This window comes from Poecile atricapillus, chromosome 3 (genome assembly GCF_030490865.1).
Source record: "Poecile atricapillus isolate bPoeAtr1 chromosome 3, bPoeAtr1.hap1, whole genome shotgun sequence".
Classification (NCBI taxonomy): domain Eukaryota; kingdom Metazoa; phylum Chordata; class Aves; order Passeriformes; family Paridae; genus Poecile; species Poecile atricapillus.
The window spans coordinates 27,487,769-27,559,857 of NC_081251.1; the positions used below are offsets into that span (position 1 = coordinate 27,487,769).

General features: G+C 34.5%; 1 long non-coding RNA gene across 3 annotated transcripts; it reads left to right on the plus strand.

Moving 5' to 3' along the window:
* Positions 1-30,331: 30,331 nt before the first annotated feature.
* Positions 30,332-59,764, plus strand: LOC131577867 (uncharacterized). Of its 3 annotated transcripts, none has more exons than XR_009277324.1 (4): positions 30,332-30,422; positions 32,860-32,990; positions 35,058-35,131; positions 59,627-59,764. It is a non-coding gene; the product is annotated as an uncharacterized LOC131577867 (long non-coding RNA). The 3 variants fall into 3 exon arrangements; XR_009277326.1 differs by lacking the exon at positions 59,627-59,764 and adding an exon at positions 53,298-53,541; XR_009277325.1 differs by lacking the exon at positions 59,627-59,764 and adding an exon at positions 39,238-39,859.
* Positions 59,765-72,089: the final 12,325 nt, after the last annotated feature.

Below are 72,089 nucleotides of genomic sequence, written 5' to 3' on the forward strand. Positions count from 1 at the left end.
GATGTGAAGTTGCTCTCTATGTGAGTAAAAAGCAGAAACGTGGGGCTCTACCTGGCTATGGATGACAAACTGACTGAGAGCTTATGTGTGAGGATGAAAGAGCAGAGTGGTATAGGTGACAAGTGTGTGGGTGCTATAGACTGGCTGATCAGGAAGAACAAGTGGGCGGTGCCTTCTCTGGACAGAGAGAAGCAGTCTTGTGCTCACAGGAAATTGACCTCATAGGGAACTTCAGCCACACTGATATCTGCTCAAGGAACAGCATAACAGGGTATAAGCAATCCAAGAGGTCCTTAAGGAGCATTAATGACAACACCCAAGCCATAGAGAGGCAATGAGGGCAGATGTTCTGGTTGACTTCATATGCATAAACAAGGATTGGCTAACAGGATTTGAAGGTTAAAGGCAGGCAAAAAACTGTTTATAGTTTTAAGATAATCTCTTTTTTTATTATTTTTTTAACTCATTGCAAGTATAAAATTTACCACATTTATTTCTTTAGTCTTGCAGGTAACCCAGGTCCTCCAGTAAAACTTTTCTAATTCTCCTTTTTCCTGAAGGACTATCCTAACTGGAATATTTAGGAAATTTCATTACTACAGTTTTAACTTCTTTGCTCAAGTTGCAACGATTGTTGCTGTCACTGTTGATTATCTCTCAGGCATATTTGCACTTTCCTAACAACCAGGCTTCATCGTTAGGTGTATATTTCCAAATGTAACCACAGTTTCATGTTGGTGTCTGATACAGATCTATAAATCACAATATTTTGAACATTCATAGATGAGTATGTTATTTGATTGCTATAGAGTTTTTACCAGAAGTCTGTAATATTAAGCAAGGTGAAGCTTTTACATTTTCCTATGCAAATCTGCAGTAAAATCTGCGGATATGTAATAGTTTAATATTGTAACATGCATTTTTATAAAAACATAAGCAGTCAGGTACTATGATTTCTATTGTTGTGCATAATATTTTTGCTGTTGTAGGTCCTATGAACCAACTGCATTTTTTCATGAAATCTGAGTTTGATTATTTTCTGTTGTTATGCCCTACATAATATAATAAGATACATCAATGTGATACTTATCATGCAACTCATTTATGCACACAAGATTCCAGTGAGGCTACAGTATAAGCAGGAATTCATGTCAAAACACCTGAGCTCTATTCTTGTCTCCTACAGTGTCCTGATGAGCAACTTAGGAGATTCAGATATAGTTTCCTGGAATTCAGCTGACATTATTTCAGTCATAAAATCTTTGGAGAAGATATATTTTTTGCTTGCACAGTCCTTAGTAAAACAATGACTGAAGTTGCAGCTAGAATTAATGTAAGGGTGATATTTTCTATTTGTTTCAATTTCACAGTATTCTATCTTATTCTGTTCTTTCCTTCTCTGTATGAATTTCATAAGCTATTATTGTCAACCCACTGTGAAATAGTAACAGTAAGCTTTCATTTTTGTTCATAAACTAGGGATTTGATTTCAATTTTTTTTCTTTTAGAAATTTGTCACTTGCTTAATGCTGAGAATTTTAAACAGTCTTCTGTTCAAAGTGGCAATAACTTTATTGCCTATGTCACTTTCATTATTTCCTGCAGAATTTGTCTTTTTTCTAGAATAACTATTTTTTTAAATATTTGCTTTGTCAGAGTTTGTGAGAATTCAGTATGCTCTCTAAGCTTACATATCATCTTGTGGGTTTTATATTTTTGCTCTTAGTAAGTGTAATTTATAACTCTGTAAGTGAAATGGCAGCACAGGCAGAACCAAAAAGAAATATTACATCTCTATTTTTTCATCAATATTAACCCAATATATTGCAATGTATGCTTTGTCTTCACCAATACAACTGTGATTGCTAAATATGAATAATGACAGTAAAACCATGAGCAATCTCTGTTGTATTATCTACCTATCTGTCTATTCATCCATCACCCCACTACCCAATCACTTCCATAAAAGTGAATAGTGATATATTTTATGGACTTAATGGAGCCTTTGGCATGTCTCCCATTTCAGGCCCAGCATTGTGCTGAGGCAGAGCCCTTTTGTTCTTGGTATTTGCTGTGGTTTTTGGTTAACAAAAAATGCCATATTTCAGCAACCTTTCATTCATCAGCCTCATTGACTACCCTAGATTCCCAGTCATAAGCAGTATTAAAAGCATTCACTTTTCCCTTTTTGTAAAGAGTGTTTCTGGTTTTATTTCAATCACTCCCATTCCTCTTATTTTTCATTATTTTCTCATCTTTTGTTTGCATTTTTTTTTCTCTTTGAATAGTAATCATGACATTTAAAATGTCTTTCTCAAAATCCACTTTTCTATCCAGTTTATTAGTTGATATCAACTTCTGTGAAGTATCACAAACATTCAACTCAGCTTTATAGGAAAAAACTACTTTCTCCTGATTTTTTTCTTTTTTTACCACTCCTCCCCTATGTCGTTTTTTGGGGTCTCGTTCTATCTTCTTAAATTATACAAAAAGTTTTTATTAAATCTTGGCTTTAAATGCTTTGAGTTCTGCATTGATTAGAGTTACATGAAACAGTCTGGATAATGTATCTGTAAAGGTCTATTAAGGAAAGAAAATACGTGTACGCTTCTGACCGTATGGAAAAGCTCTAGCTGCTTCCTACTGCCTGTCATATTTCATATATATGTTTTTTATTAAATAAACATTGTTGCACTAGTGTGTTTTAAAGTTGTAAGAGAAGGAGCATTCTTTCCCAAAAGAATCTTTTACAGAACTGGCTACTTCATTAATAAATACTATTGATGATATTCCCTTTCATGAAGCACCTAGCAGATGTTGAAACAATAAACTAAAATTAACAATTAGCTAGAATGTATGTCCAAACATTTTCTCATTCCATATTTCACCATTTATTTACACCTTTTGATTAATCCCTTTTATATGTTAATGAAATGAAACTCACAGAATTTAGCCATCATATTTTAGGCATTTAGTTGAAACATACAAGTTATTAGCTTGCTTACTGTGATATATTAGTTCACAGTGGAGAGACAGACAATTCTAGGGCAGACTGAGCAAGATCAAAACAAATGTCTCCACTGACTTCATATTATGGTTTTGCTAAAATCTGAAATAAAACACTATTAGAAACATAACGAAACTCCCAATAGTGACTCAGATGCTAATTATAATCATTTGAGAAAGTGATATACATGCAATGATAAGCTTTTAAACACCAGTGCTTTTCATTGCAAGCTACTGCAGACTAGACAGGTATGTAAAAGTGAATGATCAGAAGACCTTGGAAGGGGTTCCGGACAGTTTGAAGCAGAGGCTCTGAAAATACAGAAACATATCAGACTGCAGTGTGATGCACACAATTGGCCAATTAGTGATATAAAACTGTGAAACAAGCTCATGAAGCTGTGCATAACTTACAGCATGTCTGGAAGTGTCTTAACAGTGCATACAAGACTACATGGAAAAGAATAGATTCTTCAGATGTCATGCTTCAGAACTGCATATGCAGGCTGATCACTGGTATCCCACAACATGTTACTACATATCTGAGTATTGTTCTATTGTCATTAAAGAAAGTTTTATTTAGTATTTGGTCTGAAGCTTTTCTGACTCATTGATCTTTTAACCAATTTTTAATGCCTGTTTAAACCAGATACAACATTTGAATAAGTAGGCTCAAAATCATGTAGCTAATTTTACCTTCTTTAAAAGAAATAAAAGCATCTAGGGTTTTTTCCATCTGTCATTGTCTTTTCTTGATATACTAAATATATAAATACACCTGTACTCAGTGCATTCTGAGTACCCCTTTCCTCCTCCCTTTCTTAGGCCTCACTTCACTCCAGAATGCTACAGACCCTGCCAGGAAATATGTGCTCCACGAGAGCCTTCACCACCAGCTGCAAGGGAATATCTGCTCTCGTGCCTGCAGCACTTCTTCTCCTTTCCTTTACTGGTCTTGATACACATTGAGCTGTTTCTCACTTATTTTTTTTTAACTTTATTCCTCTATACATGTGCAGCATTTTGCCCTTTCTCAAGTACATTCCACAAAAGGTGCTCCTACCTCTGCCGTGGGCTTAGCCATGACCTGTAGTGGGTGAGTTGGAGCTGGCTGGAACTGCAGCTCGAACTGGGCACTCTATATGATGATAAATATGGCTAAGTTTCCAGAAAAAAGGGGAATGGAGTCTAGATTACTTTTAGATATCCTCTTATTTTTCATTTTTTTGTAATTTAACATCCTCCTATATAATTATGGTATTAAGCAACAGCCTCTTCTTTTGCACATATGAAAAGTCTTGGTAAAGATGGTGTTTTCTCCCAGTTAAATGAGATTCTTAGAATTATATAAACATAGAATATGCTGAGTTGGACCTATCTGGATCACTGAGTTCACTTCCTGGCACTGCAAAGGACAGCCCAAGAATCACACCATGTACCTGAGAGTGAGGTACAAACATTTCTTGAACTCTGTCAGGCTTGTTGTTGTGACCACATCTCTGGGAAGCCTGTTCCAGTGCCCAGCCTCTGGGTGAAGGACCTTTTCCTGATATCCAACCTAAACCTCCCCTGACTCAGGTTCAGGCCACTTCCTCAAGACTTGTCACTGGGCATGAGAGAAAAGATATACCTGCCCCTCCTCTTCTCCTCATGAGGAAATTGTTGACTGCAATGAGTTCTCCCCTCAGTCTCCTCTTCTCCAGGCTGAACAGACTGAGTGACCTCAACCCCTCCTCATGTGGCTTCCCCTCAAGGCTCCCAACCATCCTCTCTCAACCTCCTTTGGACAGCTTTATGTCTTTTTATTCAACTGTATTAAAAGCTGTAGCTGCATCACCTACAGCACTGTTATTTATACTCTTCTTACTTTAAAAGTTTACAAATGTTGATTCCCTGTTTTCTATCATACATGGAATCTGATTCTGTTCAGATTAAGAACAGTAATAAAAAGTTAATGAATTATGCCTACATCTGAAATATCCATCAGTTTTGTGCTCTTTTTACATACTGCTCTGTATTTTAGCACTTCACAAGTCCTGTTATTTTCTAAAGTCCAAATTTAGTACATAAACATAATGTAAGGTTTCTTCAAGAAGGTCCAGATGATTTTCCAGAAGACCGTTTGTATAACTGTTAATTGTATAGTCATAAAGCATATTAAGATATTAACCACATTCTTCTACTACATGCTTTTGAGGACTCACAGTAATATTTTATATAGTGAGACCTTTATCAACAAGCATCTCTTTTAATGCACATGAATAAAACTATTTAAAATAATTTATGGAAAAATATAATTTAAATGTGTGCTTTCATCCAAAGCACATCATCAATGTCAAATTAAATAATTCTTTAAGTACAGCTGATTTATTTTCTAAATTGGAGAATAAAAAGATGTCTGAATTATCAGAATGTAAAAGAAAAACACCATGAGATTTTTAGAATACGTTAAGTACAAAACATTAAATGGGCCTGACCTTATTAGTCATACTAAATCTGTTTTATCTCTTTCATAAAAAATATAGACCTTTTGCATATTTGAATGCACTTGCTATGGAGTAATTTGCAAATGAAATATTAAGATAGAAAATCAACTGCTCAGATGTATAACTCTGCAAAGTCATAATTAATGAAACTATGATACTGTAGTCATCAACAATCGATCTTGATGCTGTGACCCTTCAGCCACTTTTCTGACTGGAACTGTGGTTTCTTTAGGAACAGGACCTCTTCCCAGCAATATCAAGGACTGCAAAAGGTACCTCATTATACAAATCTTGTATACAAGTCTTGTTACAGGATGACAAAATGAACAATATAATGATCTGATGAACAGATTGGTACCATTAGCTTGCAATTAGGTAGGATGCCATAGTGAGGCCTCTGAGACATTGCCTAGTCTTCCCAACCTTTCTCCCTTTCTCTCTCCCTACTCATCTTCCTTCTTCCCTTCCCTTCCCTTCCCTTCCCTTCCCTTCCCTTCCCTTCCCTTCCCTTCCCTTCCCTTCCCTTCCCTTCCCTTCCCTTCCCTTCCCTTCCCTTCCCTTCCCTTCCCTTCCCTTCCCTTCCCTTCCCTTCCCTTCCCTTCCCTTCCCTTCCCTTCCCTTCCCTTCCCTTCCCTTCCCTTCCCTTCCCTTCCCTTCCCTTCCCTTCCCTTCCCGCGCCTTCCCTTCCCGCGCCTTCCCTTCCCTTCCCTTCCCTTCCCTTCCCTTCCCTTCCCTTCCCTTCCCGCGCCTTCCCTTCCCTTCCCTTCCCTTCCCTTCCCTTCCCTTCCCTTCCCTTCCCTTCCCTTCCCTTCCCTTCCCTTCCCTTCCCTTCCCTTCCCTTCCCTTCCCTTCCCTTCCCTTCCCTTCCCTTCCCTTCCCTTCCCTTCCCTTCCCTTCCCTTCCCTTCCCTTCCCTTCCCTTCCCTTCCCTTCCCTTCCCTTCCCTTCCCTTCCCTTCCCTTCCCTTCCCTTCCCTTCCCTTCCCTTCCCTTCCCTTCCCTTCCCTTCCCTTCCCTTCCCTTCCCTTCCCTTCCCTTCCCTTCCCTTCCCTTCCCTTCCCTTCCCTCCTTCCCTCTTTCCCTCCTTCCTTTCTCTCTTTCTCTCTTTCTCTCTTTCTCTCTTTCTCTCTTTCTCTCTTTCTCTCTTTCTCTCTTTCTCTCTTTCTCTCTTCCTCTCTTCCTCTCTTCCTTTCTCTCTCTCTCTCTTTCTCTCTTTCTTTCTCTCTTTCTCTCTCTCTTTCTCTATCTCTCTCACACACACACACACAGGTTAGAATAGAGCAACTGTATTATTTAATATAGTGGAGGTACTGTAACTTCATAACAAATTCATTCATTTAATATATATAGTGTGATTATTCTAATGATTTATTGTAGTTAAGATTTGGCAAGAGTTACATTGCTTCTCCATAATAAAATAGCAAAATAACTTATGAAAAAACAGATTTAATTTAATAGAAATAATCCCTAAAAATTATTCAGTTATAATTTCATTGCAAAGTATGATATTAATAATCTTGCAGTTAAAAAATTCCTTCCCTAAATAGAATATTTCAGAAACTTATTCACATGCAGAAAAGTAAACTGAAAGAATCATACATACATGGTGTTTTCCCAGAGTAGTATACTCATCAGTTTTAAAGTGCTATGTGATATTCACTCATTACACTGTTGAGTTTATACACTCAATAAATATGACAATTACTTATAATTCAATGTAAGTCTATTAATAAAAGGGGAAAAATATTGTGAAATCTGTAAAGGTTATCAAAACTAAAAGAAAGTTTTGAAATATAGACTACTGAAGTGTGTAAGAAAATCATGCCAGGAGAGTACATTTGAGAAAACTTTAATCTAGTTAAGTCAGACAATCTAATTCATGTCATTACTGTAAATATGACAAGATCCTTTCATGTATATTTTTGTCACTAGCTAAGGTAAATTGATCTGCATCATATCTGGAAGAGTAAATACTAGTGGTAGAATTATCTAGCACTGTAGTGACAATTGTTTAAACTCCTTTAGCATCAAATGATGTATGAAAAATCTTGTTTTATATTCTCAGAAAATAACTTAAGGACATTCAAGAAATGACTGGATGAGCACTTAGTGCCATAGTCTAGTTGACGGGGCAGTGTTCGGTCAAAGGTTGAACTCAATGATCTTTGAGATTTTTTCCAATCTTAACTGTTCTATGATTCTATGATTTTATTAAATGCATATGAAATGTACATTAAATTATGTGAATAACAATATTACCATAACTTCATTAAAACAGACAATAAAATATGTATTTTCTTTCTTAACACTAAAAGAACTATGGCCATTTCAATATCAAAAATCTTGACCATACTTTCTTCATTCTATTCATAATTATAAAAGAATATTTCCAGAATATTTTAAACAGAATATTTTTTACAACTGAGAATCATAATCCTCATAAATATACAGCTTTCTCTGAGGAAACTTGACAAATTATTTTATCAAAACATACTCCGTCCCTGTTCTCACATACTTTCAGCTGTCTTCCCTGTCCCTCAGAGAAACACTAAAAAACAGAATCTGTAGCAGGTACATCTCTTCAGACTGACCTTTGTACTGATCTGAGTACAAGATCAGAGAACTTTTCTAGTTTGTATTAAGCCCTGTGCTTGGGCCCAGTGGTGGCTGTCTCCCCTGTTTCAGCTTCATCTTTGTGGATGGCCCATTTTGGGAGGGGGTCAGCCCTTCCCCACCTCAGTTACAGTCTGACAAATCACACCCCTTTGTGGCATGTGACTGGAGATCACTGCCAGGCTCCCACTGGTAAAAGAAATAGACAATGATATGGAAACACATACAAGTAGACTAAGATAATCCCTTGACTGATGGGTGAGAAATCTCCAGTGTAAATGTAACACTCCTCAATGAATACCACAAAGCACTGATGACTTGCTTCAATTGTTATGCCCTCTTCTTGGGGGAGATGGATGTATTTGACCAAGAGGTGCACTGGAAAGCTGAGCATCATACCAAAGTAAAAACTAGATTGTAGAAAAGCTTTTTGAATGGTACTTGTAGGGGTTCTATTAAGAGCCCTTTGGGTATTAATTTGAGCAATGAGTGATAGTACTAGACAAATTGAACTATTAGGTTGTTAAAACAGTAATTGCGCAAACAATAAATGCTTCTTTTATATACGTACAAAAGTATATTTGCATTTATGATCTTTTTTTCAAAAGAGTCTGGATGTAATTCACCAATTAAGCAAACAGACCATTTTAAACTAAAGCACCTGGATGATGAAAGCTCTAGCATAGTGGCTCCAAGCAAAACACTTTGTTCTCATATTATCTTCTGTCCCTCAGGTGAGGAGGGAACATATTCTAGTCTGCAAAGTGGTCAATTGGACCATTGGGGAAGGCAGGAAATTCAAATCTCCCTTACAAGAATGTGTAAAAAAACCTCAAATAATCTTAAGTGCTCTACAAAGGGTTGTTTTTTAATCAGTCCCATCTTCCCACCTAAGGAGCAAAATGCCACACAGACCCAAAAAACATATTCAAATGGAAAACTACTTCTCTTGGTCCACTAAAAGTTATCTGGGTTAAGCATACTGAGCAATACTATTACAGAGGTAGCTAAGATTGTTATTTCCTGTAGGTTGAATTAGTCACAGTAATTTTCTATGCATCTTCAGATCAGGACAATAACGTCCATCAAAATTTCTGCGACATCCTCTTTGTTAAGAGATGTATAAAAGACACTTGCTCTGGTTCACTCTGGGGCCTGGAGAACCTCCTTCCCAGCTGCTGAAGCTGAGCCTAGTGAACACCCAATGAATGCAGCTGCTGCTTTCCTGTTTGCAGGCTCAGCCAAGATAGGCATGCATGAGATGCACACATACAGAGGACACTAATGCAACCAGCTGCATAGACTACCCACAAATAAGGCACTGCTTTTACCAGCACCCACCCAGAACTCATAAAACATATGTATAAACAGCCAAATCCTAGTCCTGTGACTGAGAGAAGGACCATTATTGCCAGTGGTCTAACTCAAATTGCAAACACCAAGTTCAGGAACGTTTTCTTCTCTCCAGTTCTGGCACTGGGACCTTAGAACACATAGATAGAGATTATGTGGAAAGCTAGTTAAGAAAAGATTTTATAAAAAGAATGGATAGACTACAGTGATTCAGTGCAGGTCTCAGTCAGAGTACTGAGCAGAAACTGCTTACACACTACCAGCTTATTTTGCCCTCCTTCCTCTCTGTACACATCCATCTTTGTTTTACTCACATTCCCTTCCTCTAAAGGCATCTTAATAAGTCTAAGAGTGCAAATTCTGGTATGAATTGGAGTATTCCATCATAAGAGTACTGGCAAACCTAATGTAAGCTGTTTGCTGTTACGTTAAAAATTTTCCTTCACAGAAGAGTAAAGAGAGTTTTCAGAGCTCAGTGAATGAACTAAACAATTATAAAAAAGAAAAATACATAATTCAAATGAGAATTTACATTGCTTGTCTAATTGATCCATTCTATCCTTATGAACATAACTTGGATCCAGGAACCTTTACTTATTTTGAATAAATGCTTTCAGAGCATTTTTATTTTAAACTTATTTACATACTATAAATAAAGAGCAACAAGTATATTTAATATTTTCATTCAGATCACATGAACTAGTTACTATCAGGGTCTTGCCTCGTTTTACAAAAAAGGTTGGACAAAGTTTACAAAATCTTAAACATAATGTGCACAATCTTGTTTTTATGCTTTGTTTTCTGTGTGCAAGTTCAATATCAAGACAGAAGAATTCTTTGAATTTTCTGCCAATTTCACACAATTAAAATAGTATTCAACTTACAAGATTCATAATTACACAACTCACCTTGTCTCAGAATACAATACAGCTGCAATGGAACAACAATAAGAAAATGCCTGTTTTCCTAGAAAAAAACATCTATTTTTACATAGTAGTATTCTTTTAGGTAACTGTTCTAAAAACTGCCTTTGTACTAGCAAACACCTTTACACAGGACTATAGGAAGACATGTAGACAAGAGCCACCGTGTTTGGTTAGCAAATAATTGTAAAATTATACTGTGTGCTAGTCAATCAGTCATGTTATACTACAGAACCAGAAAAAAAATCATTAAAATCCTTCTTCTTCCAAGACACTTATGCTTAGAAACAAAAAAGGATTCTTCATCTTCTTTTAGCTAAGTGGAGAATAAAAAAGCCTAGCTACACTCATAGTCTCCTTTTCTCCTTCTCAATCCTTACCAGCTACTTGGAAAGTAGGTTGCAGAGTATCTTGCTCTCTGGTATTTCAGAGTATTAAATTATTTTCATGTCATTATGAGTTTGGATTTATTACATCTGGAAGGGTGTTCCTCCTGTCTCATTTCTCCTCTCCCTCACTGTGTCAGAATTGCAAGGATAAAAAAAAATTCTGTAGAGAAAATTTCAAAAGTGACATGCCTACACAATTTGTGTGAAAGGACAAAGGTAAGTGTTCTAAAAACATATGGACCATGACTGGGTGGAAAATAAGCTCTAGAAAACTTTAGTAAAGGACTTTTTCATTTGAAAAAAGAGGGGTTTTTTTCAGTTTTCTCAGAATTATGCTGACCATGATGCTTCTGTAGTGAAGGAAAGGGAAGAAAAGGAGAATATCAAACAGATTCACTAGTTATTTCGAATTCAGCATGTCTATCCCATTTTTAAAAAATATGTTTCTATACAGACTTATTTGAAATATAAACAAGGATCTTCAGTCTTTCAGTATGAAAACAAAGATTGTCTCTTTGATCCCTCTAACTCTATTATGCTTTTTTTTTAACTCTTCATTTCAATGTAATGATTTATTTATATTCTATAATTGACAAGGATAAATGATGCTTTCAAGAAATAGACATTTTGAAAATGTTACTGTCTTTGGATATTCAAGAGCTAGCTTTATGTTTAGCTCCCTCTTAAAGAATGTTCTTCTGAGTATTACTACTTTTCTCACATCCATACTGTTTCTTTTGTGAAGAACAAGTTTTTGACTACTATCCTAACCCCCATAAAAAGTGTTTACAATAGGATTGTTTTAGATACATTTTACATTCAAGCTTTTCTCATGAAAACATCTTATTTTTCCATATATTATTATTTTATTATATATGAATCCATTAACTTCTTTTTAATCAAGTTGCATCCCTAAATCATTATGTTATTGACTTTTTAGATGGCTTCCATCCTATATTTCCAGTACATCTATAAGAGGATATTGAAACTATGAATACAAATGTCATGAACATTCAAAATCATCCGTCCAAGAAGGGTTCTGATTCTTGCTAATTCTGTATTTGAGAACCAGCGAGTCAGTGATTGAGAGTCTTTCTCTGTTATACTGCCAGTAGAAGAAAGGTACTTGTGCATGGCATCTGATTATGAGAAGCTTCTAGAAAAGCTTCTATTATTTATATGTTTTTACTTCAGTACCTGAGTAATTTGGAAGTCTGATTTCTATATTTCACAAAACCTATTTTTACAAAATCTAAGGATATGGCAATCTGTGCAATAATCATCAAAAGTAACTGTTTTAATAAAGCAAAAAATCATACCATTATTATAACAGATCATTGTAAGAGAGGGGAAAAAAGGTGATTCCTACCTGTAAAGCCCTGATCACACTCACAAAGAAAAGTGTTTGGAGTAACATTGATGCAGTTACCATTGAAACATGTAGATGGCTGGCACTGTCCAACGATTTCTGTACAATTTTTACCTGTGTCAAAGGAATAACAGGAGCACTGGACTTCAGTAAATATTTAGGGAATTTGGCGAACTTTTTATAAATGTCAAATTTATAGCTACAATATAGATAGGCAAATGGATAGAAAGGTGTTTGTGCTAACATTGTTCATTAGTTTGCACCAAATTTATTGAACTTGCAAATTAGAAAGATATTAATCTATTTTTGTACTCTGCTGTTGTGCTTAACCTCATCTGACATGCAGTTACAAATTCACATATAGCTTAGGATGCAGAAGTGCTTCCAGAACTGTAGTATTTATTTCTTTTAAGCATGAATCTAGCTTACAGTTTCTTTCAGCATTGAGAACAAAATATGTTCTTACATGGAGTGGAAATGTGAGAATGTATCTTCCTGGAAATTACAATTCCAGTTATAAGTTGTTTATGCTATTACAACATACAGGTCTAAATACCATATCATTATGCCTGCTTCTTGAATTATTACCATGTCATTATTCACACTTCAAAAAGTTTTCAAATTTCTAATAGACTTTATGTTATGGGAGGCACTTTTTCCTCCCTTACTCTTGTGTAGCCATGCCCATTATATATGGTGGTTTAGTCTCCTAATTCTTCTTGTTTACATCCAGTTTATTTATGAGACCAGTATTGTCAGTACAAAATGATGGCATTACCTAAAACTTTCCTATATAGGCTAACAAAAATGTTTTAAGCATTGATTGTTAGTAGCATTAAGCATGATGATTGCTTTTAACAGAACTGCTTGCAAATTTTTTCATTAATTTGAGTTCAATTAGACCTAGATGATTTTTGTATCATTATTTTAAAAGCATTTTACACAGCCTCCAGTAAGGATAAAGGAAATATAAAACATACTGCACACCATCAATATTTTCCACTATCTTATTACACTGTTCATAATTATAAAAATATTTTTCTCACAACATTGACTTATTCATACCTGCATAATTTTCTATTGGCAAATGCATTAGTAAGCAAATTATTATGCACTTTGAAAAGCAATTAAAAATAAATTACAGAAATCTTTATGCAACATAAGCTTCATTTCTATGAAGTGTGTTCTGTGAACCTCACTCATTCCTGAGCCATCAGCTGTGCTTCATAGCATAGCATCACTTTTGTGAGAGCATAGAAATTCAGTCCAACAGAGGAACATTTCAAGAATTCTGCTCAACAAGTACAAAAACTGCTGCATCTTTTTGTGATGAGAATTAACGGTTCTGGTACTTTCTAAAACATACCCAAATCCTATCTGAAGGCAGGATCAATATCTCCATAATTTCCTTAATCCATCATTTTTCCTCCAAGAATTAAAGGTAATTGTTAGGTAAGAATTTACCTAGTTATGTTGTACTCTCTGGTGTGGTAATCCAAACCCAAATTCAGTTTCTTTGATGAGTTTTGGGTAAGTACTGCAATATTTCCTATGAGGATTGATTACTTGATTTTTATTTTTTCATTTGTGACATGTTTAATTTGATAGCAACACTATGTTTAACAAATTGCTCTTGAAAACAACTTTAGGGGACAGAAAAATCAGGAAGAAAATACTCAGTATTTTATTTTGCCTGTCCTTATTTAAGGTTTGACCTCTCAGTTAAACCAAATTTTGATTAAAAAAATTTCACTAATGTAATTTGAAAGGTCTTTAAACTGAAAATGAAGGCAAGTTTTGGCAGGTTGAATGAAATGCTTATTTCAACAAAATCACTTACTCTTTTTCACCAGTTGGGCTAACCAGCTATTTTGGGGGGAGATTATTCCAAGTGATTTATGTTATTTTGTCTAAGAACATGAACTACGGAACAAAAAAACCCAGTTACTTCTGTATGTCAACAAGTACTTATTTATGTCTCATGTTTAAGTAGGAAAGAAGCATGATAAACAACTTATTCTGTTTTTCTCTACAATGTATTTATGAATGTCAGCAAGTACAAACTGTCTTGAAATGCCTGCACAGTCTCCCATAATTACACCATGTAAAAGAGACTCTGCAGGTGTGGTAGCAGCAGAGGGCAATCAAATTATACAAAAGCCTTTGTAGTGTTGTTCTAATTGTTTTATCATCTGCTAAGAAAGGTGTATGGTCTATGTAATGTTTATCCCTAGAGGAGAAAAGAAGTACCTGAAAATTTTGGAGGACATGAGCATTCATAAGAATCTCCAGAAAGTTCTGATTTCTCGGTGCAGGAGGCATTGTTGTGGCAAGGTTTAGTGGAACATATATCAAACTTCTGGCAGAATATTCCTGAATACTGTGGGAAACAATGGCAATTATATGCTTTTTCCCAAACATGGCTTAGACATTTTCCATGCCCAGAGCATAGTGGTGCATCCAGAGACTGTTGGCAAAACTGCTGCTTCACGGTTACGTTCAGACGAAGGCCCATGTCGCACAACAGCGGACCTCTCTTGTGAAGCTCTGCAAAGTAATGGGTTCCAACACCAAGCCTGTTAGGGTCCACTTGGTGCAGTCCTCTTATCTGGCAAACAAAAATCATCTGCTCTTGAAGAAAACCAGCCTTAGGGCAGTTAATAAATTCTTCCTTGGAGACATTTACCAAATTCATTCCATAGGATTGAAATGATGGCTCAGAGGAGATGAAGAGACTATCACCTAATTGAAGCTGTAAAGGGCATATCTGAGGGATACTGAGGTTATGTTCTGCAGAGATCTCTCCAGTAATACTTTTATTCATATTCCAGCATTCAGTGTAAAAGTCTGAGCAGACATTTCCCCTTGGTGTCCATTTTATTACTGTAGGTTTTGGTTCAGTTCTCCATTCAGCAGTCATTTGCCTCTCACATATTACCTGCCCATGGACAATGCAAAGTTGAAGAAAGCACACTACCATGCAAAATGCTGACTTCGTAGTCATTGTTTCACCTAACCAATGGAAGTTTTCTTTCACATATGCTTCATTGGTGATGATAACTTCAGAACACTTGTTCTTAAGGTTCACATGTATTTTCCATGGCAGCCTAGGAAGTCAAACAGAGGAAAGTATTTCTCTTTTCACACCAAATACAGCTGAATATTAAAACCTCATTACAAAACAGAAAATGTACAACAAATCAAGGGCAACATCTAATTAGTAATGGGAAACTGGAATAAGTCAAATGAACTGATCAGAACCACAACACTGTAACAAAGGGCAGTTTTTTCCTATTTTTATTCCTGCTAAAAGTTTGATATTTATTTAGTGCATTTCATTGTACTTGGTTGCACAACAGAAAGAGCTTGAAGGCATACTTCTCATGTTCCCCCCCACTGTTGACAAAACTAATGATAATAAAGTTAAGATAGGACACTTGAGGCAAAACAAGGAACTAAACAAGAACATCCAAATTCTAGTCATAAGGTTTAATCATAAATATTTTTCTGATCATCATTTAACAGTTTATTATAAAAGTAGATATTCCAAAGATGTAGGCCAGAGAATTTTTGTTTTATGAAGAAAACATGCAATCATTACTCAGCTCTTTTCTGTTCTTATCCATTCAACAAAACACTTCTTTAAATCCTTACTTTTCAAAGTGTGCTTGAAAACCGAATGTCCTTAATCGTATGTTTGAGACTTTTATGCATTACAGTAAAAGACAACAGATTACAGATCCAGGACTATTTAATTTATAGACTAGCCTTTTTTGTCCCTTGAATACATCTAGAAATTTTTATTGCATGGAGATGAGTGATTACAGAAAAAAACAAACCAAAAGAAACCAAGATTATGAAGCTTTTGCTTGGAGTCATAATGAAAATAAGGAAAAAAAAATATTATGTTAGATACATTGGAAATTTTCAATAGCTTTACATTAGTAAGAGCTTAATTTGTCTTAAATACAAAGTTTTTTCTCTCTTTTTAGTGTTTTTTCCCCTCAGTATCCTTACCTGACGCTCTCAGATATTTATATTCCCTTTTAAGATAGTGGCCTCTAAACTGATATTTACAAATGAGAAAGTTATTCTAAAGAAAATTTATCTTACAAAGGAAGCCATTCAAAGAACAAAATAAACATATATAAATAAAAATAACAAACAATAGCATTTATAGTTTGAAATTTGTTCACATTGTTTTAATTTCTGTGCAGCACATGTAAAAATCATGCAGATGTATATTTTTCTACACCTACACACATGTGGTTTTATTGGGTTTGCCTGGACTGGTTTTGGTAGGGGGTGGGCTAGAGGGGTGGATTTCTCAATGTTCAGCAGAGCCAATGTCAATGCCAGCTCCGGATGTGCCACTGGACAATTCTGGGCCAATCAGAAATGGTGGTAAGACCTTTGAGATAAAAGATTTAAGAAGGAAAAAGAGATATTGCACATTTGCAACTGCAGCTGGAGAAGAGCAGAGTGAGAATATGTGAGAGGAGCAGCTCTGCAGTGCAGAAGGAGGGCCAGGAGGTGCTCCAGCTGCCAGAGCTGATTTCCCTGCAGCCCCTGGTGCAGCCCATGGTGAGGCAGCTGTGCCCCTGCAGCCCATGAAGGGACACAGGGGTGCAGAGATCCACCTGCGGCCCTTGGAGGAGCCCCACACTGGAGCAGGTGATGCCTGAGAGGAGGCTCGGAACTTGTAGGACACCCATGCTGGAGCAGGATCCTGGCAGGGATCTGCAGACCAGTGGAGGGAGGACACCATGCTGAAGCAGGTTTCCTGGCAGAACTTGTGACCCTGGGGGGAGCTCATGCTGGAACAGCCTGTTCCTGAAGAACTGCACCCCATGGAAAAGCATCCCTCACTGCAGCAGTTTGTAGTGAACTCTTGCCTGTTGGATGGACTCACATTAGAGAAGTTGTGTAGAACTATCTTCCATGGGAAGCTCCCCATGCTGGAGCAGGGGAAGGACTCCTCTTCCATAGTGGGAGCAGAAACAAACTGATGAACTGGCCATTATCACCATTCCCTGTGTTCCTGTGCCACTGGGGTAGGAGGTAGACCTGGGGAAGAGGGAGGGGTGGGGGGAAGGTATTATTAAGGTCTTGTTTTACTTCTCATTATTCTACTCTGATTTTGTTAGCAATAACTTCAATTAATATCTCTAATTCCAGTTTGCTTTGCCAGGAACATATCTGGTGAGTGATCGCTCTGTGTCCTTAACTCGTGAACCCTTCATTATATTTTTATTCCCCTGTCCAGTGTTTTTCCAGGAGGGAAGATATGGAATGGTTTTGGGAGGTGCCTGGCATCTACCCAGGGTCAACACACTACACTGGCTTATCATAAAAGTGCATGTGGATTATGATGCAGTAGTACATGATTTCCTTAAATGTCCTCATTTTCCCACAAAGTTCTTCAATGTATTTTGGTCCATACTCTGGACTAGGCTGAAAGATCAAAGAAGGACAGAAAAGATACTGTTTGAGGAAACCTGTAGTTGAAGAATTTTAAACAACTTAATGATCTGCTGGCAATTATAGGATAGTACTAAAGGGTCATATTCAGTGTCTCCTATTTTTATCTAAATTGGGATGAAAACATATAAAATGTAGCAATGTCCTGCTAGTAATATGCTGAACATGTGAACCTGTCCCAATGACCTTTGTTCAGAAGAGTAGCCAGCACTGCTTAAGTCTTTGAAGATACCAGAGAAGTGTGGATTATGACCAACTAATAGTAGTAACAGGAGATTTGGAGTTTAGAACATTAAACTCAGAAGGGGTATAAACTAGATTTTGATCCTTCTCCCAGAATAGTTTTCATTTTAATTTAATTACTGAATCCAAGTTCTGCCTTCAAAGAGTTTTAGTACTCTAGCCACATAGCTCCAAAGCTAGGCAAGTATGTTAATATTAATTTCCTCTCTGCCTCTCTATTTTCACCCCTGGGAGTTAACTCCCCATAGAAAGAAAGAAAGGACACTGATCTGCAAGAAAACTATTATTCTTGTTGCTGAATACTCATAGTCTTTCTATTTTGAGACCATTCCATTATCTTCAGAGTCTCATGATGTTCAAAGATACCATTAGATAATGGGGTATCAAATGTTTAGTTTGGGTCATTTAGCATTTTTTTCTTTTAAGGTAGCAGTCTTGAACTATTATGTTCATTAAAACTGCTGTTACATCTGTCACTGTTATCAGGTATAAAAGTCTACGGTCTATATTACTGCATAGATTTAGAAATTCTACATTCCGTAGCCCATCTTTTCATACCTATATCATAATGAGATTTTGTCAGGTGTTAAGAAAATAGACCTTTACAAAAGGTTACTTTTCCTTTTAGACACTTCAAAAAGAAATCTATTGCATGTCTAATGCAGAAGAGTTCTTGCTCTCTTACATTTTGTCTTTCATTCCTGTAATTTTGCATCATTCTGATGTCATATACAAATTCCATTTTTACTGGTAATGAAAATGTGCTTTCTTACAATATTTATATAGGATAGATCTGAATTATTTTAAAATAAGTGGTTGGTAGCATTTTAGCAGTTTTTATTTTTCGCAAAATAATTATTAGTATTCATGCAGCTAAAAAATTATTGTGGGAGCCAAAAAGGCAGTTAAAGGAATTATTGAAGAAAAACAGATCCTTGAAAAAGTGGGTTCACCTAAATAAATCAATTTATAAAAACACACTATTTTCATCTGTTGTGTTTATTGTAGTTTTATTTCTAGGATTTTTTTTCTAAAAAAATAAAATAAACAAAATATCCTGTAAAAGCAATGAAAAAAACCTGAAGGAATATAGAGAAGAAATACCAAGAGATTGTTTATTTAACAATAAAATCATGAAGGAAAAAAAATTTTAGAGTGACGAGTATACAAAGTAAAAACCTGTGTATAAAATACAGTTCCAATATTAACATATATTACTTAGAAAATTGGCAAAGAAATTAAATAACCGAGAAATCCTGATGCCATCTCATGAGATAAAATGATGTCATGAAATGAAATTTGAAAGGGATTATCACAACTGTTATACCTTACGACTGCTTTAGGCAAGGATAAAATTTTCCTATTTATAAGCCCAGATGGCTCCATGTAATTGATGAAGACTAAGAAAATTTCAAGACTGGGATTTTTATGGACACAGAGATACTTGAAGGAAATCTAACTCTTAAACTTACATAAGTCTGGGTGAAAAGCAGCAAAATGCTCTATTTTGCATTAGAGGAGAATAAATGAGATTTAGATCTATGCAAAACTCCAGCAAAAATTAATCCCAATTGATCTGCGTTCCTGTCCAGCATTTTAAGGATTATGTGTTCTTTCTTTTAATAGCTAGTATTACATACTAATAACAAAAAACACAGTATGAGTGAGATTGGAGAAATGCCCACAGATGATATTTGACTTTAACAACCTCTCAGGAAAAGAAAATCTGTCAAAGAAGAGAATAAACCAGCAAAAGTTTAGTGACATCATGCCACTATGTTTTGGCCAGGAATGAACCTCTTCTTTCCACCTTCATATCATATGACCACTTTGTTAAATTCCTTCCTGTGCTTGAGCAGCTTTGTTAGGATGGGGCTGCAATCTTGGATCATAGTGATTTGAAGTAAATGAGAGGGTACTGTTGGGGGAAGTGGGATGATTTGTGGGTGCCTCCCACCTTCCTTGGGAGCTGCATTTAAGCTCAGGTTCTGACCCTAGATACTCAGCTAAGCTATGCTCCAAGTGAGCAGGTACTTGCCCTTATACCTTGATTACTTAGGCCTTGACCCTGACCTAAATATTTGACTTACTCTCCTGAGCTCAGAAGCTGTCTCCTTGCTGTTTGTCTGTCTGAATACACTGGACCATTGGCTGACTCTGAGCACCATCCCCAGACACTCCCTTTCCCATATGGGTGCTGTGGGATGGTGCCTCTTGTCTCTGATGTCACTGTCACTATCCCTTCCAGCACTCCACCCTTGCACTGCAGCCATTGCTTGCTTCTCCCCAGGACTGTGATATTCTGTTCACTTTATTTCTGATGTGTATTTAAAACCATCAAATTTAAGCATGAATTAATAGGTACATATAATAAAGGAAAAGACAAATTACAATGCCTGCAAAATTTGACTTCCACTCTTGGTGTTTGCATTATGCACTAATGTTGTCGATGACATACCAAGTGGTCCTTTGTACCTTTTTTTTTTATCACAAAATTAATAATTCTTAGGATATTTTGCATTATTTATGCCAATCCTAATTATTAGCAAGTGATTCCTTATTTACTAGACACCATTAAAACATATGGCATTTGCTGAATTAATATTGAACATGCCAGACAGAGAATTTATCTATACCTCAAAATACAGAACCCTTATTTTCATCTTATAGTTGTACTATAAATATAGATAGAGTAGTGATGCAGACAGTGCTGAACTTGCTTATCAGGGTTTCCAGTGGCTAGTCTTTTACTCAACAATCCCTATAAAATGATGGTAGGCATGACAGTATTAAGCCAGGGAATTTTACTTTACTCTAGTTTACTGTTAGCTGCCACGGTTTAACCCTGTCTGACAACTAAGCCCAACATAGTTGCTTGCTCATTTCCCCCTGTTGTGATGGGGGAGAGAGTCAGAAGGGTAAAAATGAGAAAACTCATGAGTTGCAATAAAGACAGTTTAGTAGGCAAAGCAAAAGCTGTACATATAAGCAAAACAGAACAAGGAATTAATGCCTTTTCAAGGGCAGGCAGGTGTCCAGCCATCCTCAGGACAGCAGAGCTCCATCACACATAGCAGTGACTTGGGAAGACTAACACTGTAACTCTGAAAATGTCCCACTTCATCCTTCTCCCCCCAGCTTTATATGATGAGCACGACACCCTACATGGTGTATGGAACAGTATGGAATATCCCTTTGGTCACTTGGGGTCAGCTGTCCTAACAGAGACCCCTCCCAACTCCTTGTGTGGGGTGAAGAGCAGAAAAGACCTTGGCTCTTTATAGGCACTGTTAGGCAATATCTAAAGCATCAGTGTTATCAATACTGTTTTCATCACAAATCAAAAGCACAGCCCCATACTGACTCCTATGAAAAAAATTAATTCAAATCCAGTCAAAACCAGCTCACCAGCCATCCTAAAATTCTGTTTAGCAGTTCTGATAGTGAGAAAGGAACCACAGAAACAACACATAAGCAATCTTTATGCTCACACTCAGGAGCAAAAGGTAGTTCTAATTCCACTTAGAATTAGGTGGCCTAATTCCACTAGAACCCTACTACTCAAACCCAGTCTTCCATGCCTGTGACACCCAACACAGCTCTCATTTACTTCACTCACAGTTTTACATGCTCAACACAATAGTATAAGGACTGAAAATCTGCCAAAAAGGCAGTTGAAGGAATTATTGAAGAAAAACAGATTCTAGAAAAATGTTTCAAGTGGCATGATTTAACCTCAAGAAATCAATTTATAAATGCACATTCTTTTCACCTTTATTGTATTGTGTTGTCTTTATTGTAGTTTTATTTCTAAGACAATGATGAAGCCCCTATGTGACCATGACTGTCTCCTGCTGAGATCAGAGAGTCTGTGAGCAAAGAAAATTATCAGTAATGGGAGACTGCAGCTACATTAGAAAAATAGCACAACACAGTTTAAACAAAGATTAAATTTCTATGTAGAATCTATCCCTGTTTCATGAAACAGTAGGTTGAAAAACACAAAAGGAAAAGCAATCTTTGATTGACTGATTGATTGATTGATTGATTGATGTGATTCTAGTTAAGAGTGTCTCTCTCTAGCAGTGGTCATCACGTACTTGGACACGACTGTAGAAAGAATTAAAGTGAAAATAAAGGTCAACAGCTGTCCTCAGTTTCTAAAATAGAAACAATTAATGAGTTAATTTGTTAAAAGAATGCTTAAAACAGGGCAATGCTGTTAAGTGCTCATAGGGAAAGCTGAAAATTATATAAGGATACTGTATTGAAGATAAATTAAAATTATGTACCATGGTCTGGGCTTGAAAATAGATAAAAAGGAGCTGGCATGTCTAAGTTTAAGATTATGGGAAGGAAAGCAAGAAGCAGACCTTACAATCTGAAATTTCCCATAAATAAATGAAATTAAATCATCACAGACTCTGGTAGGTTGAATGTGAAAAGAGATTCATATGAGAACTAGGCGGAAGAAAAAAAAATCAGTGAACAACAGCATCAAAACCAACAAACCTCTAAAAAGATAGCAGTAATAGAAATTCAAAGAGAGACCCTCCATGACCAACAGACATTCTAATGATGAACTTATTGTTCAGTTATGATATAGTGTCATAGCAGAAAATATTCACACTCAGTGAAAACTGTGGTTGTAATACAAACTAGAGAAGAAAAAGACAATATCCCAAACTACTGAAAATTACATTCTCTCTAGTCTCACTGATGACTCTGCTGAATTTCACAGGTTTATTGTATTTACTTGTGATGCTTATGGTGCCTGGAGATAAAAAAAATCTAGAAATATTAACTATTTCAATTGTTAAGGAACATACTGTGTTCTTATGGTGAAATTATTTTCTAATGCTTCTTAATCTACATACTAATTTAAATAGGTCATATTTAATTTATTGCACTACAGCTGTATTAAAAAAGGGAAGACAGAAGTGATTTTAAATGTGTTTTGTCATTTAACACTGCTGTACTTGACAACACAAGGTCCACAACCATGGACAAGAAATCTTGAGCCCTTATTAGTTATTGCACATTCACAGAACAAGGTCCTGGAAGTGACCATCAGAGATGATGATAAAGAGCACTGACATTCATTGAAACATGTATGGAGTGTTTACTTCAGTTAAATTCCTTCAGACACTTTGACTAGTCTTGTATAAAGAATGAAATGAAAACCGACAGAACAGGATACACATTTCTCATGTCCATCATCACACTATCTTTCATTTGGTTCTTAATATTTGAAAGCATTTAGTCATGCCAGTAAAGCATGTACAGACTTTTTAAAGTGAAAATATGATTTTCAAGGAGAATGCATGAAAATTATGATGGGAAAAGTAAAACTGCAAAAGGATTCTAAATGCAAAATAAAAGTTTACTCTATTTTCTTGTTGTCTATAAAAGCAATAGGTATATTTAAACTGGATTAACATTTTGTTTCCATTTCTTTGAGGTTTTTGAGTTCCTACAGCAGGCATTTCAGAGGTGCATTTACAGTAAACTTTTTGTTAAGATCAAAAATATGCTTAAAATTGCCACCACATAGCATACTTCAGTTAAGGCAGCAATCTCAAAACAAGTGAATCTTCAAATGAAACAAACCTGAAAGAAATGCTTGAAGAATGTACCTAGTTCACCCCAGTGCATATGGATGGCTGTGTAAGGCTAGTCTGCAGTAAAATCCCTAAATGAACAATAGCATGAATATAATTTAGCAGTATCAGGTAGCTTCACAGCTTCACTCTAAAAGTCCTCTCTTATCTCTCCAAACTGATTTGCATAGGCAAATCTGTGATCTGTATGTGAGCTAAAATAGAACTAGTTTCCTAACATATTCAAGGACTTTAACTCCATTGTATTCAAAATAATTGATCCTTAATTAGAGCAAAGGAATTAAGACAAATCTCCCTGAAAAACAGCACATATCTGGAAAAGAAAATCAATTTTCATCAACTCCATATAATATAGATTAAGTCAATTCCATTCAATACTCTGTTAGAGAAAGTATTAACTTGACTTGTTCATGCTTAAGGATCCATATTATTCAAGGATGGCTTGACTAATATAGTCCATTGTATCCATCTTTAGTTGAGGATAGATAGAAAAGAAGAATAAGATGATTGGAGACTCCTAGATGGCACAGAATCAAAGAATGTTTTTGATTGGAAGACATTTTGAAGATTATCTGGTTCCAACCTCCCTGCCATGGGTAGAGATGCCTTGCACTTGAGCAGGCTGCTCAAAGCCCTATCCAACCTGGCCTTGAGCCCCGCCAGGGTTGGGACATCTACAGCTTATATTAACAATCTGTTCCAGTGCCTCATCACCCTCAAAGTACAGACTTTCTTTCTAACATCTAATCCAAACTTCTACTCTTTGAACCCATTACTCTTTGTCATATCAGTACAGTTCCTGGTGAAGAGTCCCTCTCCATCTTCCTTATAGGCCCCCTTCAGAAACAGGAGATAGATTCAGGAGGATATTATGAGATCTCCATGCAACCCTCTCTTCTTCAGGCTGAGGAGTCACAACCTTTGTAGCCTACATCACAGGACAGCTATGCCAGTCTCCTTATCATGTCCTCTGCAGAAGCCCTGAAGTCAAGGGGCTATTATGCATGTCTCAAAAACAAAACCCAAATAACTATGGAGGCAAACAGGGATTGTTGGTAAGAACATGCTGTGAGGAAGGACTGGATGTGGCTGGAGAAGGAGCCCATACAGAGGCAGGCCAGCACTTTTCTGGGACAAACTCCTTGTTTTGGCTCCTGAGGAAGAACACAGCGCAAGCTGTGGGTTGAGAAACAGACATGGACATTTGACCAAAGAAAGTGGAAGATATAATGGGAGTCTTTGGAAATCACTATTAGCAATGAATATCAGGCAAGCCCTGTCAGTAACCTGAGTTCCAGCCATCTGAGTGAAGCTGCAACAGGTACATGGGGAAAATCTTTTTCACATATGGCTCAGAAAAACAAAGTAAAACCCAAAGCCAGCCCTTCAAGATGAAATTAGCCCTTCAAGATGAAATTAATAGGATTTTAATCTAAATTTAGAAGAAGGTCTCATGTGGATTTTATAAGAGAATTTCAGTCTTGATGTGAAAATGAAAGAGTATAGTACAGAAATCAACATGTAATTTTCCTAAAACATCAACTAAAATGACACTTCAGGAGTAACCAAGACTCTACAATGATCCTCAAAAGAGGGTTTGAGCTGATGGTGGGAAAAAAGCAAACTGTGTATAGGAAAAAAAATTGTATCAACATTATTCTCCAGATTCTCATCACAAATAATGAACACAATGTGTTATATTTTGCTTCCATAAATGTCTTAGCGTTCCTAAAAGAGTATTAAAATTTGCTACTTGGGAGGAAGCAGGTATCATCACCTGTTTCAGTTGCAGAAAAACAATATAGCAGTGAGAGTTTTATAAAACTGATGAGGTGGTGCTTGTATTTAATTGCCTGGAAAGATCTGGTTTGGACTTCATGCTGCTTTCATTCAAGTGATGATTTTATTCAACTACACTCGTGTTAGTAGTCAAAGCTGAAATACTTCTTGGCTCAGAGATAATAGGATACTCGTGCATTGATTTTCATTGGTATCTGAAATTCGAGGGAGGTTCTCTTAAAGCAACACTGCTCCAGCAGTAGATTTTGGATCAGTAAAGTACATTAATTTTGTTCAAAATCTCATAATAACCCCAGAAAATTAATTTCTCACACAACTGTGAGAGATTCCTTGCATTGTCCTGATCATTCAGGAAGAAAGTGCAGGGCTTTTAACTCTGAGGGAAGCATGCAGACTGCAATTTTCAGAGCAAAGCAGAAGTTCAATGCTTCCTGCTGAAAGCACTTCATTTACCCAGTAGGCTTTGGCAAAACTCGGTAGAGCTCAGGGAAAAAAACCAAACAAAATAAAACAGAACAAAAAAAAAATCAAATGAAAGCAACAACAACAAAAACACAAAATAAAACAAAAAAACCACAAAGAACAACAACAAAAAAAAACACCTACCAAAAAACCCCCCAACTCTTAGAACACCTGACAAAGACGAAAAAATCCTTTCCATAAACTGTGAAACTAAAAGCAGATAGATGGCTGCTGACCCCAATGCACTTGCATCTTTGAAATAGGGACACTGCCTTTTCAGGGTTTTTTCAGGAGTGCAATGGTTTTGAATTTCTCAGATTTCTAGCACAGGATACTTAGAAGTTAAGGGTTGATCAGACAAGAAGTATTTTTAAGCAGCCTTACTAATACCCATGTGTAACTGAATGGTATACTCTTTTCTGTCATCCAGTAATTTTCAGAGATCTTTTGGATTGAAAAACTACGTTATTGTCTCTAGGTAAGTTAAAAAATCAGTCTGCATTTCCTGCAGTCACTGAAACCTCCTCTATTCTTTCCAAGACCTGCCTGGTTCTGTTCATTCTTGACAGTCCTTGTTACTGAGGTTCTTGCTCACCATCTGCATTGTAACAGGGACTTCAAAGCTCAGAGATGCAATTAAACAAAACAGCATCTTTTCCTCTTTCCACAGAGATATCTGTATGCATCCATTGAGGCAGGAAGTGCATATAACTCTATTCTCTGCTTCCCAGCCACACTTAATTTTACATATTTTGCTTAAAAAAACCCAACAAAACACAGGGGAAAAGAAAGAAATTTGCATCATCTTTCAGAAGCTGAGGAAGACAGAAGTAGAAACTTATTAAATCAATTGGTCAAGCTGAGAACTTTGTAAGTCCGAAAAGCAAACCAGATGATGTATTGTCCACTTCTTGATAAGAGTGATTAGAAGACTATGTTTAATCTAAACTGTATAATTTAAGAACTAAGGGAAATATTTCTGGTTTGTAAGGTTTTATTATACTTATTTTGGTATTAAAAATGTTATGCAACATTTGTAATGAAAACACTGGAAATTTTTTTCTTAAGTGTAGGTTTATTAGCCTGAGTTAGTAATAGTCATGGTGGTGCCTTTAGCACAGAAAGCTTTTAAGAAAACTTAAAATCAATGTTTAACATAGAGCAAATTTGGAATAATATGTTAATAATTATGTAAATAATATCTAAAAAATTGATTCAACTTATAGTAGTTAAAATGCCTCCCAAAGCTTATTAGAATGTTGTATCAACATTCTAGAAGCTATGAAATAAATGTAATTCACAGTAATTTCTTTCCCACAATTATGTAATTGAAAAGGTAATAGTATAAGATGTATTGACTAACTCATCAGGTAATTCACCTCACATAATTGGGATTTGCAATCTAATTATGTTTTATTCTCACTTCTGTGTCTTGTACGTTTTCTGGTATTTTGTCAGCTTGTTCAGTGCATGAGAATTCTTATTCAAAAGGCAGGATCTGGTTAAAATATTTCATCTGTTAAATTCCATAACACATTTTAATTCATGAGCTATACTTGGAGACTTGAGTATTCATTTGAGGCATTTGCAATTACTTTTATTTTATGTATGGTTTAATTCATGATCTTGCATTTTGCAATAGCATTTCTCTACTTTTCCATCTGTGAAATTCAATTGTCCCAAATTGTTTTCACTTCTTATAGCATTTTATCAGAATTAATCATCACTGTCTCTTAAAATCCATGTATCTGAAAAATATTTCTTATTTGGTCTCTCAAAAAAGTACCGGGTTTGCAAGTTATTTTATAAAAAATAAAGCCAAATTTCTGCATTATACAAATAATGCCAGCATATATTTTTTCTCAAATATAATAAATGTGACATTTCACTATGCCTAGTCTAGAAGTTGCCTATTATTTTATTAATCCTTCTTGGCATAATCTACAGTCATGTGCCATGTGTAAGTGCAGACAGAAAAATTATGAAATACACTTAAATTTTTAATTAAGTCATAGTTCCTAAGAATATTTAGACAACTTTATTTTGTGGAATGATAGCTGAATTTTTATTGCCTCTTAGGTCACCTGGAAGATTGAAGTGTTAGAATAAGTTATTCCATTGCAAACAAAGATCTGTAGCACCTTGGCCTGGCTCCTGTGGAAAAGACCAGCTATAGAAATGTCACCTAAGATAGGGATTCAAAAATCAAAGTTGAAGTATTACAGTCAAGGAGGTGATAACTTATGTCAACCTACAGCTGTAAGTTGTTGGTAATAGAATATCCAGTTCTAATGGTGGAACTGCCATTTGAATTTAGAGTTCTATATTTGGCTTTCACAGAATCTCAGAATGGCCTTGTAGAGTCTCTGGAGATCATCCTGTCCAAAATTCCTGCTCAAGCAGAGCAGGTTGCCAGGGCTATGTCCAGTCAGGTTTTGAATATGTACACACATGGGAGACTTTCACAGCTTCCCTGGGCAAGTCTCCCAAGTATTTGACAACACTTACAGTAAGAAAAGGGTCTTCTTTTGTTTTTCTAACTTAGTATATTCCTTCTCTGTGTCATTACATCTATTAGTCTCTACTCATTAATTATGAAACATATTATTGCTATAGATGATGATATAAAAAGATGCTAGCCCATTGACTTGGACAAGAGTAGAAAAAATGCCTATTGCCATGTATCCTCTTAACTCAGTCTGTAAATTAAAAAATGTTACAGAAAATATTTATAGCCATGTCAGAAAGTTCCTGACCTTTCTAGAAAGTCATTAAAAATGTATCTACCTGCAGACCTTCAGTTGCTTCCCCCTTGTGATGGGGTAGCTTCACCTTTAAGACAGAGTAAAAAGAAGGGAAGTTGAAGCTACTGGTGGCTGATGGGAGTTTTTCCTCCTGACCAATTATCAGTCATTTCCAAGAATTGACAGCAGATCTGACCATTAAAAAGTGAATTCAACTTGTAAACACCCCCTTAAGAAGTACACTTGGAGCTCTCTCGATCTCTTTTGTTTCTGGCTTTTGAGAAGGTAACCGGGCTCTGTGGTAGCCTCCTCCAGTCGGCCGATGAAGGCCACAGAGGACGAGAGGGAAGGGGGGGGAGGAAAGGGAAGCAGAGCCTGGCAGCTTGGTTTAGTTTTCAGTTTCTGCTGCTGGACTGAAACCTGACACCATGAACTCTTGCAGCTTTTCTAAAGCTTTTAATTCTTTTACTACCTGGATAAACAAACAGATTACTCCTTTTTCTCAGAAAAGACAGAGAACAAGAGAGACAACCAACATGCAAAAGACATCATAGAACCACCAAAAACCAGTGAGGAAAAGAGTTAAGTTTAAATAAGAAAGAGGGAATAAGGAGATGCTTTACAGCTGAAATATCTTTTTGTTACAGCTATGGAGATGGACATTAGTAGTTTAAAGACTCCTTTAATTCATGACTAGAGTATGGGAGGAATAGAGTATTCAAAGTGTGGACTTTAGAGAAAAGAGAGAGGGGTTGTAATGCTGTGAGTTGCTGGAACTTACGAGTGAAGTGAAGATTTTAAAGCTTTAAAGGGGCCAAAGAGATGGCTGTTTTCCAGGAAGGCTCACAGAAACAAATGAAGAAGATCTCTACTTTTGAATAACTTATCCTTAAAAATAGCATCCCTGGACTCAATTTGAACCATGCGCACCTCAGAGTAGTGTGAGATGGGAGGAGTGGACTCTAGAAACTCCATAGATTAGCAGAAAGAGACTTCTGTTTCTCTACAGGGACTGATGAAAAGACTCTAGAAATTGAGACTGTTTTTGACCACCAAGATTCTAAAATTTTTTTGTCTCTATGTTGTTATGTGTACAAAGAAATAAGTAGTGAGAAGTAAAAGGGTTTTCTGAAAGTTTATTTTGGTATTCTAATAGTTTGTTAATAAAATGTCTTTATTCCTTTTAAGTTTTAAGCCTGTTTTACTCTTATTTTAATCCATATCTCACAGCAAAAAATAAGTAATTTTTGTTACTAGTTTAAAACCACAACACCCCTTCACTCTCCCTCAATAATATTTCTTCATATTTTTTCATGTGGCACATCTTATTTTCAACAGAGTTCTGTATTCTCATCTTATAGTGGTTGAAAGCCTCCTCATTTCCTTACTACGTCTTACTAATTTCCCCCATTTAAAGCTGTTTTTTTGAGTTGTACATTTGCTATTACTCTCTTTTTAGTACTCGCCTTGGGGATGTACCTTTCAACTTCCTTTGTGGAAACACTATACCGTTACAAAGGGACACATTTAAAACTCTTGATGGTTTGACTTCTAAAGCCATGAAACCAAGACTTGACAGAATTAAGGCTGAAACTCTGGCCTGACACTGGCCTCTTAGTATAAATCCTGTCACACAAGTAATCCTCTTAAATATTTCTTTTTTCCATGATCATACTTGTAGTTGAAATAGAAAATTATTTTAATCCTTAAAGCAGTAGAAGTACAATAAATTCAATTATTTCAAATTTATAGTGAAATTATGCAGATATACAGGATAAGAGAAGCAAGAGAAACAACCTGATTGTTCATTACCGAGCCACATCAATTTTGTTTTCATAGGTTGACTGCAGCATAGAATATTCAGAGATGTACTGATGCTCTCTAGAATGAAATGTAAATAAGTGGACTTCTAAGACAACAGTCCAAAAATTTTGGTAAGTCATGGTTAGCAATATACATTCACCTGATTTATTAGCAGGGTTCATCCAAAAATATTTAATTTTTTAAAACATTTGCAGGAGAATCTTCCAATAAATTTTGTTAACTTGTAAGGTTTCTTCATATAAAAGTGGAAAATGTTTGAAAAAAATGTAAAAAAAGTTTAAAATATACCATTTCACAGTATTGTCCTTTTTCAAATTGTTATTTCTTTTTTGTTTTTTTTGCTTTTCTTTGCCTATTTGTCTTCTTATCTGCTTAAAATGGGAGAAAAAAGTATATGATAAAAAGTAAAATATTTTTGGTTTTCTATAGATTTTATTTTCATCTATTAATGAAATAACACCTAAAAAAGTCCATTTTTTATTAATTAAAATCATTACATACTTCTGTCAGTACATTGCATGCATTTGTTTTCTACTAGCTCGTTCCCAAAATTGTCTTTGGGTTCTAACCATCATCTCACCAACACATACTCAGTGTGAAGTTGAATTCATTGAGAAGTGGTGTATTTTTACTTTTTTTTTGCACCACTTAATGTACTTATCAATTTTTTGTATTAGATGTTTAACTATTTGTTTTCATTATATGAAAAAAAAATCCTATTAGTTTTTTGCTTTCTGAATATTTTAGTAGAGAAACAATTCACATGGCTTCTCATTTCCTTTTTGCCATAGCTTACTGTACTTTGCCTTGGCACAATGCACATTTGAAAACAGAAGTAAATGAGCTATCCTTACTTTGAAAGGCATGTGAGGTTATTTAATATTCAAGCAAACCAACCAACCAGCCAATCAAACAGAAGAAAACACAACAAAAAACCCCAAACAAAACAAAAATAACAAACAAAAAACCCAAACCACCCAAGCAGTCCCCTGTAATCATTCAACTTAGTGGCAGAGTAATCTTCTAAATCTCCTGTATCATAAATATCTTGCTGACTTCTGTATTAATTACTGCATTCTCCCTTGTGCTGTTGTCTTTTTTTTTTCCTTCCTCCATTTCAAAAATGAACAGACTTGTGAGAAGATTTTTGAGGTTCTATAACAAATTTTTGCAATGGGTATTTTTTACAGGTCATACTATTCTTACATTTGGTTATTTTCTATTTATGATATCATTCCAATATGAGACATAGAGCTTGGTATTTATGAAGCACATTAACCAAGACTGGCAGATTCTCTAAAATAACGCTTTGTAGTAAAATTATATGTAGGCATGTGTTGCATTTGGAAATTATCTTAAACTGATGCTCATTATCTTAGACTGAACATTTAATGCAGTCAAATAACCCTGTAACATTCTCATTTGGGTTTACTGAACAGATGCAATACTGCATTGTCATACCAGACAGAAGTTTTTAACTTGATTAATAACAGTAATAACAGTATAGAAATATTTGTGGCAGTTCATATTTTGATAACACAGATGTATAAAATTTTAGTTTTTCCTATTACTGAAAATCCATGGATTTTTCTTAAAGATTAAGTTTTTTAAGTAATGTAGATAGCATATTCTTCAGTGACAGAAGGGGAAAAAACCCCAGAAATGTCTATTTTTCTGCATAAATAATGTTAGAATTATAGTTGGCTATCAATCAACCTTCAAAAATATCATAGAAAAAACCTAAAGACTATTACATGAGTGTGTGCTGCTAGCTAACTGTCAGAATAAAATACTTCAAAATAGTCATATTTCCTCATAAGGCAGTTCAATTAAGCACCTAATTATTTAGACTTATCTGTTTGACAGTAATCATTGTTACAGGCCAGACCAGTATATTATATTCTATCTCACCATATATCTTTCTTGACTAAAATAGATAAACATAAACTTACGACCTATTCTAAAATTCTGATTAATTTATTTGTAGCATGGAGCAGACATTGCGTAAGAGCAATCACAATAGCTATTTAGAGGCATTTGTTACCATATAAAATCCCTATCTTTCCTGTACTTAAAATAAAATTCCAAATGTTAGGAACTTGCTGTATGGCTAGTAAATTTCTGCAGGAGTATATCAGTGTAGTGCTAGTTTTTCCTACATTTACTAAAGAGGGCACCAAACGAAGCCTATGTGAATGAAATTCTCTCAAAGTAAACATAGGAGATTTTTGTCTGGAAAGGAAAAAGCTGTAAACTTGGATATAAAATACATATAAAATTAATAGGAAAGAAAAAAAATTGTACTTTAAGAGACATCTTGCTCAAGTAAATGCATTTTATAATGTGCAATATTTAGGACTATGTGTTTGCAGGTCAGGTCTCCCTGTTTACAAGCCTAGCAGTGCCAATGTCTGATTGGCATCATCTCAGCACTTCACTGGAAAAAGAGAAGAGACACAGAGAGAGAGAGAGAGAGAGAGAGAGATAGAGATAGAGAGAGAGAGAGAGAGAGAGATTTATGCTCTGTTTCAAAACTGTCTATTCCAGCCTTTAAGTGAGTAAACTTCTGGAGCTGCAAGCATAATCTTTACAGAACTCACTTTCTCATGAACATCTGAAGGAGTGCTAATGATGCCTCACACATACAGGAGATCACTGTAAAAGATGAGTTTACAGAGGTAAGTAATAGGCTTTGGGAAAACGAGATTTGATCATTCAAGCATTTCAGGTGATGATCATGAGAATAGTTAATGAACTTGAAAAAAGGTGTTAACTCTCCTGAGACAGGCTCCTAGTGCCTGGGAGGTAATGATACTTATTTGCAGAAGCAATTGTGATAAGGCATAGCAAAAGGAGACTCAATTAAACTAATTATCATATATGTTGCTGTACAATAAATACAAAAATACGTTGCAAAAAATTTTAAAATAGAAAAAAAAAAAAACAAAAATTTGAGGTTTTACAATTTTTTGTCTTGAAAATATGTATCTACTTATAACATCAAGGTCATGTGTTTGATTCCCAGGAGCCATTCATTTAAGTGTTGGACTCATTGATCCTTGCGGGTCCTTTCAAGTCAGATCATTCTATTACTCTAATCTTTTCCCATCCAAGCAAAAAATTATTGCTGGAGTTTAATTATTTCTGTTAATAGAATACAGGTTTTAATGTACTGTGATTTCAGCATAATTCTGAATTCTTGATTAATCCAAACTCATTGGTAAGACTCTTGTGGCTGTTCAAAAATTTCACAAATTTTAATAACTGTTCATTTTATACTTGTGTTTATGAAGCTGAACTGAATAAAGAGGATTTTAAACCAACATTTTATTATTTTTCAATCACAAGCTTTCTGGTTCCTATAACCATGGTGCTGATGAAAGCCCAGTGTTGAAAATAGGGTGTGCTTGAAAGTTTGCTTCACAGAGTAACAAAAAATATAAGGTGCCAGATTCTGAAGAGATTGTCTGCCAAAAGAGAATTCTTTAAATCCATATGTGGAAAGGAAAATGGCCTGATTAGTCAAAGCAGCGTGGCAACTAACAATTGTATCCCAGGCTTGATTATGTACAAAGAAGTTCAAACTTGAGAGACACAGAGCCTTTTTTTTTATTACTTTTTAATTCATTTCCTGTGTCTCTGGACAAATCCACCTTTCTTTTTCTTACCATGTTAAGCTGGAGTGCCTAGCTACCAATGAATGCCATTCAGGTAAGTTGTATCTTGTCCAGAGACTACTTCTAAATTTCTCATTTTTACAGGGTAACTAGCTACCTAATTTAATCATAGTTTGTTCCAAAATGGAAAGCTGTAGCATTCCTAAAATGTTGCATATTCTATTCATACTCATACTCTATGGCAAAAAGATTTCTTATAGTTGTGCATTCAGTGTACAAGACATTTTTGCACTTGTAAGATAGTCCATGCCATGAAGGCATTTACATTCTTATGACAGAGAAGGAGAAATTAAGGGGAAAATTACAGGCTAAAATTCTCAAACAGTATAAAAAAAATATAAGTTTACTAGACTTCATGCCTTGAAACTCACAGAATAAAAGGAAAGGCTCCTTAGAAGGCCTGAAACACAATCAGACAAGGAGCCTTGCACAACATGGCACAGGATCAGATGCAGCACGTAAGGAACTGAGTGAAAGCATGGGGAGGTTCTGTGAGGAGCTGACAAACAGGCAGTCAGGGAGGAAAATCTTAGAACTGAAGATGGGAACTCTTTACACATGGCTGAGCAAGAATAAACTTTGCAATGAAACAAACATAAATAAACTGACAGAATCTAGATGTTTTTATACATACTTTTCATAAACACATTGTCATGAAAAGTTATCTAATTAAATAAATATTGGGGAAAACTGTGAGCAGTAAATTTTTTTTCATAGCTTTTATCCACTTGAAACACAGTGGAATAGAAATTAGTGTTAATTTATTAATAATGGTAATATTTGTCTGATTTGCTAATACTTTGCTATACTAATTTTATTTTCTCTATTTGCTTCTTCAGAAAGAAACACACCATTTTAAAGAATGTATGCCATTTAATAAATGGCATTTAACATTTGAAACAATTTATACATGTATTACATGTGGGAATGAACTTGCAATCCTAGATTCTGTTTTGAACAATGAGAAGAAAATTTTAGTTGTTTTTGCAATCTTGTAACATATTTGGTTTAGTGTTTGGATCTAAGAACCAAGGTTTTAATTTTTTTTTCATCATCTTTTTATCTTAGAAATTATCTGACAGATAAGCCTCATATGTACAGACCTGGAATACACTATCCCTTTGGGATTCTCTTTTTTAAATGTAAGTAAAAAGGCATTTTCTCATAAAGGTATTTGACAGGAATTCTTTTCCAGCTCATTTTGGCTGAGGTAGAATAAATTGCTTTCACAGTGGCTGGTATGGGCCTGTGTTTTGGAATTGTGCAGAACACAGAGCTGACAATATTTTTGAGATCATATTTTACAACGTCAATATTTTGAGGGTTGAGATATTTTTGTTACTATTGAACAGAGCTAACACAGAGTCAAGGCCTTTTTAGCTTTTTGTATGGCCATGCTGATGAGGAAGGTGGGGGTGCACAGGAGTTTGGTTGGAGACACATCTGGGACAGGTGACCCAAACTGACCTAAGGGATATTCCCAATCACATGACATCATCCTCAGTATGTAAAGTGGGGGAAGAAGGAAGAAGGGGGTCATTTTGGGTGATGGTGTTTGTCCTCCCAAGTAACTGTTACCTGTGACTGGGCCCTGCTCTCCTGGAGATGGCTGAGCACCTGCGGGCCCATGGACAGCACTGAGCTAATTCCTGGTTTTGTTCTATTTGTGTGCAAGGCTTTTGTTTTCCATGTTAAACTGTCTTTATCTTCACCTACAAGTTTGCTAGTTTTTACCCTTCTGATTCACCTTCTGATCCCGTTGGTTGGAGAGTGAACGAGTGACTGCGTGGAGCTTGGTTGCTGGCTGGGGTGAAACCAAAACAAAAACAGAAGTCTATATAGAACATTCCCTAATGACAGTGAAAATTACAACTTTTCCACACAGATAGCTAAAAGAGATGAAATATTTGAAGTTTAGATTTTAATAATGCTCTCTTTGAAAAAGACTAACTGGAAAAGGAATTTTTTAAATAGAATGACACTAGGGACCAGAACTTTGTGTAAACTTGTAAGATACTGACTGAGATTCGTTTTAGCACCTACTAAGGAAAACCAGCTGCTTCTGCACTTCAAAATAGACATTTTCTCTGCTCAGTGTGACAGGTAGAGCAGCTGTTCAAGGACACTATTTTCCCTAGGAGAAATTTGATTACAGAAAAACATATGATTCTAAAGAGTTCATGACATATAACCAAAACTGTCACTGAAGTGTTATCAACAAAGTCTGCAAAAAATGAACACGAAATTCTGAGCATTATTGTGTAATTTTATAGTGTACCTTAGTAAATTCTAACATTTAAAGCAAATTATACCATTTTCCCTTGTCCAGATCCATCTTTGCACTGTAAAATTAATATGTCTGTTTACACCAAGGATTCATTTATGTTAATTGAAGTATTAGGAGAAACAAATCAAACTTACTATTATCTGTATTTCTGTGAAAAGCCTAGACTACTATATTTGATCAGCAGTCTTGAAATGACAATGTCATTCTGTGGTACCTGTTGAGATTCACCGGAGAGTCCTGAGGGAGCTGGCAGATGAAGTTGCTAAGCCAGTATCCATATTTTTTAAAAAATCGTGACTGTCAGGTTAAGTTTCCAATGACTGGAAAAGGGAAACTTGACCTCCATTTTAAAAAGGAGAAAGTGTAAGACCCAGAGAATTAAACCAGTCAGTTTCACCTCTGTGCCAGGCAAGATCATAGAGTAGACTCTCCAGGAAACTCTGCTAAGGCACATGAAAACAAAGAGGTGAATGGTAATAGTCAACACGGCTTTACAAAGCAGAAATCATGCCTGAAGAATTTGGTGTCCTTCTGTGAAGTGGTTACAGCACTGGTGAATAAAGGCAGAGAAACAAACATTGACCATCTGGGTTTATGAAAAGCATTTGACACTGTCCCACACAACATCCTTGTCACTGAAGAGCAGAGACATGGATGGATCACTTTGTCCATACAAAGAATAAAGGACTCGCTGGATGGCTGCATGCCAAGAGTTGTGGTCAACAGCTCGTTGTCCACGAGGAGACCAGTGATGAGTGGTGTCCTGTGGGGTCAGTACTGGGGCTGATACTGTTCAGCATCTTAGTTGGCAACATGGACAGTATGATCAAGGACACCCTCAACAAGCTCATGGACAGCACCACGCTGTGTGATGCAGTTGACAAGGTGAAGGGAAGGGATGCCATCCAGAGGGACACTGACATATTTGAGAGATGGACCAATGCAAACCTCATGAAGCTCAACAAAATGAAATGCAAGGTCCTGTAGCTGGGTCATGGTAATTCCAGACACACCCACAAGTTGGACAAAGTGACTGAAAACAGCCATGCAGAGAAAGACTTGTGTGTGATGGTTGATGAAAAACTCAACATGAGCCAGCAGTGTGTGTCTAGAAAGCCTACCATATCCTGGGCGGTGTGAAAAGGAGAGCATGGCCAGCAGGTCAAAGGAGGAGATTCTCCCCCTCTGCTCTCCTCTCCTCTTCCAGGTGGGACCCCACCTGAATTACTGTGTACAGTTCTGGTGTCCCCAACAAAAGAAAGACATGGAATTGTTGGAACAACTCGAGAGGAGGGCCATGAAGTTGATGAGAGGACCATAACATGTTCCCTATGAAGACAGGCTGAGAAAACTGGGGCTGTTAAGTACAGTAAAGAGAAAGTTTCATGGAGACCTGATAGTAACCTTCCCAGAGGGAGCTACAGAGAAGATTCAGAGGGACTCTTTGTCAGGAACTGCAGTGATAGGACAATGAGTAATGGGTACAAATTGAAAGAGGGGAAATTTATGCCAGATTTTAGGGAAAAGTTCTTTACTGTAAGGCTGGTGAGATTCTGGAACAGGTTGCCCAGGGAGGCTGAGGATGTCCCAACCCTGACAGTGTTGTAGGCCAGGCTGGCTAAGGCCTTGAGCAACCTGATCCAGTGGGAAGTGTCCCTCGCCCATGGCAGGGGCTCCTGGGACAAGGTGATCTTTAAGGACCCTTCCAGCCATGAGCATGATGAGTCTATGATTCCATGTGCTTTGTTAAGATTAATAATCTCCTTACAAACACTGCAAAATAAAGCTGCATTAGTACAAGTTTAAATATCCATGTTTTTAATCAGAAAAGCTAATCAAATATACTCCATGGCCTGAATATTGCAGTTACATGTAGTAACTGAAGTGAAATGTAATTAACTGGCTCTGCTTAAAGGCATATGATATATTTGAAGTCAAGTTTTATTTTCTTGCCTTCATGAAACACATCTGTTTGACTTTTTCCTTGAAAACACTCCAGTTGTTTTCCTATTCCATGCTAATTCATAAAAGTTATCCAGGAAGCAAGTGCCAAGAAATAATCAAGCTTCATTGTTTGTTGACCGTGATCCTTCTGCATTGGATTTACTGGGATTTAGAAGACAATGCCATAGTAGCCAGATGTGTTCACTCCATTTTACTGGAGGTGGTGGATCAGTAGGCCCACTACATTTTTAGGCTGTTCTCTGTTTTCCACAGTGTACATAAAATAGTTGATGAATTGCTATATGATCATTATTCTCTGACATCTGCTATCAGTCTTTGTATTGACAAAATAAAATTTACTCAGTTGATAATTAGGCCAAGATTATCTTATTTTTCACATTAACGATAAGCTGACTTAATAAAGATATCATAGACATGAGATATTTTGTTTATATAGTTTTAAATATTTGTTATCATCTTGTCAGCAAGGTGTTCTGCCTTTTGTGTGGGTAGTGGACTGAATATGATAATGAACAATTGTGTGAATGTTATGAATGCCAACCTGATTTAAATCTTGGGAAAAGCAAAGTTGAACAAAGATGATAGCAATCACAAGCCAATTGTGATAATCAAATAAACACACTGGTGGATCATGAATGATAACTTCATTTTTACCACACCTCATTGCCTATATGATTATTTTATTTAGAGTAGAGCAATACCAATTAGCCCTTGGGTAAACCTGTATAAATTGTTTCTTGACTTTTGTAGAAGCCAATAATAAATACTTAGGAAACTGCCCATAAATAGGACTCTTTTTGTTATCCCACTTTTCAGAGACATGCAGCCAAGGACCAAAATGAGCCAACAGTGATAAACTTTGTATCTCAAAGCTTTCAAGAAATTTCTTAATTTATCAAAATAATTTTTTAGCCATTCAAGGTCTTTCTGAGAAGATGGGAACACTTAGATATAGATGAATCTATAGTTTTGTAATACTCTCTTCTTTCTTTACAGTTTCAAATGGAACTATTTCTACATTAAACCTCTCAGGAAAACATCAGAAAGAATATCAATGCATGAGTCAACTAGTGCTTTTTGGGGGTCAGAATATTTGCATCCCAATATAAAGAGCTTTGAAAATAAAACTCTTTATTTACCAAAGCACAAATACAATCAGAAACTCCACACCTTTTAGATGCCTAGTTACAGTTATGGAATTCATATGCCTGAAATAAAGGCAGGGCATTTCCTAAAGAAATAATAAAACATAAATATTTCATTTTCTTCTATATGATCTACAGGTTTCATACATTTAATTTTAAACTCAATTCTAAATAATTAAGCTTGTAAGTTTCTCTATTGCTTAAGAGATCAATTCTGAATTTAAATCTGAAAACAGGATGCAGACAGATAGTCCTTAGTTAAAGAAAATGTGACTGAATACAGGAAAGAAGACTGTCCACTTGTCTGGCCCAGACCTTCACATCCACCATAAAAACCTTCCAGGTAGTAGATTAGATTGAGCTCATTGGAGAGTGCTCAGTTTTGGAAAAGCTTCTATAAATGGGACAATGTGTTCAAGAAGAGAGTCTGCAATAGAAAGGACAAGGATACACAGCTGGAAACAAATTTAAAGCTAAGTCTCAGAAATTATGAAAATAAAGAAGGTTTCATAGAAGTACATCACATTCTAGTATCTAGAGCCTCTAAATCAATAATGGGTTTTTTTCTGGAGAGCAAAAAGGTAAGATTCCATAAGAGAAAAATAATTTTCAGATTTAGTCTGTTTCACACAAAGAGATAAGTATTTTACTATTTAAAGTATCACCTTTTCCCCATGTATTGATCTCAGAAATCAGAAGTTATTGCTATATGGTTAAAGGTTGTTAGAGACATGATACCCAGAACTCAGAGCCAGCTACTAGTTGACTTCTTTGTTGACATTACATAGGTAGAAGGCATGTCTCAACCTGTTGAGGTTGGTCCTATTATAGAATGATGATCTTGGAGCAGATTTATTTAGAATAACATAGGATTGATGACATAGGATTAATTACATAGTGTAATCCCCTTTGAAAGTCTCACATCTACTCAGGGGGTGTTTGAGGGACAGGTCCCATCCCTGACTTGAGTTGGCTCCATATGGTCCTTGAAGAGATTGAAACTGAAGATGTTTTCAATCCATTAAAAAAAGTGCTGCTACCACTAAAACATCTCTAAAAGGGACTAATTATGCTTTTTTACTACAGTCCTATATGATGAAAATGTAATAATTTTAACTTCAAAAGTGAAGTCTGTGATCTGTTCAGGACTGTAAGTGTACTACTAAACACTGTCAAAATATCTACAGAAATATTTGCCTATTATTGTCCAAGATATTCTGAAAGAGGATGCTAGAGACTTTAAAAATTAAATCTGATAATAATTTACTATTATCAAGAGTAGAACAAATACTTTCTCAAATCTTCAGAAATCTGATCTTCAAAGCTTTAAATCTTTGTTTCTCCCCTCTTGCTTTGGCATTGGAATTCATATTATACACTTGGTCTTTGCATGAAAGCAACATTCTACCTAGTGGTTACATATTCTTTTCTCTTCCTGCAAGAAAAAATATCTGCATCTACTGGGGAATAAAAAAGAAAAAGGATCTCTATTGAATAGAGCATGTAAAACCTGCTCTCAGAGCTAGTTTTTCTATCCCTTCTATATTATATCACATTTCTAGAATTAATACTAAAAGTACACTTGCTGTGCATTTATGAATAAACCAACCTAGATTTCCTTGATAATAGGATTTTGGGGGATAAAAATTAAGACAATTTTTTTATAATTCTTCAGATTTTTAATATCTCTTAAAATATTTTTTCCTCCTATAAGAGATAAAGATACTGTAAGTAAAACTAAAAATGTACTATTAAGATAATATAGAAAAATTGAATCAGAAACAGCAGAAAAGCACAGAATTTTTTTTTTCCTTTCCTTTCTGAAAAGTAGTTTAACCTACACTTACTGAAGATCTGTCACTCACAGATTGTTCCAGTTAACAGACTGTCACACTGAACACTATGTGCAGCTCAGCAAAACTGGCACTGCTCCATAATTGAGAGGCTGGTTTTTTAAACCTCTTTCAATTGTATCATATCCTCAGAGTCAATAATATAAAAGCAGCAGCTTTTCTCATATGGATGAGAACTTTTACAATGTCTTAAATTAAGCAATAAGTAACAAGTTCTTTCATTTTAAAATCTCAAAAGACAAATAAATAGATTAACTGTTCTTGCAGTGAGATTATTGTGGATCAGGTCATAAAAGTAACAAATGGGTTATAGTGTATGAACAATTTCATGGATTATATATCTCAGATGCATAAAGCATACCTAGCATAATTTAGTTACTCTGTATTTGGGAGATAGTCTGTATTGAAGCCTTAAAAATTCTTTGCATACATTTCTCAAGAAATCACATTTAATCAAGAACTACATTTAGCTAATCCCATTTATATGAAATTGAGATTAAGAAATAAAGTACTATATGGAACATAGCAATTCATGCTCACAGGAAAAAATAAAAGTGCCCAGTTCGAGGCATAAACTTGTATATACACATTAGATGGCACTATTGAAGCTACTTCACATAAATGTCTTATACTATTGTCAAAAATTAAGTGTTCACCCTACTTCTAAATGTAGTGCTCCTTTCTCTAATGTTGCTTTTCCCAGAAAAGTTGTAATGCACTGGTTATTTTTTTCTAAAACTCTAGAGATATGATTCAAAGCATTTAACACAGAGCCAGAAAGCAAATTATTCTGAAATTGAAGAATGAGGGCTGCAGTTGTAAGGAGTTTTGCTTCAGACTAATAGTATTCAAATGGAAGTCATTAGGATGAAAAGTAAACTCTTATCCCAGGGACCTCACTAAGAAGAACAAAATGGTAGCAAAGTATTAATAACATTTCCCTAACTGAAAATATGGAAAGCATCATTCTGAGAAAGAATCAGAACAGGAAGAACTAACTCTGAGGGAACAGAAATGGAAAAGGAGAATGAACTGTATTAGTATAAAGTGCATGATTGCTCATAATAAAAGCTTTTATGCATGGAGATTCTGAGTTGGAAAGGCCAAAGGAGGACAAAATCCTGTCTGTATTAATTCTCTAGCTAGCAGTATAATGGAGACATGAAAAAGTCATTGAGTTTTGCAGGGCTGATCAGGCCATGTATTTGCAATAGGTAAGGAGTTGGGCCAAAACACAAGGGAAATTTCATCTGAAATATTGGGAAGGATTGCTGTGACCTAATTTTAGGTTTTCAGTTGGAACATCATTATAAAAAAAGTCTGCCTATGCAATTAACAGAAATAAGCTCCAGACTATGTCAACAATACTTGGAATTCTCATTCTAATTGGTCTGTTTTACAGTTTTATCATATGAGGAAACTATCTTAAATTCCTTAAACAAATAATATGGGCTATATTTGCTGTATACAGTATGGCTCATTGTTTTAAACAGATTTAATCAGATGTAGAAAAGGACTTATTATAAAAATAGCTTAATTTAGTCAAAAATACTAAACCAGATTGGCTTACTTATCCTAGTGAAATGAAGGCTATACAGGTTTATAATTTCTCATAAATACATTACAGAGCTAAAGTGCAAAGTTGGCACAAGAACAAATTGATATAAATGTAGCAGAAATAAATTTAGGGGAAAAAACCAGATATTTCTAACATTCAATCTGCCAGTGATGGGGAGTATTAAGTCAGTGGAGCAAGTGGGACAAAAATGTATTGCTAATTTTATTAGAAAGGTGAATCAATTTATAGTATGGTTTCTTATTTTATCAGGGGTCTGGGTTCAGTGACATGTAGAAATGTACAACTCCTTCCAGAATAAGAATCTTAAGAGACTTAACCTATAAGACACTGAACGATTTTCACATTTATTTTGTTAAGAGTAGTGAAGAATTCTTTTTTAAAGTCATGACATAGTTTTAGCTAATATGAATCTTATAATTTCCCGGTTCTAGTATTTTTATGCATGAATTTGGCCGAGGCTGATTTTTCTTTCCTAGCCATATATAGACTTCCACAGAATCTTTTGTCATTCCAAGGAGGAAAAATGAAAAAAAATCCTTTCCTAAGAAAGGGTGGACATATGTAAGAGTAATGTTAAATAATATTATTTAGATTACTATTACTTAATCATCTTCTTAAAACAGTAATCAGGAGAACCTTCATGAAAAATCATAGTAACTAAACAGTTTTAATTTACCTTTCCAGATGTTGGGAGTTAATCACTACTACCTGTTGACATAAATAGCCTCATTCTTTCAGTCAAAGCACAGATCTATATGAAAAAAAAAAGGGCCCAGCTTAGCATGCCATCTCAATGTTCTTACTACATCATAAATCATTTATTTTCCCATTCTGAGAATACCTTCTTCTGTTCTCTCAAGGTGTTAGAATAAATATTGTTTGTACCAGATAATCATGCTGTTGCTTGATATTTTGAACTGCCAGAAAGGCTGCAAACCTCAGCTACTCAGAAGAAAGCACTGAAGGTACTTTTAAAGAAAATAGATTTCTTTTACATTCACTGCTCTTGGAAATGTATGCTTAGGAGAGTCTAGAAGAAATAAAAGATAAATTAAAGATTTACAGGTTACAGATCTTATATTTGTACAATTATGCATAATTTTAAAATTATAAAGTATATAAAATAAACATGAGATAGCATTATGCCTGTGTTTCCCCATATTAAGAAAATTCATCCAGGTAATGTGCTAGTATTAAATAGGCATTAGTTATATCAGTATGAGTATTATTTCAGCCATGAAAGATGAAGGATGCAACATTAAAAAAATACAGAAAAGTCATTTTTTTGATCCCATTTGACATGCCTAAGCTTTCTCTGCAACCAGGTATAAATCTTTGGGTGGAAACAATGTGTCTTGGAGACATATGAAAAAAAGAGAAACAAGAACAGTTTTCAGACACCAAATAATCAGCCAGAGTGGGTATACTGCTCAGTGCTGCTGCAACAAGGCTGTATCAGCCTCAGCAGTCCCTGTTAATTTGCTGTTTTCCATGACTAAGTACTCAGACAGTCTAACAAACCACCTGCCAAAACAAGCTTCACTGCTGCTTACACATTGCTCCAGCACAGGAGTTGTGCTTGAACTGCTTGACAACAGCATGCAACTCAGTAGTGCAATATTATTTCATTATTTCACTACTATATATAGCTTACAAACTATTAAACTTACAGTATGTGTGTGTGCATATGTGTTCCTGTCTTTATTGGGGGTGATGACCTTGAGCAGCTGATATGATATACATTTTTCAGATTGCAATTCAGATATAGAATTTTCAGATAACTGCTGATCTGGAAAATAAAGTAGGGTTTTGAATGAATCACTATTCCATGGATTCAATACATGTTTAATTGTTTATATGCAGTTAAGGCTTTTTTTTTTTTTTTTTATTCCCCCAGGTAATCCAAAATGTGTGCAAAAAGTAGTCTTAGAAAGGCACGTTATTTAAAAAAAAAAATTTCTACTTTCTGTGTATTTAGACATATAAAATTTAATGGTAGATCAACCACTAACAGATTTCTGAATCTAATCTCCATTTGCCATTGTTTTTTGGGGCAAGATAACATTTCTTATCCAATACAGTCCTCTAAAACAAAAAAAGTTTTTATATTTTCATTTCTATTAAAAACCAAAAAATCAAATACTGTTTCTGCCTCATCTGATTTGACTAAAAAGGAACAGTTGCATGTGAAGCTTTGAGTTTTACTTGGCTTCCATTCCTTCTTTATTTGTAGTTCTTTCAGGAGAGTAATAGATTAGTCATGTCTAGAATTGTATGTGTAAGAAGTACACAAGTCAATTTTTTGTAGTTGTTGTTAGGAGCTTTCTGTGTACCCTAAAAGGAGCAGAAGTCATGTTTTTATGACTAATTTTACTGTTATGGCCATCATGATTTCTCAAAAATCATGAATTTAATCTCAAATTCTGTATTCTGCATTTGTAATTATACCATTTGGGCCTGTCTCGCTACCATTTGTTAAAATGCTGACTATCAAATAATATGTACAATTTCTTAAGCTGAAAGACTCAGTTAAGAAGAACGAGTACTATTCATTAAATTTATTATACAGTTACTGGTTATATGCATCCATCAATAACATACTGTAATTATCTAATGCCAAGGATTACCAATTTGTACATAAATTACAGAGCATTGCAACCTACTTTTCTAATGTTAATATTGAACAAAATGTTGTATTTAACAGTATTTTAGACTTAGCATCTCATGACTCAATTCACCTGGCCTTTAAATGACTAATGTTTCTTTCCTGAGCTCCAGTTTAACATGTAGCTGCATCTATCCGATGGGCTGAGATTGTATTAATTCATATCCTCTTCAGTCACCTTGATTTCAATTGAATGTAGCTTGTCAACTTCAGTAAGAAGGAATTTAGAAAAATACATGTGGACAAGGTAATTTCTCTTTAGTCTCCTGCTCTTTTGTAATGATCAGAGAATCACTTTTCTTCTGTGAAATAACCTCAGGCTTTTAATGGTACCTATGTAAACAAACCCATAATAGCTGGTAAGTACCTGCACACTATGATAAGTGTGACACATCTGTGTGTGACACAGATTAGTCGAAGAACAAGAGAGGAACCCACCGTTTTACCAATATATGAAATAACTGTAGGTTACTTTTGCCTATATAATGGTTTCCATTTAAATGCTCTTTTACCTGACAATTTAGTTTCTAATTTCCTTGCATGCTCTCTTTCAGATGTCTTCCTTTCCACAAATATTTGATTTTTTTTACAAAATTTTATTCTGCTATAATCAAATTTTTACACTAATTGTCTCCATTACAACTCTATAAACTTGCTATTTTCTTCCACAGTTCATACAGATATTATTTAGTTTTATTTTCTCCTTTCTGATACACTTTGTTTTGTTTTGAAGATTTTGAAGATTGTCCAAAACCAACTAAATTTATGACAACTTCTTTACATCAGAAGACTAGCACCACTCAAGGTTGATAGTATCCGGCATGCATGAAACATTTCTTGTTTCTTTAGTTGCTATTGCATTTAGTAGTCAAAATCCACATGGTTGCTCAATATGTATATAAAGGTAAAATTCAGAAACAGATAATGACAAGATATGCTGATGCTTTTAAAAATTAAATTACAGCAAAATTGGTAAGATAAACAATAAAAATTAAATTTTATCCAAAAGCACTTTAATTGCAACTCAGCCAGCAGATGGCAAGTGATGTTCAGTAAAGAAAGACAAGAAGACTGAGGATCTTGCTTGTAATAGATAAATATTCTATGAATTGAAGATCCAGACAAACCTTTTTTCTCACATATATAATTGTAGAGTATACTCTGCTTTTGTTACTATGAGAAGGAAAAAGACAACATCTTAGGCACCCCAGAATTTTCAAGGGTAAGGTTTTGAAGCTGTAAAAGGTTCCTTTGTAGTGAACCTGAAGTGGATTTTTTTTTTTTTTTCCTTTTTTACTGGATGCCCCAATCTGGAATTGTTAATTGGTTTATATTTTGGAGTATTAATCCCTATTATTTGCCTCAGGATGCTGAAGGAGATGTAATGTTAACAGAGAAGCATCAGAAATTACTGATAACAAATGCAAAATAATACCTCTAAACATTAACACTTCAGCACGGAATTAGCAAAGACAGAACGCATAGCTAGAGCATGAAGTAAATGCTCCAATAAAAATGATGAGTGAGCAGAAGTGTGGTCAAAAACAGTGTAGAAAAATAAGAATCAAAGGCCTTTTCACTTTTTATAATCCAGCAAAATCTGTTAAATTTAATGCTGGTATTAGAGAACATCTTTTGAACCTAAAATTATAAATTACTCTAAAAATACAAAATGTTTGATAGCAATCTAGTTTTATCTTTCTTGGTGATTTATTTTTTATACCATATAAAATCACTTTTCAAGAAAGGACAATTTCTTAAAAGGCAAAAGTCAGTTTTTTCAAAAACGTACCAGCAGCTTCTACCCTCTGTGTGTGACCAAACACGTTGTGACATATGCTTACACCACACAAGAAACTTAAGAGAAAGATTTTCACAAAAAATCCTGTTCCAAAATGTCGGCCAAACAACCAAGGAATCATCTAGATAAAAGCATGTAGTATTTTCCTTAGCTCAGGGGAACATGAAATTTTTCACCTGACTTCTTCTAACATTTCCCAAAAATACTAATTAATGGCTAGGGGTATAATGTTCTCTTGGCATTCTCTATAGGATGATCTATTGTCCTCTTTTTTAAAAAAACCACAGTTAATCGTACTTTTTAAACATTCTTCCTAATAGAATGTTAATTAGAACTGAAGAAATATTTCCCATTAAATTATATGATTAATTATCTGAATGGAATCAAGGCAGGAGATTATTGAAAAGAGAAAAAATGCAAATTTTTTTTCTTGTTCATTGTGAAAATAATTTCAAATGTTTTCCTTTTGTAACAGTAAAACAGAAATTCTGATATAAATACAACAGTAAACTGCATGGAGTACAACAAGAAGACTGAAAGTTTGTAGAAACTTGATGTTAATTGGTTTAACAAACCTGCCAAAGCAATTAAAGCAGATGTGTGTAGTTTGAGGATGATTCAGATCTTTGATGGCCCATCAAAATTAACACAATCACAGACATATTTTGCCTGAGTAGCTCCTGAATGAGCCACCCACACAGGACAGAGATTTTAAAAAGCCTCTTTTTAAAAGATTGCAGTGATAAGTGAGTCACAAGAGAATGAAATGTTAAACATTTTTTGTCTTCTAGCATTGTATATAGGGTAAAAACTTGAAAACTTTCCCTTATAAATATAACTTTTAAAAAAGGATGAGAAAGGAAGAAAGAACATTTTTACTATGACCATTAATTAAAAAAAAAAAAGTTGTATTTGATGGTTTTTATATAAGGTACTTCTAGATAACCAATAAAGTAAAAACAAGATGCTTTCATCTATGTATTCTTGAAGCAGGATTTACATTTTTGGCATATTATTTAAATTGTCTTTGATTGAAAACACACGGCTTTAACACTACATCCAAAAATTAAAAAATGTATTATTTTGTGCAAAGATATCAAAGCAGAGTTATTAACACTCCTGAATCAAGCCACTCTACCAGTACCTGTAGCAGATGTCAGAATGTATCTCAGCTACTAAAAGAACCTGCCAACTTTTGCAATTCCTTCAGTTTCTTTATTCCCACTCTGCCTAAATAATTTAAATGAAAATGTCTTTGCAAGGACTTCACACACTGAAGTGAAAATATTCTATTTAAATGTTTCAAAACATTTCTAACCTTGTATGTTATATTTTTATTCTTTAGTATCCTGATTTAAAATCCAAATTTATGGCCTTTAATATCATAAGTAGAGAAAGAGTAATATAGAGTTTGGCTTTTGAGACATATTTTGTCTTTATCTGTTTCATTAGTCATCCTATTTGAGGGCCAGTAAATCAGGAGATTTCAAGTAAATTGCTTCCTGAAGCTTTTGTGGGGAGTACTAGCTGTGTGTTATCAGCACTCTCATTTTTATGTCCATCCTCCATGGTGTATCATAGAACTGTAAAAAATAGTTTAGACTGAGCCTTGAACTATCTTTATAGTGAAAAAAATTAATCTTATTAAATTTTAGACTTTTTAAATTTTGTTTTATTAAAATTAAAATCTCAGTCTTTTCATCCAGAAACATCAACACTTATAAACAAACTAACTATCCACAAAGAACCTGGGAAATTCTTTTTATCAGTGCATATTCTCTATACAAAGTGTAAAACTCAGATAATTCAGTTGAAAACCTAATTTTCCTCAATAAAACTTTGTGGCTTGTCTTTCTTATCTATTTGAGCAGAATGAAAGTAGAACAATGACCTTAATCTGTACTGGAATCTTTATGGTGCTGAAGCTAGTACAAGCCCTCTCACATCTGAAATTTCTTCAGTTGTTTTGGTTTTACTTTTAATTTTTTTTGACAGATTTTTTCCATTTGTTTGTTTGTTTAATTTTAACATGGAATTCACACATAAACTATATTTTTTATGACCTTGCATGACTGCTCCTTATTTATCACCCTTAGACCGTGAATTATGGAAATACACAAAAAAATCTGGGACTCAAGACAGAGAGAAAATACAGTTATATATGGTAAAAGTAGTTAAAGCTGACATATACTGTTCAATTATAAGATTATCTACAGATTAATTATTGAAAATCTTGTGATACAGATATTTTCCCAAGCACTTTCTTTTTGAGGAAGGGTACTATTCTCTCCTGTCAACTCCATTTGTTTGATAGCTGCTTATATAGTTGCACCTGATTAATTTAATTCTAAATAGGTTTGCAAGCCTATGTGAAAATTGCAATTAACTTTACTGAAGCACAACAGATTTAAAGGTACATGGCATTGGACAAGGATTTTTTGAGAAGAGCCAGAGTTCAGATTTGTCTACCATTAGTAAAGCTTTTACTGCAGTCATATCCAAAGATTTTATCCTTTTGCTGTCAAAGCAATTTAGCTGCATCTCTATTTCATGAAGCCAGGGATCCTGAAGTAATCTCTAACTTGCAGTAGCAAATAAATAAAATCCAACCATTTTACCAACTTAGCAGTAATAGTAATAATGAAGTTAAATCATGCATTTGTTGATGTCATGACAAATGAAATATCTTTTGGGTTTTTTAATTAAGTACTGCATACATGTGAAAGCCTAATTTTTTCTCTTTTAGCTCCTTTACTGACAATGCAGTTCTGACATCTGCATTGCCAAACTTTACATCATATTCAAACTCCTTTAATTAAGAAATATATAAGTTACAAAGGTTAGATATATTTAACTAATCAGAACATGAAGTTTAGAAATTTTAAAATGTATGTAATAGACTTTTTCTATCTTTTAGCAGTTTTTCTTTGCTTAGTTTGGGGTGCTTTTTTGCCTAAATAAATGCAACAAAACTCACCTAGACCTTTGATGCATGTGTCAGATATTACAACTTAGTACTTTGAGTCTGTTTTGGGATGTGAATGACCATCTACCTCTCCTAATTTATTTCCTTTCTTTTACAGAAGATGCTTTAGTTAAAACTAAAGAAGAGGGTAGTATTTTCATGTCTTTACTGTTAATTTCTGCTACTTAGTCTAAGTACCGAAGACTAAGACTGTAGTTGTTATACAAACTGGAGTCTGTCAATCAATAAATTGCTGTCAGAGCTCCAAATTTTTATAGCTCCTAACTAACCTTTCAACACCAAATGGTTCTTACAATTCAGATTTTATATGGTTTTTATGGGAAAGGCAGGAAATAACATGGTTGCTTATTGCTGACCACAGTTTGAGAACTGTGATAATTAGACTTGGTGAATCTTTTGAGTCTAACAACAATGCCTTCTTCAGAAAGATGGATAACATGAACCTCCTAGATGGCTTCTATGTATACAGTGATCACACCTTTAGAAAGAGTACCATTTTGAAGCCCTGCTTTATTGATGAAGGAGTATAAAAGAGATCTAAAATAACCTCTACCTCAATCTGTATTTAAACATACAAAATTTGAGCTTAGCCTTTTAAGAATAGTTAATTTCAATAATATTGCCTGTTTATTTTTTTCTCCTGAACATGAAATGTAGAGTGTTTGAAACTTTTTCAGTAACATTTTTTTCAATGTTTGAAATTAGTATTCTGACTGTGACCTTAACAAAATTCAGCTTTTTAGCTTTACATCCTGCACTTTACATCCTGCACTTTACCTCGCCTTACCTTATATTACCTTACCTTAATCTGTTTTAGAATCAGCTGAGCACACCTATTTGTTGGTGCAAAAGATGCAAAATGTCACTGCAAAGAGAATTATTTATGAAACTTCAAAAGCTATTTGCTATTAAATGTGTATTCAAATGCACAATGCAAAAAATAGGTAAGTGGTAGAGGCAGTGCTGTTATTCAGACACAAAATGACAAGGGTTAAGTAAAATTTTGGAAACTACGAACTTTTAGATAAATTTCTTCTTCTGCATTTAGTTGGAGCACTTAAGTGTCTTGATATTTTCTGCCAAGTGGTATCAGTCCTTTCACCATCACTGATGGTAGAACATACTATGTGATTATTTGCTGGGGTTTTTTTGGTTGTTTTTGGGTTTTGTTTATTTGTTTGTTTGTTGTTTTTTATTGTTTTTTTTTTAGTGGGGATGGTTTTATGCACTCAGATTAGGAGTTTGAGAAGTAAAAACAACACAGTCTTTCTGGGTAATGATGTAAGGTTGTAGCTTCAAAAGGAAGAAAATCTATCTTGGAATAAATATCTTTGCATTTTCACAGGCTGTTTCTGACATACTTCCAGATTCTATTAAAAATTTCTATGAAATGTTTTGCATCTACGTGAAAGGTTCACTGTCTCCCGCTCTGCAGAATGCTTTGCACATGTAGATATCATTAAAACATAAATAATTTTTACTTTTTTTCTTTTAACGTTTCATTGCACCATGGCAATCATCCAGAGTTATACAGTAGTAGCTTGATAGATGTGACATTTTAAAATACTGGGTGTTATTTTTAACAATCACTGACTAGTTGGTTACCTAATTCCCTTACTGTCCTGGAGGTGAATTTAGAAATGTAGTTGAGTGTATGGAGACAGCTTCCTCACATTTAGTTGTAACAGCTTACTTATCCTTGACAAGATACAGCTAAACTATTATATTTCCCAGATGAAAATCAGAGGGAATTATTGGTAGGAGAGAAGGAGAGGCATAAATGATAGAAGACAATGGGAACCTTCAGCTAAGATTTTGAACAGATTAATGTAGAACCTTTGAATACATTTTTTTCCAACTCCTGCTCAAGTATTTTAAGGTGATTGCATACTGTATGATTTTAATGAAGGGAATAAGATTTGTTATTTCAGCACAGGTAATACTGAATTGCAAGGAGTGTATTGCAATTCAAGTGTCTGATGTCAGCAAAGCCTAAAATTCTTGCTTCCTAAAAGAAAATGTAATAATTTTGTAGGCAGTAGACAACAGTAACAGTTTCTGAAGCAGAGATACAAAACTTCATCTTTTCATCTCCAAAAACCTCACAATTTAGTCATCTAAGCTTCATGAAATTTCTGATTTCCTTGTACATCAGCCAATATGGAATAGAAAAAAACATATCCAAAATGTTACGAGTCTGTATTTTTTATTTATGCTCAGATAATGAGCTTTTTACTAACTTCTACTTAAAATGTGGATAGAAGTGAAAAATTAGAAGACATGGCAGGTTGCAGAATAAGTCAAACTGAGAGAAAAAATAAGTTATACAAATAATCTCTATCAGTGATTCTAATGCTGACAATAAGGCAAATATAATGACAATGAAGTTAAGCAACAATGTAATTCAGATCACTCAGGTCACTCAGATCAGTCAGGGACTCCCGATTAAAAAAATTAAAATACACCCCCCCCCCCCCCCCCCCAGTAACCAGATTAAACTTTTAATGCCAGAATAAATCTAGTCTCAAAGTAGAATTGTTTTTTCCCCCATGTTTACACCGGCTGAACTACAGAATAACAGGCCTCCAATAGCAGTGCTAAGTGTATTTCTATTTTACCTGAAGCACAAAGGATTCCCTGGCCCTATACTCACCATTAATCCTTAATGTAGCCAGGTCAATACATTTGTTATTTTTCCAAGGGTGAAAAACTTGCTTTATCCTACAGATTACATTTAGACATTGTTACAAATAGTAACAATAGACACACCAAAAAAAGAACCAATATCTCAGAAAAAGCTATTTAAGATATGGGCAAATAGGATAATCCACTATCTGAAATATTTGTTGAAAAATTCATAATCCTGAAGACTGTTAGTGCCGTCTCATTGTGGAAGTTTTATTTAGGCTTTTGGGATGATGAACTCTGTGTTGTTCAATTTTACTTAGGTTTATGGCTTAGTGACCTCAAATTTTATTTTCACATTCCATATCTTCACACTTTAAGCCCTGGTTTCTCTTTTTAAAGGGATTACATTTCTGTGAACCATTGTTCTGCTTCCTACACTTTTATCAAGACTAGAAAATGAATTGGAACCAAGATATTCCTGCATTCCCTCTTGTCCTTCCTCCTCCTCCTCCCTGAAGAAGTTTCTATATTCCAACTAATGACACAATTAAAACTTTTTCTGAAATCCTCTAATGGTGATTCATCCTTTGTCACTAGGGCTCTCAGTGGTCAAATTACAAAGGTAGCCTATTTTCTTTAATATCAAAGTATTTCAAAAGCTTGGAATTATGAAAGAAGTGAATATCTGGCTATTAAAAAAATCCATAAAAGATAGAAAAAACATCAGCAATTAATATTTTAAGGTCTTGTTTTGTCCTGTAGGTTAATTACAGATGTTTTTTCTCTCAATTCTATCATATGTATCTTATATGTGAAAAATTCTATTGCGCAAAGTAACTTAGGGGGTTTACTAAGAATTTATTATTATGAATTTCCATTATAAACTAGGTGTTCTTGAAATGTCTGAAGAGACAGACAAAAAAGCTAGATAAGTATGTCATAGGATGTTTAAAAGCCAACCATACAATATGAAGAAAAAAACCCAAAACTTCTAATTTTTGGACGTGCAGAGTAGCATCTCCAGAAGAAATGACTAAGAATGTCATTGTGCAAGAATGCAGCTGGCATATTTCCTCAAGAATGAATAAATAAGTCAGGAAAAGTTAACATAGAATTCACAGCTGTGATTAAGGACACATAAAATTGAACCATGAATGGAAAATAGAAGTTTGTTAGTTTCAACTTAGGAAAAAAAAGCTGAAAGGGATACGATGGATTTTTATAGTGTGAAGGTAAATATAAGGCAAGATAAAGCTAATGTTGGAAGTAGATATACATGCACTGTAAAAATATTAAAGCAAAATTAAAAAAAATAAATTAAGAGGATTAAGAGGACAGCCTTACCAGTACAATAGAAGAAAACTCAACAGGTTTGTTGAAAAGAGGAAAACTCAACATGGAGCTAACATCTTCGTTAGATTAGAAGATACATTTGTGCTGCTTTTGTATTAATTAACTGAAATTAATTAATTAACTGAAACCATCACATCTTTCAACAGCATGCAGCTGGATGAGGTTTCTCCTGGTTTTATGTTTCTCAGTATTGTTATCCCATTTTAAGTTCCATTAGGAAACCAACATTACATCTAATATGACTTCTCACTAATGTTAGAGCTGTATCATAGGTATAGGAAGAAAAAACAGGATGTTCTTGTCTTTAGTCTTCAATTTCTGAAGTGTATGGAGTGCTCCCAACAAAGTCTTTTAGGTCACTTTGTATACAGGTCTGTTTAAAGATAAAAGTTCTATCACATTCAGGTTTCAATAATGCATCATCTTTGTAAAGAAGTTTCAAAGGAGTCTTATCTAGTCTTTTGTATTTGACAGTTTGAATTGATTATTTCCTGTAAATATAGAATTTGCTAAGCATTCACTAGGAAATATGTCAATCCACCAAATTAGGGAAGGATTTCTGATAATTTCAACATTAAAGCATTAGATTAGATTCTAAAAGCAAGCAGAAATTTTGCCAGTTTCCTATGTGCAGTCACTGTCCTCATTGTTTTCTTTATAATTCAGGAGCAATTCTTTCTATGTATTTATCCAAAAACCTACTTTAAAATCTATTATCTAGGTGAATATTTTCTAAATTTCATATTGACTATAAACTTTGGAACTATGCACAGTATCAAACTCATGACAAAAAAAAAGGATTGTTTCATGTAAAGTTAACCCAAGGGTGAACAAGGAAAGACTGAAAAATGAAAAGATACAATGGAGGTCTGCATTGTAAATGATACTAAAATACTAGAAAATATCTTAAGAGCAATTTTAACGTGCTGAACTGTCCTCATGCTAAAACAATCAAAAATATAACATATAAAGATTCAGGAAAATTAATCTAGCTGCCAGGAGGTTTTGTAATCAGAGAGACAGTGGATAATGGTGCAACAGCCATGAACTCTAATGATATTTCAGAGGTAAAGTAAGTTTTGTCCATCCCTAAACTAAAAAAATCCTGTCATAGGTCCAAGACAAACTTTTTGCTTCAGGTAGACTCATTTCCATTAAGTTGGGATCTTCTCTGTCTAGATAATTGCATTTTTTTTTAAACTAATTATCACTTACAATGGACAATTATTTCAAAAGGAAAGTGTTGGATGTTCAGTGAAAACCTCCATTTCCTTCCTGGTATTTCCATTAGCTCTTTTAAGACAAGAGCAAATTTCTGAAAGAACAGAAATGTCATGTTGGGGGTGGGGCTAGAGGGGGAAAAAGCAGAAGAGGAGATATTTGGGCTGGTGATGTTTGTCTTCCCAAGTCATTGTTACAAGTGATAGAGCCCTGCCTCTGTGGGGATGACTGAACGCCTGCCTGCCACCTGCAAGTGCTGAATTAATTCTTTTGCTTTGCTTGTGTGCATGGCTTTCGCTTTCCCTATAAAACTGTCTTCATCCCAACCCAGGAAATTTCTCACTTTTACTCTTTCCAGTCTCTTCTCTTTCCAGCCTCCTCACCATCACCGTGGGGCTAGTGAGCAAGCAGCTGTGTGCTCTGAGATGCCTATTGGGGTTAAAAAATGACAGGCAAATGTAATGTCAGACATTACAATCAGCCTGAAACTATTCATAACTATTCATCCCTTAGACTACGTAGAAAATATGTACTTCTAGTCTAAAAGACGTAATTTATATTTAATTTTATATACAATATAAAGGATAAGCAGCAATGTTGGAGAAAGCAAATTAAAGTTGCCTGTAACTGGTAGTAGGGTTAAGAATGTTTGAATGTCCTATTAAATTTCATTTCATTTCAAACGGTATCTGAAACATAACTGAGCAGGTTACCAAATACATAAAATTATGACTGTTTATGCTTTTAGAATATTTTCAGAATGATCATAATATCAAAGGAGGAGTGAATAAAGTATTTTTAAATTACACTATTCAGAGACTGATAAATGTTTGGACTTGTTCAAGTCAGTTTGGAGGTGCTTCAAAAACCAAAATACAGTGCTAGCAGAGTGCATGAATTAGAAGTAGTCTGGAGTCTCATCACCTCAGTGTTCTGATACCCAATTACTTTTATAAAAACAAGAAATTTTTAGACAGGTAGTCAAACATGATACAAGACAAGAAATATTGAAAGTTCTTTGTATTTGATCACGATGAAACATGACTTCAGAGATGAAAAGCATGGATTTATTTCACTGTATCCAGTTTATGTTTGAAAAATATATCTGTTGTATAAAAGAAGAGTACTGTGGGGAATATGTTTATTGGAATTTTTTTTTTCCACTGGAATATACTTCCCAGTCAAATTAATTTGAACTGTAGGCTATATAGGAAGAAGATAGAATTTCAGTAAATTTTCATTAAAATATCTTTTAATGAGGCTTGTGATGGTAAGAAAATGTGGCACAAGGGAATCCTAACAAGTTGTGTGAATTACTTCTTGTTGTTGTCACAATACTTCTAAAGGAAGCATGTTAAATCATCTTAAAATGGAAACTCAGAGAATGAAGTGATTAAAGTCTATGTACATGGAAAAGTCTATGATTAATAATAAAATATCTGCCCTTTTCTGTGCCAATGAAAGTTATTTTAAAAGTCTATGGATCTTTGCTGTAATTTTCAGGTCTGTATTGACATATTTTAATGTCTAAGACATGTGACTTAAAGGGTTTTGTTCATATGCAACTATATTCTACAGCTACATATATGAATATCTAACTGTAATTATATTCTGTGTAGCCAGCATTATGTACAGATATATAACATTTTAGCACTTTAAGCTTTTACCACACCTTGCTAAATAAGAACATATGTTGTTTCCAAATAATAAAGCAGAATCCATCGTATAGATTGATAAGTGAAGGATACAAAATCCTTATTCCTAATCCCTGCCAATGTGTTTCTATTTTCTTTGCACTGTACAGTTTAGGTCTTGTCTTCCATAAAATTTAAATCATTGGCACCTTTAAAAACTATGTACTATCTGGATTCCTAAAATGCGTAGAAGACATCAGTGATCTTCAGATTACATGGGTTTAATATGGAGCAACTAAAGAGTGACCGAAAGTTAATTGCTCATTACTTGCAAAAATAAGGACATCAAATATGTTTATGGTTTATTTTGAAAAAAAAACCCAACAAAACTGGCTGAATTCTACATAATTATCAAAGAATAACTAAGCACATAAATATTTGAAGACTTCCTTAACATTTTTATCATCACTAAAATAATAAAGTTAGTAGAATGGGCTAAAACGTTCTTTATTTTCCTCAGATAGGCAACTGCATGAATAAAAAAGTATAATATTTAAGTTTAAATTGTGATGACTACCTAAGTGGAGTCAAAACTTATATAATGTGAAAGGAAATAGATTAAAAAATACCAAATTTACAAATAAATAAATGTGACTATTAGGATTCTTTCAGAGCTTACACATGCCAGACTTGAAAAATAAATTTTATATATTCAGCTAAAATACTCAAATATTAACAACAGAATGTAGTTTGGAGATTTACTGGGTCTGGCTGAGAAGGAGTTAATTTTTCCCACAGCAGCCCTCCTGGGGCAGTGCACTGCGCTGGTGGTTGAAGGATGTTGGTACCACACTGGTGTTTTGGGCACTGCTGAGCAGTCCTGGCACAGCATCAGCTCTGCCTCTCCATCATCCCACCACCGTCAGGAGGCTGGGGAGGGGGGCAAGACCTTGGGAGGGGACAGGACAGGACTAGGACAGCTGACCCAAACTGACCAAAGGGGTGTTCCATACCATGTGACAGCTGCTCACATTTAAAATCTACGAAAAGAAGCAGAGGGGAGCATTCATTACTTATAAGTTTTGCCTTCCAGAGGAACTGCTACTCGTGCTGAAGCCCTGCTACTTTGGGAAGTAGCAGAACACTGCTTACTGGTGGAAAGTAGAAAATAAAGTCTCCAGCTTTTTGCTTTGTTTTTCTACATTAAATCTTTCACTTTGGCTTTACTAAACTGCCTTTTCTCAACCCACAATTATTTCCCATTTTATTTTCTCTCCCCTGTCCAGCTAAGAAGGGGAAATGATAGAGTGGCGTTGTCAGGCATCTGGCATCCAGCCAAGGTCAACCCACTACAGAAGATTAATTTAATTTGAACCTTTTTTAATGATGTAATATGTATTCACAATTTATGGGAATTAAGTATTGTTTCATTTGATTATGAATCAGAAAATACAAAAAGGAAAAGAAGATCATTGCTAAAGAAATTTCAGGGAACATTGTTTTTATTAAAACTTCCATTTTACTGCAATCAGAAGCATTTTGGATAACACAGTGACATAGACATATTAATATTTTTTTTATAATGGCTTAACAAGTCAGAATTACCTCTATATATTTGTTTAGATTACTAGTATTTTTTCAGTATAACATTCCTTAGTCTATGTGGAAACTTAACTGATAATGTAAATAAATTCCAAAACATATCTATAGAAAAAATAATTCCTGGCACAAATTTCACAATAAATTCTCACAAATTTCAAATAAAACAAGACACTGTATCTTTAATTGTTCATACCCATATCAACTGAATTACTGAATTAATCAAGAGTAGATACATTACAGTTTAGATAATTTTTGTTTGAACTTACCTAAAGGTAAATACTCACAATTAAAAATTATCTGGAGATAAATACTCAAGGAATTGTCTGAAGATAATTCTTAATTTTGTTTCTATTTTTTTTTTCTTCAATACAAAAATGACAGTTCAATGTCTGAAGTGCCACAACCTTTAGTCTTTACAAAGAGAACACTGCACTTTAAAAAAAATTACTAATAAACTCACATAAACACAAACCTCAACCACTCAGCCCTATACAAGATTAACAACATCAGCCTCTTCTCCCATCAGTGACCTATACATGTCTCCTTAAACATCTGAGAAAATAGATAGAATTTGTACAATGCAAAATCAATACACTATTAGTTCCTTATCTGACCTACTGTCACACCATCAGGACTGATATACCTTGTCCATGAAGAGAAAATCCTAGTCTCTGGACTCTATTTCCAAAAGAAAATATCTTCTATTTTCAACTTTTCTGGAACCCATTAGAGTTAGATACAATAATAATTTAAACTAACACACCTATCAGTGGAAACACATACATTAATTTCTGCCCAAACTAAAATCTTTACAGCATAATGATGTGTTACATGCTCAAGAAAAGGGGAAAACTGTTTTCTGCTTCTGCCTACCTGTTCCACTTTTCTGATGAATGACATTCAATTTTTTTCTTCCAGATGAGATTAATCCTGTTTTATACAGTACAGTGAGGAAGGTTCCACTTTTGCTGATATGTGCATATTTCAGAATAAATTGAGTTTTTAGTCTCTGTGGAGTATCTTTAGAATACTCTCTGTACAGTCCATTAACTAAGAAGTTGCATCTATACAAATATTTTAAATGGTAATGCTTCATAGACTGACTTCAAATGCAATGGAAAATTCTGCTAATATACATTAAATGGTGACATGGCAATGTGGAAGATGAAGCTTCTGTTAAACTAGATAACAGCATGCAGGATTTCAGATATTGACCTCTGGGAAATTTTTTATAGCATATTAAAAAATACATATTAAAACTGTGTTTTATGCCATGTATTCTCCACTGATAAAAATAACTGGAATAAATGCATGCAACAACAAATTTCTGCCTATGGAGACTGAATATTTTTTCACTTTTTCCTTTTGTTTTTCTCTAAGATGGATTTCAGTTACATGTGGAACTAAAAGAAGTGTGTTATATTTCCTCACAAAATGTAATTCTTATGTAATTTAAGATTTTCAGTGAGTAAGCTGGTATAAGAGGTAAATGATGCTATAAACAATAGGCCTATATTATGCAGATTCAGTGTATTTAATTAACCACTGTGGATAAAATGTATACATCATATAAAAGCTATTGGTATTTAAAAGAATTAGAAGGATAGATGAATTATGAAGTGCCTATAACATGATCAGCTGATGCCAATTAAACAGAAAGCTAAATCAAATTTATCAATTATCAACTTTAGTTCTGAAGTATTATCAAATACTTCAGAACAAGAAATGAAGCTGATATTTACAAATATTGCACTCATAAAATATATTGACTTTGGAAGTCAAGTCAGAATACAGAAACAAATCAGAATAATTTTATACAAATTAGTAGGCACACAGATTGAAGTGATTTTCCATTTAAAGTTTTCACTAAATTTTTTGTGACTACATTTTTCAGGTAACAAAATCTAGGAAAGACTGCAAGTAAAAGCACAAAATAAATAAAAACCAAAAGGAAAACATATATCAAAAGACTTAAATGAATTCAACTATTTCAGTTAAAAAAAAATCCAAATTAGTCATACTTCTAAATTAATTTCCAAATAAAATCAAACAAATTATCAAGGTTTTCCTAGGTTAGAGAAAGGCACAAAAAGAATCAATGACTTTAACTAAATTCAGATATATTTACTGAAGGAAAGATATATCTAATGCATAACTGATCCTTTTTTAAAAAGAAAACTAATTCTATACAATTTTTGTATAAACATTACCTGAAACACATTTGTCCCAGTAAAAAACCTGTGACTACTTAGCCTTATTTGAGTGTAAAAAAATCCATTTACCACCTTAATAATTTTCCAGCAACTTGGAACTTAAACTATTATCTTTTCAGAAATATATTCATACATACATAAATATATATATTATGGTCAGCACTTCAAATACTACCTGGATCATAATATCACATAGGAACATGTTGATTATGACATACTGCCATCCAACATAAAGATTAATAGGGGGTGCCAGAAATACACACTTTTGTCACTGGAGGCTTAAATTCAAATCCTCATCAGTTCACAAATTAAATTCTATTTCTTGAGCTTGTCTTAGTCCCTGTGTGTCTATATCATTAAAACAATATATCTCCCTGAATAATTGGGTTTGAAGAATGGAATTTGAAATAATGAAAGTGACTGTGTACTTCTCAAAGTACCTATTCTCTGTTGAATTGGGTAAAATAGAATAAACCAGAGGAAAACTGAAATGTTTCAGGTAATATTTTCCATTGAAAGAGAATGGGAACTTTGAACTATACTGTTATGAAGATCCAGACAGTCTCTTGTTATGCCTTTGCTTTGGCATTTCTTTTAAAAAGTTGTAATCAAAGTTCTGTGTTTTTTTTCATTTTATGTATGTGTGGTCCTTTTTAATAGTATGATATGACAAAGCCAATTCCCATTTTTAGCTAAAATTATCATGTCAATTCTTTTTGCAGTAAGTACCCAGCTGTCACAGAAAACAAAATTTTTAATTTGACAGGTGTTTAAAAAGCAGTTGTTTAATATAGATAAGAAAACAGATATGGGATTGAGCAATAAGAGTTAGAATCTTAGTGGTAAGGATCTACTTCTAATGTATAAATGAATAGGAGGAGATAGATTAAAACAGTGGTTAAATTGCTGATGGTTAAAAGATAATCACTGAATCAGAGAATCAGTTGGAAAAGACCTCTGAGATCATCAAGTCCAATCCATGGCTGAACACCACCATATTGATTAGGCCACCCCATCCAGTCTTTCCTTAACACCTCTAGAGACTCTACCACTACCCTGGGAAGTCCATTCAACATCTAATTACCCTTTCTGTGAAGAAATTCATCTTAGTGAATATCCAACCTAAACCTCCTCTGATGCAGCTTAGGACTGTGTCCTCTTGTCCTGTCACTGGTTGCCAGGGAGAAGAGACCAATCCCCACCTGGCTGGAGCCTCCTTTTGGGCACTTCTAGAGACAGGGATGAGGTCTCTGAGCCTCCTTTTCTCCAGGCTAAACCTCTCCAGCTCCCTCAGCTGCTCCTCAGAGGACTTGTTCTCCAGACTTGTTCACCAGCTTCTTTGCCTTTCTCTGGACACGCTCCAGCCCCTCAATGTCATTCTTGAAGTGAGGGGCCCAGAACTGGACAGAACTTGAGATGTGGCCTCACCACTGTCAAGAGGGAAAATCCTCCCTAGTACCCTGGCCACACAATTTCTGATTCCATCAAGGTATTTGGGAAGGAAATCTGCTACCTCAAGTAATCCACATCACTGACTGAAAGGTCAGTACTGTCAGGGAACTTAAACTTGATATTAAAACTGCAAAAGAAACATAAATAGATTATATTCTATGTGCAGAAGGCTAGTCTCTAGGTCATGGAGATACTGAAAGAAGACACTGGGACTAGGAATATCAAGAATTTGAATGGGGTTTAATTTTCAAACTCTTAATAGATAGAGATGATCCTCCTACTTGTGTTGCAAGGCTGCTCTTAACTGTTGTCTACTTTCAGTGATCCTGAATATGGACCTACTGTGATCTTTTTACACAGACAAGCAAGCAATAAGAACCCAAGTAATATGTGGAAATTTTTACAGGAAATCTGTCTCATGTATAAAATATTAACATTAATTCTCTGAAACATGATTGAACAAGTTTTAATTATTAGATTACCCAGTGTCAGAATTATGACTTAAAAAATATAGGAGCACTTTGAGATATTATAAAGTCATAAGGATTCCAGTTGTTTCTTGATAATGTGATAACAACCAACAAACTGTCTGCCAGGCTTAAAATAAATGCTTACACACTTCAACTCTCCCTTTCAGTGTTGAGTGTCAATGAAGTTCTATCAGCAAGTACTTGAATAGTGATATAATTTGCTGACTAGCTATTTAGAGGAACTTATATGTAGTGTTCATATTATTCTATAGATTTGTGAGAAATCTAATTTTTTTTCTGTTCAATGCTCAAATTAACTAAATCGAAAACTAAGAATTTTACACAATTTAGTGATTTGAAGATGTCAGTTTATCAATTTCATTAGTATTCTTAAAATAAATAAATACTTGAAAGCAGAAACCTTAGGAAAATTTTTCAATTTCTCTTCCAAGATATTCTTGAAAATAATAAATATTTTCTATATACTCAGATACATGTACATACACACATTGAGAAACTAGAATTTTTTTAAAATTCCAATTTTTTTTAAATTTGGAAAATACAAATTTTATTTGCAAAATTTTCAGAGTCCTAAATGGACATAATCTCTAGTTAGATATTAATACTACTGGTCTAAGAAATACCTCTAACTGAAACATAAAAGTAACTAATTTTAAAATTATCTATTATATGCATGTTTAAATTTAGGAAAATACAAGATCAAGCTTTCTCAATGCATTTCATTTAAATTATTTAAAAATTAGCTTCCCAGGTAAGGCTAGTCCTGCTGGATCTCCACCATTATTGTCAATAAATAAATGAATATCCACCTCAAGAAAGTGCTTAACTTATATCTTGGATATTTACATCATAATGAATTGCTCACTACAGGTGTCTCCTATCTAGGCAACTTTTCCACAGGTTTACTGACCATAAGCAGCTGAGGACAGGAAAAGCCTGAGTATACAATCTGACCATGGAATTATCATGAGCTAACAGAGTGGATCAGTGGACACAAAATAAATTCCAAAGTACTTCAGCTAAAATTTTCTCCATAAAAAACCCCAATGATTCAGCTTTCATTATATTCCAAAATGCTGAATATGATTCTCTTTCTTCGTGCTCAAGACTGATAGCATCAAACTACAAAAGCTGCTGACAAAAGCAATGACAATGATAAAGTGACTACGGAGCTAATATTAGAAGAGGAAATGGAAAAACATGGCTTGTTCAGTCTAGCATAGTATTTCTGATATACTGCCAGAATTCCAGTGTTAGAAGCAGCTTGCTATAGATATGAAATGTGTGGGCTTCCCATAAATATTTACATTAGACAAAGAACTACTATTTTGTTAGAACCTAGGCAGTGAAGTTCTTTCTATCAGACACAATTTAGCAAAAAAGATATAAAAGGAGTATGACACCTCTTTAAAACCGAATCAAGGTTAGAAGCATCTGCAAAGAAAAAATACTGTTTAAGCCACAATTCAGTACTGACACAGTGGTAGAGATTATGTTGGCTGTGGAAACATTTGAATCACAAATTAGAAAAACATCTACTAGTTATTAAATATGTCTAATCAGTGTCTAATACAAATAGGGTTGGCAACAAGAAGAAAGGACAAAAAAGTAATATAAAGGAAAACCCAACTATTTCAAATCTGGGAAGTATAAACACTGTAATCACACAGGCTTTAGTTCTAAAGCCCAGGAGCTCCTTCTAAATGTGTGCTAGAAAAGCTACCTTGCTATATCAGGGCTTCTAATTTCTTGAAGGAAAACCCTAAAAAAATCCCTTTTTAATTATGCTGTAAGTGTTACTCTTGTACTTTGATTGTGTGGTGCAAATGTATTCTCAATCTTCTAAGTAACCATCTTCTACACTTTGACTATATGAAGAAAAAAAAAAAAAAAAAAAAAGAACAATTGTAGACAAAAGAAAGAAATAGTTTTATTAATGAAAGCTATGGAACAAATTTCCAGATGCTTTAAGGGCCATTCCTAGCATACAAAATCCTTGGTAAGACAGTGCAGAAAACACGTGGAGTTATCACTTAAATAGTGTAATATATTGTCATTTCTTAATTATCAATTATTGTCATTCATGTAACTGTTAAGAACTCATTTTTTACTCTGTTAGACTTATAGGTAAGAAAGTGATCATTATGCACAGACATTGTAAAGAAAAAAGAGAGGTAAGATAGCTGCAAAATAAGCAATAAAACTATTGAATTTCATCTGCTGTCCATGGATCACTCACTTCTTGCAGTATTTGAATTTCTCCGAATTCAAAGGCTTACAAAAATACAATATGGTTCATTATGACTATCTCTAATACTGTCTCCATATTACAACTTGTAACTGATTCATTGTATTGGATTAGTTTCTGACTCAGATATTGAGAAAAGGTCTGGTGTTTGCAAGGTTTCTGTTTCAACTTGCTTTATATATTACAAAACTCCCACCAAACCCCATCCCAAGCCCCAAATCCAATATATTAGAAACTGACCATGCTCTAATACCAGTCACTAGCAAGTTAAACCCCAAGAATTCCTCATGCAACCTTAGCTCATCATATCCACCAGAACACACAATAAGATAGTAAATGTTTACCTAATCAGCCTTATTTTGTATAGCTGCTAATTATGTCTGTTAGCAAAACCACCTAGCATTACTAAAAAGGCTGATCTTTGTGGAAATATGTACCCTTTAGCAGACACTACTTTAGATTTATGTTACTGTCCTCAAAAAAAAACTATTACCTGAGTAATTCAAGTATTGCTAAAATGTAACCTCAAAAACCTACTTGAAGCAAAATTGTGTGTAGAAGTATTACTGTAAGCATTTACATTCTGTAATTTTTGTGTTGACAAAATCTGTGAGTTTTTTGATAAGTTGCTTACTATAATAATCAGTAAAGTTATAAAATCATTCATTTAATTGAATGAACAGGTAGAAAAAGAACTCAGTTACTTGCATGTGAGAGTGAACAAGAAAACTTCAGAATGATGTTATTCTCAGTACATATAACCAATTGTAATACATGATATAAGAAAGACCATAAAGGATTCAAATGATTCTAAAATATCTGTGAAATTAAAATATATATTATGCTGCTATCTAAACAAATAGCAGAAATATTAATTTAAATGAAGAATGAAATATAGACAAAGCCTTTTCATCCTTCATGTCAAATTAATCCTGCACAACTGATGTTTAATACATATCCTGAACTACAAGTACTTAACAGCCCTCATTGTCTTGTGTTTTAAACTCTATCATAATTATAGTACAAGTCACACACGTTATATATATAATATATATATAATATAATATATATATAATATAAAACATGCATTTGAACCCAGCTCTGCTTTTGCATACCATTAATAAGAAAAATTCTGAAAAATAGTGTGCTGTTAAAAAATTCTAATTGCCTGATTCTGGAACAATAAGTTGGAAGTACGTTATATCTAGTCCCTTTTGGTCATTTGAAAATAGGATTTCAAGGAGCAGAACAAAACATAGCCCAGACAGATCACATGTTTTACTTGCTGAAGTGTTTTTGAAAGCTGTAGCCCAGAACATCCCATTCTGTTAGGATTTCAATCTGTCAGTTACCAGCTTTGACGATGATCTCAAATTTTATTTGGGGGAAAAGAGTTAGGCAACATTTCTGAAATAACTTTTACCACAATTTCCAGGCTTTTTGAAGTAGGGGTTTTGGTTTTGGGTGGGATTTTTTTATACTGTAATTTAAATTCAGTGTTCTGGAGATGATATTTCAAAATAATCAAAGTCCATTAAAAAAATTTTCCAGATCAACACCTCCCAGGTCTTCTCAATGCTATATTTCATGAAACATTACTATTTACCATTTTATGTGCATGTTATAAAAAATAGGTTTTTAAAAACTAAAATAATTATGACCTTAGTACTAGTCTGTGCCAGTAAAATAGTTACTGTTGATATAGTGATAGCTAGGGATATGTTTGAGGAAGTGAAATTCAAACTTTTCTGATGATATACAAGAATTACTTAGGAGATAACACTTTTTTGGCAGACAGTAACTAATAGATTTCGAAATAGAAAAGGAACATAATTTACTAAGCCTGTAAGGAAATGAGAGAATAATGGCTAAGAGTCAGACCCCAAGATATCTGTTCTGGGTAGTACAAATTATTTGCTCTTGATAATCTTTCTTCCTCTCTGAATTCCACAAAACAATCTTTTACAACTAAATTCTGCACAGGCATAGGTGAAAAGGCAACGAAACAGGCCTAAAGCTATTAAATATTTTCTTCACTTACATTTAAAGATTGGCAGAGATTCTTCATTGTTTTGCACTGTGCTGCAGGTGCATTTTACTGCTAGAGAGAAACAACTTAGCTCAAAGCTGAACTCAGAGGGGCTTACATTTCTGTTTGGTAACATCTGACATGTGGTCAACACCATAGAAATACTAAGAGCTGCCTAAGAATTTGCTATGTGTCTGCTATATATAAGCCAGTCTGTATTAGCAGACTAGAGCTGGCCCCAAAATTTATGAAGGAAAAATGCTTTTTCCTGCTATCAGCATGAAATATTGAAAGAAAAAAGCATGAAAGATCTTTTAGTATCTTAAAGAATTTGCTTTGTAGTAATCTCATTAGCCTGCTGAAAAAGGAAGAGGAGGGCCTATGCTATGCTGGCATTTCAAGGCTCACCTATGGATTCCCGAACAGATGCCCCTAGATGGGTTCTGTTGGTATTCATGAGTTCTGATTTCTGCTTCAATCTGAGAGTCCAGGGATGGGAGAAAATCTGCCTTGGGAGGATCACTGGTATCAATGCGGTATAGGATAGGATGTCTCATGTAAGGATCTTCAGATTCAGTGCATCAGCTCAACTTCTCCTCTTTGCTCTAGAACACATACAGGGCTTGAATGTCTGTTGCTCAGTAAACGTTCTGCACCAAAGTTTTATGTTACTATGGGCAATTGTAAGAACACATTTATCTAACTAATTAGTAGATGTTGGAGTTGTTTGGGGCTTTTTTAGGTTGATTTGCTTGTTGGTTCTTGGTTTGTAGGGATTTTTTTCCTTCTTTTTCCTATTAATTTTTCATTTCTGTAAGGCTTTGATATGCTATTTTCCTTGGTCTTTGTCTAGTCAAGATTTTAACGTTCTATTACTTGGTAAGTACAATTTGCACATTAGGTCAAATATTCAGTAATTTGCAGAGAGGTTCTTATTCCTTCTTAATTAACTATTTGACAAGTCCATGGAATCATAGGATAATTTAGTTTGAAGGACAATCTCAGGAAGTCATTTAGTACAAAAACCACTGGTCAGGGCAAGGCCAACATTATAGAGCAGAAGGATATGATTGAATTTCAGAAAAACCTTTTGTAACAGGGTAATGTGTAGAAACAGTGGCAGGATAAGATGCAAGATCACCTGGGAAGGAGGATCCTGTGAAGTAGACAAGCCTAAGTTTAAAACATACATATGGATGTCAATCCACTTGTTTAAAGACTAGACTAAGAAGATCTCTGCGCCATAAAGCCAATAAGGGTTGCATAATACAAATAAAGATACAAGACCTGCTTAGAAGCTCAAGATAAAGCACAAGTAAAGTGATATAGTTGTAAAGTGGTAATGCAAAAAGCATGTAGCAGATTCATAATGAAAATGATCTGGAATTCTTGTGATTTTTATATAGCTGGAATAATATGTTAATATTGTTAATGGAAATAATATTGTTAGAAGAAGTAAATACATGAATAACAATATTATGATATGCAGATGGTTTCAGCTGTAGTCACATTGAATTAAATAAGTTTTTGATGACAGAAGGGCTGTGGTCAGTCTGAAACACCTATGCCCCCTTTTTTCTACTCACCATCTTATATTCTATTTTGCTTTGAAAGAAACACCAACAAAATAGAATTTAACAGACAAAGAATACAGGGGACTTACTATTATTTTTTTATAATTTCCAATGAACTCCTAAGCTCTATATAGGTGAGTAACACCTTTGAAATACATATAAAAGCAGAAAATGTAAAGATTTCCTGGTCTAAGATATCTGTGGTGTTAAAGTAAGGCCGTTAATATTTCTTGAGTTATGCATAACAAGAGATTCTGCAAATAACCAGAGAAAATGAAAGTACTGAAGAAAGTCTAATATGCATGTTAATTCTTGTGGGGTTTAAGTTGTTTTTTTTTCTCATTATTAATTATTTCACAGAATAGATCAAAAACTTCAGGAAAAAGTAAGAGAATAATATTCAGCTGAAGAGAAAATCTGAAATATTTGAAGATACAGAACAAATTATAGATGCTGAATTAACTTAATGAAGGATGCCTAATGTTTTCCTCCTTTGAAAATCCAAGCAAAAGCTTTCTTAGAATATCTTATTTAATACAGTGCAATTTATGAGTAAAAGAGTAAATTTTTTAAACTGTATTCAAAGATCCCTCTGCTTCATTCTCCCTTCAAGAATAAAGAAAATATTAAAATGCGTAGTTTTTGTCATCTGACTGAGATACTTTAAGCCACCATTTTTTGGATGATAACGATGTTTATAAACATCGTTATAAAGTGTTTATTTTAGCTTTAAAATACAAAAGAATAAACTATAAGGCTCTTTATCTTTGGAAGTAACAGCAAGAAAGGTAGGATATTACAGTAATTTTAAAATAACCTATTTTACAAAGAAAACCATCTGTATTTAATATTTGGATAATAAATCATTGAGCTTGTAATTCTGGCACAATAAATTCCTCACTAGAAAAAAGTCTCTTGACAAAAATATTTACATAATGAAGTAGTGTTATCTCTTGACAAGGAATTAAGGAAGATGTTTCTAGCTGCTGTCATAGCTTTAGTATGTCATATATACTTTGGTGGTTTTGTTCTTTTTACCGGTTACATATCCAGGTATGCAGTATAATCCACAATATTACATCTATTGGTTAACAAATAGAAGTTTTTGCAGAAAAACAGCCCAATTTATTCCTCAGAAAAGGAACCAAAATTATAAAATACATTATGTTTGACGTTTCTATCTTCTTTCTTATTCTGAAGAAGAGACATTTTTCAGGGTCATCTAAAAATACATGACAAGCTGCTCTGTTATGAGCGCTGCAAGCTACACTAATTAATACTATCTCATTTTTTTGTGTCTTTTTGTCCGTGACAGTGGTCTCTTCCTATATTCCTGGAATTTGGGGCAAGCACAGTTCTGCTGTTTATGAAAGACAGGTGTACTGAACCACCTAATGTGAACTCTGCACAGATACTTGAAGTCTTTTATTCTCCAGAATGTGGTTTCTTGACATACTGTAAACTACACAAACTGCTCAAAATATTTTGTTTTACTATATGTTTAAAAATATTCAGTTTAAATATAATATAATATATTATATTTATAATATTATATATATTATAATATATATATTATATTATTTAATATAATGTTTAAAAATATTCAGTTTAATTCTTTTCTTGCACATTAACAGTATCAAAGAATAGTAACAATGTATGACAGTGACTGCCCACCTATTATTTTTAATCAAAACAAAATCATAATTTGGAATATTTTAAAACACTATGGAAATAACAATTTTTCAACTTACATCTTTGCATGTAGGTATACAATGGACAATTTCATTTTGAATAAATGACAAATGTTGAGATAATCTTCCTATTGCTTAGTAAATCGCTTTAAATTTTTGGTACATTTCTCAGATAAGAATATGATTTCAATCACCTCAATTTTATATATGTTTGTTTACATATATAAAATATCAAGGTGTTTATCTTTTGTTTGAAAACATAATTTTCTATGGCACTGATATTGAAAAAATTAACCTCCTGAAATGTGATCTGTGCTTTTAATATTATGAAGTTTTACTTTTGCTCCCACATCAATTCCCTCCTGAGAACAGGGCTGAATAGCATGAACTTGTAGATAAAACCATAACACTTGACATTATAGCTATAAAAATATAATACTAATTCATGCTGGCATGCAAATTAGCTTTTAAAAGAAAAAAAGAGTAAAACACCTCAGTTGTTACCCTTTCTTAACCAAAAACAAGGTGTTTCCTGAAAACTATTTTTCCTCTGGCAGAGCTGAGAAGAGGACAATACATGTAAAAGAGCTGACCCTCAAGAAGTGCGGTGTGAGAGACTGGAGGAGATGGCTGGCTTGCAACATTTCAGCTGCATGTGTAGGGAAAATGGGTAGGTTGGGCCCTGCCCTGGTGAGGAAATGCCCTGTTCTACACACCCCACCCCCTGTAAAGCCTGTATCCCAGCCCCACAGTAGCCACTAGTCACTGGCAGGCAATGCTCCACACCCTGACCCTAGAGCCCCTAGCCCAGATCCTGAGTGTCCCGCCTGGGGGAAGGGCCCAGGACAGCCAAAGGATACTTAAGCGAGAGCACAAGGCACACACATGTCCTGACCCTACCTCTTGGATTCTAGGTCAATTGAATGACACTGGAGTCAGGAGTGGTAACTGTTGTTATTTTTGGTAGTTCTATAGCTGTTTGTTTTTATATCCTTTCTCTCTTTCTCTCATTCCTTCTTCTAATTCTTGCTTCTCAGAGTTTCGAGTGACTTAAAACCAGATGGGCTTGGCGTATGTTAAGTTGAATGAACTAAGTTAATAATTTGTGAAAAGCCTTATGTTGATTGAGTGTTGTTCTAAACTTTTTCCAAAGCTCTCTGATTTTTTGAAGTTTGCCAGTAAAACTTTGGTTGTTTTGACATTATGTATTTAAGAATATCTTTTCAGTATTCAGTATTTCCCCCTTGCATCTAACTCAGGGTACATTAAAAAAAGAACACAAGACCTCTTTAGAGACGCATCAAGTGAGTTCTGTGGTCTTCCTTCTAACATTCCTTTACCTTGGTCTCCTGGGTCAGAGATTTCTGAGGGGTTGTCAGTGAAGAATGAAGCAAGCAAAGTGTTTAGTAGCTCTTCCTTCTCTGCATCTTCTTTTCCAGGATCCTCCTTCTATTTAGTAATGAAGATGTTCCTTATTTTTCCTTTGGCTATTGATGCATTTGAAGAAGCCTTTCTTGTTGTCCTTGACATCCTTGGCCAGAAATAATTACAGATGGACCTTAGCCTTCCTTGTCTCATTTTTACTTATTCTGACCTCTCTATTTATTCCAAGTGGCCTAACCTTGCTTCTATCTCCTGCCTATTTCTATTGAGCTTCAGCAATGAAAGGAGCTCTTTATTCAT